The sequence below is a fragment of the Dendrobates tinctorius genome, unplaced genomic scaffold (genome assembly GCF_039654945.1).
Source record: "Dendrobates tinctorius isolate UK_male_01 unplaced genomic scaffold, ASM3965494v1 ptg000162l, whole genome shotgun sequence".
Lineage (NCBI taxonomy): Eukaryota > Metazoa > Chordata > Amphibia > Anura > Dendrobatidae > Dendrobates > Dendrobates tinctorius.
The window spans coordinates 25,647,619-25,719,707 of NW_027361829.1; the positions used below are offsets into that span (position 1 = coordinate 25,647,619).

General features: G+C 47.0%; 2 protein-coding genes across 5 annotated transcripts; both read left to right on the plus strand.

Moving 5' to 3' along the window:
* The first annotated feature begins 43,139 nt into the window (after nucleotides 1-43,139).
* On the plus strand, nucleotides 43,140-52,683 carry LOC141052672 (thymosin beta-15A homolog). Its single transcript, XM_073549920.1, has 3 exons — nucleotides 43,140-43,225; nucleotides 50,437-50,541; nucleotides 52,500-52,683. The coding sequence occupies exons 2-3, from the start codon at nucleotides 50,442-50,444 to the stop codon at nucleotides 52,535-52,537; spliced, it is 138 nt and encodes a 45-aa protein (XP_073406021.1). The 5' UTR covers nucleotides 43,140-43,225; nucleotides 50,437-50,441; the 3' UTR covers nucleotides 52,538-52,683.
* Nucleotides 52,684-52,832: 149 nt separating this feature from the next.
* Nucleotides 52,833-58,832, plus strand: LOC141052671 (uncharacterized). Of its 4 annotated transcripts, none has more exons than XM_073549917.1 (6): nucleotides 52,833-55,521; nucleotides 55,607-55,667; nucleotides 55,742-55,822; nucleotides 55,947-56,142; nucleotides 57,254-57,413; nucleotides 57,524-58,832. In XM_073549917.1, exon 6 carries the CDS (start codon nucleotides 57,830-57,832, stop codon nucleotides 58,772-58,774), a length of 945 nt encoding a protein of 314 aa, XP_073406018.1. In that variant the 5' UTR covers nucleotides 52,833-55,521; nucleotides 55,607-55,667; nucleotides 55,742-55,822; nucleotides 55,947-56,142; nucleotides 57,254-57,413; nucleotides 57,524-57,829; the 3' UTR covers nucleotides 58,775-58,832. The 4 variants fall into 2 exon arrangements, with proteins under 4 accessions (XP_073406018.1, XP_073406020.1, XP_073406017.1 ...); XM_073549916.1 differs by having other exon boundaries at nucleotides 52,833-55,667.
* Nucleotides 58,833-72,089: the final 13,257 nt, after the last annotated feature.

Genomic DNA, 72,089 nt, shown 5'->3' on the forward strand with positions numbered 1-72,089 from the left:
CCTCCCCCCATCTCTTCTCCTTCCTTCGGTTATGTTAGGACCAGAGGAGTAGCTAGGGTTTTGATTGGGGGGGGGGGCGAAACTTCTGAGTGGGCCCCTAAGCAGGTAACCTTGATTACAACTGGGTGACTCAATCTAAGGCCGGAGTCACACTAGAGAGAAATACGGACGAGTGCTATGCGAGAAAAAAATCGCATAGCACTCGGACCAATGTTAACCTATGGGGCAGCTCCCACATCCGTTTTTTTATCGCCCGTATTATACGTGCGAGAGAAATCACAGCAAGCTGTGATTTCCACCATATCTCGGCCGAGACTCGCCAATACAAGTCTATGAGGGCGAGAAAAAATGGATTACACATGGACCATGCATGTGTCTTGCGAGAAATACCCACCGCTGTCCTTTAGAAAAGCCGGCAATTCAGTGCGCTATAATGTAAAATCCCACTGACAGGTTAATAAAGAATAGATAGTATACATGTATACACATAGTATAAGTATATATATATATGTGTTATTGACACACATATATTATATATATATATATATTTATATTTCATAGAGATACAGATAGCAGAATAGGTTAAAACTCAATTGTCGGCATCTGTAAAATCATTACAGAACCCGACAGGATATGAGACATTGTTTACATACAGTAAACTATTGCATATCCGTTATTTTTTATATGTCCCTCACTAATAATGTTAGTAGTGTATGTGTGCTAAATTTTGGAGATGTAGGTGTTAAATTAAAGGATTAATTCACGGAAAAAAATGGCGTTGGCTCCCGCCCAATTTTCTCCGCCAGAGAGGGCAAGCCAGTGACTGAGGGTAGATATTAATAGCCAAAAGAGGGACCATAACAGATATGCAATGGTTTACTGTATGTAAACCATGTCTCATATCCTGTCGGGTTCTGTAATGATTTTACAGAGGCCAACAATTGAATTATCTTCTATTCTGCTATCTAGCTCTGTATGAAATATAAATATATATATATATATACTGTATATACAGTATAGATATAGACTGTATATATGTTTTCATGAATATTTGAGGCTATGGACCCATTACGCCGTATGAATGCCATACAGATGTCACACGGATAATTTGATGCAAGGAAATCGCATCCTTGCATTGCACACGGATGACATACGGGTCACTGTTCATGAAACATTTGTGCGACTCTCGTCTGTGAAAAACGAACCGTTTTTTTATACGTCTAGTGTGACCCTGGCCTAATAGTGGATGTAGGAGAACCTCAGCAGATGACCGCGCTGTTGCTGAAAATAATTTCTATACAATGACCAACATGGATATTACCGCCATATGGTCAGTGTTAGATAGATAGATAGATAGATAAATACCAGTCCTTCAGAACATATAAGAGATTACAGTACAGTTATAGATGGTGACTTACAGCTGACGTTCTTTCTGATGGAATCGTTCACTTTTTCCGTCTTTTCTATCTGGCACAGACCGACATGACAACTTCTCCAGCCACGACTCAGCTGCAGATATTACAACAAAGACACACAACAGGCCTACTTTACATCCCTTGTATCTTCCTTATCCCACAACCCCAAACAGTTGTTCAACACTTTTAACTCCCTCCTCCACCCACCACTGCCCCCTCCGACACCCCTAATTTCGGTCGAAGAACTTTGCCACGCACTTCAAAAATAAGATAGACCAAACAAGGCAAGTCTTTGTTGTCCAACCATCACAACCCCTTTGTATACAAGACCAATGCCCCAACCCCATACCTTCTCTCTCCAAAATCACTTAAGGCAAGTCTTTGTTGTCCAACCATCACAACCCCTTTGTATACAAGACCAATGCCCCAACCCCATACCTTCTCTCTCCAAAATCACTTAAGGAGAGCTTGCTCATCTTCTCTCCAAATGACACCTCACCACTTGTGCGCTTGACCCCATCCCATCCCATCTCCTCCCCAACCTCACCACTACACTTATCCCATCCCTAACCCATCTCTTCAACCTATCACTAACTTCTGACACCTTCCCCTCTGCTTTCAAACATACCACAATCACACCTATCCTCAAAAAGCCATCCCTTGTCCTGAGTGCTATGTCCAGCTATCGCCCCATATCTTTGCTCCCTTTTGCTTCCAAACTCCTTGAGCAGCACGTCCACGCTGAACTTTCCTCTCACTTTGCCTCTAACTCGCTCTTCGACAACCTAAAATCTGGCTTCTGTCCCCACCATTCCACTAAGACTGCCCTGACCAAACTTTTTAATGACTTACAGCCAAAGCTAACAGACAATTCTCTATACTCCTCCTTCTAGACCTCTCCTCTGCCTTCGACACAGTTGACCACTGCTACTACTACAGATCCTCTCTTCCTTTGGTGTCAAAGACCTTGCCCTATCCTAAATCTCCTCATACCTTACCAACCGCACATTTAGCGTTTAATACTTCCACACTACCTCCTCATCTCGCCCTCTCTCTGTTGGTGTCCCTCAATACTCTGTCCTAGGACCCCCTTCTCTTCTCATTCTATACTCTTGGCCTGGGAGAACTCATACAGTCCTATGGATTCCAGTACCATCTATATGCTGATGACACTCAGATCTACCTCACTGGCCCAGATGTCACATCTCTGCTGTCCAGAATCCCAGAGTGTCTATCAGCCATATACTCCTTCTTCTCTCGCTTCCTCAAGCTCAGTGTGTACAAATCTGAACTAATTATCTTACCTCCATCTCACATACTGTACCTTCCCTACCTGATCTATCTATCACAATAAATGAAATCACACTTTCCTCTATCCTGGAATTCTTCTGCCTCGGAGTAACCCTTGACTCTGCCCTGTCCTTCAAACCGCACATCCAAGCTCTCGCCACCTCCTGTCACCTCTAGCTCAAAAATATTTCCAGAATCCATCCTTTCCTCAACCCTCACTCTACCAAAATTATTGTGCATGCCCTAATCATCTCCCGCCTCGACTACTGTAACATCCTCCTGTGTGGCCTACCTTCTAACACTCTCGCACCCCTCCAGTCCATCCTTAACTCTGCTGCTCAACTAATTAATCTCTCTTCTAGCTACAATCCTGCTTCCCCACTGGCTCCCAATTTCCCAGCGTATCAAGTTTAAACTACTAACACTGACCTACAAAGCCATTCATAACCTTTCTCCTCCGGAGATTTTCAAACTAATCTCTCAATATCTTCCCTCATGTAATCTCCGGTCCTCCCAAGACCTCCTTCTCTCCTCCGTGCTTATTCGCTCCTCACCCAATCGCCTCCAAGATTTCTCCCGAATATCCCCATCCTTTGGAATTCTGTGCCCCAACATGTCTGGTTATCCACCACATTTGGATCCTTCAGACAGGACCTGAAAACCCATTTCTTCAAAAAAGCTTACAACCTGTAATGACCACGCAGCCACCTCAACACCATCAGAGCTACTGCAACCCCCGACCTACGGTCTTCTTCCCCATAATCCTGTAGAATGTAAGCCCACAAGGGCAGGTTCCTCTCCCCTCTGTATCAGTCATTATTAGTTTGTTTACTGTAAGTGACATTTGTATTTTGATGTAACCCTGTCTCATGTACAGCACCATGGAATTAATGGTGCTATATAAATAAATAATAATAATACAATCTATTCCCAGCCTGCACAAATTCCTTATCCTGCTAATACCCCAATACTGAGCCGCTGCCATATGTGTCTCTTTTACTGCACCTGATACCCCAATATTGAGCCGCTGCCCTATGTGTCCTTATTACTACACCTGATACCCCAATACTGAGCCGCTGCTGTCGTATGTGTCCCTATTGCTGCACCTACTGTGTGGTTCTGTGTGCCTTTACATGGTAAAACAACCCTCTAGAATATAATAATACCAGGCGCAAGTGCCCTAGAAAACTGTGCCCACATTTTGTCCCATAGAAAGTAATGCCGTCTGTGTGCCCCTCTGACAGTCACAGTAACCTGAGTTCCTGTATAACAATAAGTGCCCACTTTACGTTTAATAATTTTCTGAGTCTCCACTCTGTACAGCTCCCCTGTACACAGTATGATGCTCTCTTATATACACTATAATGCCCCCTTACAATATACTGACCTCTTAGTATCCCCCAAACTGTTTGATGGCTCCAACACTGTATGAAGGCCCCATCACTGTAATCACTTTATGATGGCCCCCAGATAGCCTCCATATAGTATAATGCACCAGATAGGCCTCCAAATAGTATAATGTACTCCCCATAGGTCTCCATATAGTATAATGTACTCCCCATAGGACTCCACAAAGTATAATGCACTCCCCATCGGCAAACTCTATATTATATAATGCACTCCCCATAGGCAGGCTTTATATATTATAGTGCACTCCCCATAGTCACACTCTATATAGAATAATGCACTCCCCATAAGCAGACTCTGTAGAGAATAATGAACTCCCCATAGGCAGACTATATAGAGTATAATGCACTCCCATAGACAGACTCTATAGTATAATGCACTCCACATAGGCAGACTATATAGTATAATGCATGCTCCATAGGCAGACTTTATAATATAATGCACTCCCCTTAGGCCTCCGTATAGTATAACTAGCTGAAGAGCCTGGCATTGCCCGGGCATAGTAACTAACTGTGGTGTATTTGTTATAATAAATTATAATGATTATATTGCACATATATTGTTGCTGGGTGTCATCTTCTCCTGTATATAGTGTATATCTGTGAGTCATCTCCTCCTGTATATAGTATATACCTGTATGTCATCTCCTCCTGTATATAGTATATACTTGTATGTCATCTCCTCCTGTATGCAGTATATGCCTGTATGTCATCTCCTCCTGTATATAGTATATACCTGTATGTCATCTCCCGTTTATGTAGTACTAGCTGAAGAGCCCGGCATTGCCCGGACATAGTAACTAACTGTGGTTAGTTATAAAAAATTATAATGATTATTCTCCATCCCATAGTCCAGTGCTCATATACCCATCATACATATCCTCCATTCCATAGTCCCGTGCCCATATACCTATCATACATATCCTCCATCCCATAGTCCAGTGCCCATATACCCATCACTCATCCACCATCCCATAGTCCCGTGCCCATATACCCATCCTACATATCTTCCATCCCACAGTCCCGTAGCCATATACCCATCATACATATACTCCATCCCATAGTCCAGTGCCCATATACCCATCACACATCCTCCATCCCATAGTACCGTGCCCATATACCCATCATATATATCCGCCATCCCATAGTCCTGTGCCCATTTACCCATTATACATATCCTCCATATCATAGTCCAGTGCCCATATACCCATCACACATCCACCATACCATAGTCCTATGCCCATATGCCCATCATACATATCCTCATCCCATAGTTCCGTGCCCATATACCCTTTATGACATCATTTTCACCATGCCAACCATTCTGACATCATCGTCGCCATGGCAACCTATTATGACATCATCGCCATGGCAACCATTGTGACATCATCAATACACACACACATACACACGCTCATTTTTATATAGATAGATGTACTCCCCATAGGCCTCCATATAGTATAATGCACTCCCTATAGGAAGACTCTATATTGTAAAATGCACTCCCCAGAGGCAGACTTTATATAGTATATTGCACTCCCCATAGGCACACTCTACATATAATAATGCACTACCGATGGGCTGACTATATATTGTATAATGCACTCCCCATAGGCAGTTTCTATGTAGTATAATGCACTCCCCATAGGCAGACTCTATATAGTATAATGCACCCCCATAGGCAGACTATATAGTATAATGCACTCCCCTTAGGTAGACTCTATATTGTATAATGCACTCCCCATAGGCTGACTCTACATAGTATAACGCACCCCCATAGGCAGCAGACTCTATATTGCATAATGCACCCCCCATAGGCAGACTCCATAGTATAATGCAGCCCCCATAGGCAGACTCTATAATATAATGCACTCCCCATAGGCAGACTCTATAGTATAATTCCCCCAGAGGCAGACTCTATAGTATATTGCACTCTCATAGGCAGACTCTATAGTATAATGCACTCCCATAAGCATACTCTATAGTATAATGCACCCCCATAGGCAGACTCTAATATAATGCACTCCCCATAGGCAGACTCTGTAGTATAATGCACCCCCATAAGCAGACTCTGTAGTATAATGCAGCTCCTTAAAAAAATAAATCTAATACTCACCTCTCCTCCTCCTTCCTGTGCTGCTCTGAGCGCCTACACATTTCCGGACCGAAGGCATCGAGTAGTGATGTCATCGCGACCCTTGCCAGAGTCTGCATCAGGGATGTCAGACTCCGAGAGGGGGATGAGAGCCTCTCTCATCAATGCGGTCAACTGTATCGGTAACTAGCCGATAGTTGAATTTGCGATGATGAGTGGGGGGCCCACTGCTGGCACTGGGCTCTCCAGCCTGCACAGGGGTCCCATAGCGGCCGGGTGGCAGAGCAGGGTCCATAATACTGTATGGAGGACTATGTGATGCCCATAATACTGTATGGAGGACATGTTGTGCCCATGATACTGTATGGAGGACTATATTGGTCCATATTGACGTCTGCAGTTACTCTGTGTGCTGTGCTGTTTGAGGATGCACCGATTTCTGAGCTAGAAATGATAATAGATATCACTCATGTAATGTAAGAAGTCAGTTAAATCTTTGGCAATGTACTACACCTGTGTTTCTTACATGTGTATCATGAATTGTTGCATGTGTTAAAACAGTCCACTGAGACTCTTTCGCCTGGGGCCCACTGAAACTCTTTCACCTGGGGCCCACTGAGACTCTTTCGCCTGGGGCCCACTGAGACTCTTTCGCCCAGGGCCCACTGAGACTATTTCGCCGGGGCCTACGAAAACCTGGAGCCAACTTTGATTGTGTATATAAGGAACATACAAACTTTGGTAATGTGTTTCTTTGGCAAATATTGATGGTCACTCCCATAAAGCTAACATTTAGAAAGAATTCTCATTTACTTGCTTTTATCTTTCACTGTAGGGCATTTAGATCATGAGTTTGTCGGAAACTTGCCACAAACTGATATTCACCTACAGTACCAAAGAATAATTTATTACACCCTATTATTTGTCGATTTAGCAACTTCTAGGAAGTAAGAATGTTTGTTAATAAAACCTGTTCAAACACATAGGTGTGATTATGCAATGTCTACAAAACTAAGCTAAAATACTAACCTTTCTTGTTATGCAAGATCACTACCGAGCAAAATTTAGGGTATGTGCACACGTTGCGGATTTATCTGCTGATCCACAGCGGATTTGGCCCTGCGGATCCGCAGCAGTTTTCCAAGGGATGTACAGTACCATGTTATCCTATGGAAAACAAAGACCGCTGTGCATATGCTGCGGAAAACTCCGCACGGAAACGCAGCGGTTTATTTTCCGCAGCATGTCAATTCTTTGTGCGGATTCCATAGTGTTTTTACACCTATTCCATTCTAGGAATCCGCAGGTGTAAAAACACAGGCGAAATCCGCACTAAATCTGCACTAAATCCGCAGGTAAAACGCAGGCATTTTGACCTGCGGATTCTGCAGATTCCATGCGGGAAAATCCGCAGACGAATCCGCAATGTGTGCACATACTCTTATACAGCGTGCACAATTATTAGGTAAGTGAGTATTTTGACCATATCATTTTTATGCATATTTTCCATCTCCTAGATGTATAACCCAGAATGCCTATTGGATGAAGTAGATCAGGTGATGTGTATGTGTGTCATGAGAGGGGATGTGGCGGCTTGTATGCCTCAGGAAAAATGGGCCACAAAAGAGATTTACCTGTCTCTGAAAAATCAAAAATTGTTACAAGTCTTACAGGAGGATGCAGCACCAAAAATTAATGATGTTGATAACCAACGAAACTTGGTGCAGCAGGTGAAAGACACATCATCCTTTCTTCTCTTGCAAATCATACAACTTTGCATTGCCATCAGCTCAGAATTAGCAGCAAGCAGCTACACCCATCTATTGTTTGGAGAAGTCTGGTTAGAAGTGTTCTTCATGGAAGAATTGCAACCAAAACACCATAACTTCAACTTCAAAATAGAATCAAGTGCAAGTGACTCAGCTATACATAAAAACAGGAAAAAAATACAGAAAAATGGTAGCAGGTGTGCAATAATGTGCAGGTACTGGTGAGGTTGCCATGGATCAGAGACAGACCAAGGGTTAAAGGGTTTATTTACAGGGGATAGATTCTCCAAGCAGGGAGGAACAGTGGGAGTTAAAAGAGAAAGGGTAAACAGTAAAACAGTACACAACGAGGCTAAGTGAAGTTATGAAACAGTTAAGCAGAATAGAAATGGTTAATGAGAATTCTTGTAACTTATCAGTCCAGTGAAGTCTTGAGTCTTTATTCCAACGTGTGCGCCGTCAACAGCGGCACTTGAAGACTTTATAGTCTCTCCTCTGTCTCCTAGAAACTGGGAACTCCGGGGTTAAATCTCTGCAGTCTCTACTCAGGGTGAAGCTGGAAGCAGGAACACACTGCTGAATGGAGTCTCTCCTGCTCTGAGTCTCTGTATGCTAGGCTGACAGTCACTCTGCAGTAACAATGCTGCACACACTGGGCAGTCTACTTGCCACACTCAGGGGTCTCGGCTTGCCACTGCAGTCACCGAGGCTGCGCACACGGGTCACTGTCTCTGCACTGTGAGGGGGAAAGTCTCCTCTGGTCATGGAGGCTCCAGAATCCACATACTCAACTACAGCTCTCACTATGGCTCGTATCTCAGCCTCAGTGCTCTGACAGGGACTTCTCTCTCTCTGAGAATGCGGTGCTGCAGCCTGCTTTCCCTCTGGTGTGCTCCTCTCAGTCCCTGGTGGGTTATTAGGTAAAGTGGGTAGGGCAATAAAATGTGACATTTTAGTGAATCTACGCCCCCCGAGGAAGTGGTATCCATACCGCAAAACGTACGTTGGGGTTCTCAGATGGGCTGTACCTTTTGACTCAGTGGTGGTGTCGGCAGCCGCAGCTGACACGAATACAGACTAATATTGTCAGGTATTGCGACTGAATACAATTACATCGCGCCGGCAGTGACTGCGCCCCCCACTGCTGTGCCAGCAGTTTACAATCTAGGGCATTGTGCAATATAGTCAGGTATTTACTTTTTACTGCATATTTGCATTATTTATTGGGACCTTTGAATATGACCATTGCTTATTCCCACTTCATGTGTGATGGGCAAATAACACTACTTACCCTTCTCTTTGTCACTTACTTTGGCCTTTTATCAATATCGCCGGTCTGTTCCTTTTCACAGTTTCAGTCTAATTAATCTAATTGATCATTTGATACATTTGTATATACAGTATGTCCTGTTTCTCACTTATGTGTCTTGAACTTGTATTAATAAAATTACACGTATGAATATAGTTTGGACTCTGGTGTTCTCCTGTTTTCTCATTTGATTGAGAGTCATCTCTATGGATATTTTAATGAGGCATTATCTGTATTTTCACAGCTATGTATTCAAAATGTATTTTTGGAGTTTCTTCTGTGTATTTTACTGAATCTGTATATCACCACCAAAATTACAGTATTACCTGCCAACATGGGTAGATCAGTGATAAAATCGACTGATAAATGAATCCAAGGTCTACTGGAATCGCCAAAATGCTGGAGAGACCCAGATGGACAAGTATGAGAGGTTTTAGGATATGTACCCACGTGCTGATTTTTAGCGGAATTTTCAGCGGCAATTCCGCAACTCCCTGCCACGGGAAATCCGCAAAAAATCTGCATGCTGATTGACAGGTTAGTCACATTCGTCAAACATAGTGCTTGACAAGTGTGACCAACTTTTTTACTATTGATGCTGCCTATGCAGATATGATAAAAAAATAAAAAAATCAGGATATTCTCACCTTCCGGCGTCCACCGCAGCCTTCCCGGTCCTCGCGATGCTCCCGGCAGCTCCCGGTCCCAGCGATGCCTTGTGACAATGACCTCTGATAACGTAGCGGTCTTGCGAGACCGCTACATCATCACAGGTCATTGTCGCGCAAGGCATCACTGGGACCGGGACTTGCCCGGAGCATCGCTGAGGCCTGGGGATGCCGGAAGGTGAGAATATCTACGATTTCTTATTTCAAATTCTTTTTTTTACCAGGGATATAGTACTCAGGGCCTGCAGGAGAGTCTCTTCTCCTCCAGACCCTGGGTACCATCCGCACATTTTCCACAAAAAGAATGAGCCTGCTGCGTATTTTTCCGTGATGCAATTTAGCCACGGAAAAATATACAGCATTAGCCCAGCATGTGCGGAATGCCATTGAATTCAATGGCTTGCTTATTTTATGCGTTTTCGCAGCGAAAAACGGAGCAAAAATGCATAAAATCCACGAAAAATCCACACATGGGTACATAGCCTTACAACACACAGACACTGCAGGTGGCTACATACACCTGGACATCCTTATGTACCTCAGACCACAAAGAATCCCAAGTAAGAAGATCTGTGATGGCTTTATTACCGGGAAGTCCGGCAAAGACAAAATTATGTTGTTCACTAAAAACTCTCAGATGGAGATTCACAGGCACAAGCATTTTCCCTAAACGACAGGCAGCAGGGGTGCTCCCTGAGCCTCAATAACCTCTTTCTCAAGATTGGAGCATAAAGACGCAATAACCACCCCTTTTTGTAGTATAGGAACGAGTTCACAATTATCTCCACCCCCAGGAAAACAATGAGCTAAGGTATCCGCTTAATGTTCTTGTTCCCCTGTGTATATGTAACAACAAAGTTAAACCCCTGCTGGTCAATGCGTTTGACACAACGCAGTCTCTAGATATACCAGATTCTTATAATCCGTGATTACCATAACCAGACGAACTGCCCCCTCCAGAAAATGATGCCACTTTTCAATGGCCCACTTGATTGTCAAGAGTTCCCTGCTACCAGTGTGGCGCCCCCAGGGGTATGGTCGTCACAGTGGCATTGCATTCCTCCAGGGAGGGTGATGTCAGGCTTGGAAGCAATGAAGGGTCTCTCTAGCAGTTAACCATGTCATGCAACACAGTTCTCACTCCAGGCCAGCAGAGGGAGCTCTGAACCAGAATTGGGGGAGGAGTGCTCTCTGAGGGCCAGGAAGGGAGTGGGCAGTTAGTGTGAGGAGGCCGAAGTGTGTAGACGTGTGGAGAGAAGCTGGAGGTTGAGCTGAGGATAGAGAGCTCCCTCCCAGTGATAGCGCATGATCTGTAGCCTGGTCTCCATGGTTGTATGGATACTGAAGGTCCTGCAACAGAAACCATAGGAGTAGGAAGCTGTAAATGCTCTATTCCCACCTGACTCGGAGGCACAACAGCGACAGGTGAGCCAAGAGAGATAGAGGGCTACAGCTGTCTGCCATATGAGGTAGTTCTAAGAGAAGATAAGAAGGAGGAACTTCAGTGTTACACAGTACTGCATGTACCTCAACTAAGCGCTAGGAAGGAGACTACACAACCTATCTGCATAGAGAGATTCCTGAGTTGCTTCCAGGCTAGCCTGCTCCTGTGCCATCTGTAATCGGGACCCTGGACTGCATTTGCCAAGTAAAGATAAACAAACTGCACCCTGTTGTGTCCTTGCCTTCTTCCTACAAATTCTCCGGCACTGCTACATCCTTGTGCCATACACTGCACCCTCGTCCCCAACACCTATCTACACTGCCCTGGGACCAACAGCCCTGCCTGTGGAGGGCTATAACATCACTGCTGCACCTCACCATCTGTCCCAGAGGATCTGTCTGCAGCGTCGGCTTAATATCTTCATTGCCGAACACCACAGGTGGCGTCACGAATCATTCCTAAACTTTATTCAACCACTCAACCCCTTTACATGGGTGTCCAGGGCCACGGACCGGGTCACCGCTGCTGTGATATTCCCCTCTGAAGGCCCGGCCCGGTACCGAGTACCCCACAGCCCTGGGAGGGCGACCCATTTTGGCATCACGAACAGGATTACGGAGCCCGGTATCCCCGGGTCCTGTGTGCCAGAGACTGTTTTGTGTACTGTGGACTGTTTGGCGCCTTTGTCGCCATTATCCCGCTGCTTGGCATGCGGGAGACCAAAGAGGTGGGCCTTCGTGGGCGGCGCCTGCTGAAGAGCGCGAGGAAGTGAAGTGCCACGCGGGAAGAGAGGACAGCGCGCGAGAAGGGAGGAGCTGAGGCCTACAGCCAGTAAGCCGCTCAACCCCGGGGCCTGGCAACCGTTAACTAGGGGGGAAGGAGAATATCCGAGGCACACGCCGATGCAACGGTTGACGCCCCCGCAGACCCCACAGTGCCGCTGAACCCTGCAGCCAGTGCTGCATCTAGGGCACCGCAAGACACAGGGCCCACCGCAGCGGTCCCCATAATGCCGCTGTCTATGCCCTACATACCGGGAGCAGCCTGGCTACCGCAGTATTCAGGGGAGTCACATACCCTGAGTGAATTTAAAGAGAGACTGTGCAGTTTGTTTGAGGTGTATCCTCTATCTGAAAGCCAGAAGTGAACATCCTTATTGGGCAGCTAACAGGTGCAGCACAGAGAGAAGCAAAAGCCTGGCAGGACACTGACAAAGAGACTGTTAAAAAGATTTTGGCCAAGCTAAGAAGCATCTTTGACACCTGCACTGCAGCTGAAATCAAGATGAAGTTCTTTGGATGTAAACAGAAAGCGCAGAACAATATAAGGAACTATGCTCTTAACCTGCAGGAGGCGCTGCGAGCCGTCAAGCAGATTGACCCTGACAGTGTGAAAGATGGAGACGGACTGCTAAAGGAGCAATTTATTGAAGGACTCCTATCCAGTACCCACAGAGCACAGCTGCGCATCATAGCCCTGCAAAACCCTGACCTAGACATTGCTGAATTCAAGGACAGGGCTATCCGGGTGCTGCAGGAACCAACTGTCAGCCGTCCAGTGCCCCCTAGGCGCCCAGCGATCACCTACCACCAGGAAGCAACATCTTTCCCTTCCATCCCTGTGGAGGCTGATGTACAGACTCTGGATAAAGATCCAACTGAAGAGCTGCGTCTTCAGGTCCAGGAGTTGACCAAAGGTATGGCTGCACTTACTAAAACCGTGCAGTCCCTGTAGGTGTCCTCCAAGGAGAAGATCCAGCTGGCTTCCAGTCCAGAGGATGTCCCATGACTCCGGAAGAAGAGGACCCCGCCACTCCGAGGGAGGAACAACGATCGCTATGACCAGGACGGGCGTCCCATCTGTCGTCACTGCCACAAGGCAGGCCACCTTGCTAGATTCTGTTATTTAAACTAGCAACCCCTGGGGCAGAGGGCCAACCCCCAGGAGTAGGACCACAAGGCTCAAGGAACTGGCGAGCCAAGTATGTCGGAGGGAGACCAATCCTTCCAGTGGTGATTGACGGCATCCCCATGAACGTTTTGCTGGACACTGGCTCCCAGGTGACCACTATGCCCTATATCCTCTACAAGCGGTATTGGGCTGACTCTGAACTCACCCGTGGCCCAAGTGATGAACTCACAGTGGTTGCCAGTAATGGTCAGTCTTTACCACAAGTAGGATGTAAAGAAATTACTGTTAAATTGGGTCGATTAGAGTTAAAATCTCAAGGTTTGATAGTTGTGGATATTGATCGACGAGAATGTAATCCCATGATGACTCTTGGCACAAATGTAATTGAAAATTGTCTTTCCGAGGTTATTGTCTTGTTGCAACAGGTGGCTGAGACTGCTGGTTCCAGTGAACAACGAGTCCTGCAGAAGGAGATCAAGGCCCTGATGCAAAGACAGCAGGTAGAACTCTCTGGCAGAGAAATTGGCAGCGTCAGAGTGAGTGATGCTTTCCCCATTGCAATACCCCCCAGATGTGAAATGTTGATTTGGTGTCGGGCAGCCATAGGCCTCAGAGGAAAAGATTACCAGGCATTGGTAGAACCAGTGTACTCTGATAGCCGGCCCATTGTCCTGACAGCCAGAGGGGTAGTTGATGTAAAGGGAGAGTACCTGTACGCCTTTTGAATTGTGGGGAGGAGGAGGCCACAATACCTCGGTATGCCACAGTTGCTAAGCTGCTCACTGTCAGTAACAATGCAATGCAGGCAGCAGAGCCCTTGGTCTCATCCGACCAGGTGGAGGACAATGGTTCTGTAAAGCAGCTGGAGGAGTGTTGCCAGCAACTGCAGGTGGGAACTGACTCCACACCTTCATACCAGAAAAATGGGGTTTACAGAGTGACCCATGAGTATGAGCGGGTATTCAGTAAACACCCCCTAGACTTAGGGAAGGCAAAAGGGGTTCAACATCATATCCCCACTGGAAATCATCCACCCATAAAAGAAAGGTACTGGCCTATACCTCGAACACAATATCAATGTGCCAAAAGTATGTTGAGAGAAATGAAGGAGGCTGGGGTGATCAGAGACAGTTGTAGCCCCTGGGCAGCTCCAATAGTTTTTGTAAAGAAAAAGAATGGTACCATGAGAATGTGTGTTGATTACAGGAAAATTAACAGCATTACACATAAAGATGCCTACCCATTACCTAGAATTGAGGAGTCATTAGCCGCACTTAAAACTGCTAACTACTTTTCCACCCTGGAACTCACTAGTGGGTATTGGCAGGTTCCCGTGGCAGAGGCAGACAAGGAGAAAACAGCATTTACCACCCCAATGGGTCTCTGTGAGTTCAACTATATGCCATTCGGACTCTGCACCGCCCCAGGAACATTTCAACGGCTGATGGAGTGCTGCCTGGGACACAAGAACTTCGAGACAGTCCTGCTGTACCTTGATGATGTCATTGTTTTCTCCAAGACTTATGAAGACCATCTGGAGCACCTGGCTGAGGTGTTTGAAGCCTTGTCCAATTTTGGCCTGAAAGTGAAGCCCTCCAAATGCCACCTCCTGAAGCCTAAGGTACAGTACCTCGGTCATGTAGTGAGTGCAGAAGGTGTGGCACCAGATCCTGACAAGGTCACAGTCATCTGGGACTGGCCGAAGCCCAGCAACCTCCATAAAGTACGCCAATTCCTCGGGCTGGTAGGCTACTACCGAAGATTCATCAAAGGCTTCACTGAAATAGCCACCCCTATGCAAAATCTTCTGGTGGGGCAGTCCAAGAAAGCCAAACAGAAGAGTTCCACATTTGAATGGACTGAGGAGTTGGAGAGGTCCTTCACCCGACTGAAGATGGCTCTCACAGGAGATGAAGTTCTGGCCTACCCAGATTATGACAAACCATTTGTCTTGTATACTGATGCCAGCAATGTGGGACTGGGAGCAGTACTGTCACAGGTACTGAATGGCAAAGAAAGAGTGATCTCCCATGCCAGCAGGAAGCTGCGTCCCACTGAAAGGAACTCTGACAACTACAGTTCCTTCAAGCTGGAGTTTCTCACCATAGTCTGGGCTGTTACTGAAAGATTCAAGCATTACCTAGCTTCAGCCAAGTTTACCATCTTCACGGACAACAACCCGTTGACTCACTTGGAAACTGCCAAGCTAGGTGCACTGGAGCAGCGATGGATGGCTCGGCTATCTAACTATGAATTCACCATCAAGTACCGAGCAGGGCACAAGAATGCCAATGCTGATGCGCTGTCCAGAATGCCCAATCTGCCAGATGCAGGAGAAGACCCTGAGGCTCTTGAAGAGACAGAGTTACCTCCCTTCCACCGGCCAATTGTGGCCCAACGCGCCCAAGGAGTGAGAAAATGACGGTCTGGCTTGAAAGAGGTCACCCTAAATCCATTGCCCCATCAAGATTGGGCAGAAACGCAGGATAGTGACCCCGCAGTCTGCCTGGTGAAGGAGCTACTGTCACAAGCTGACTCACGCCCAGAGTCGGATGCTCCTGAAGAAACCCAGCAGTTGTGGAAGGAAAGAGGCCGGCTGTTCATCTATGAAGGAAAGCTGTGTCTGAGGAGTATCAATGCCCGCACTCATGAGTTGGTCTGGCAGGTGGTAGTCCCAAAGACGGAGGCATCAATGGTCTTGGAAGCATACCACAATGGAGCTGGGCACTTCGGCTGGAAGAAGTTGGAAGCCTTGCTCCGGGAGAGATTCTACTGGGCTGGTATGAGGAAAGCCATTGAAAATTGGTGCCGGGAGTGTGGACAATGTAACCTGCGCAGAAAGGACCGTAACAGTCAGAGAGCTCCTTTGGAGCCAATAGTAACCAAACAGCCACTCGAGCTGGTAGCCCTGGACCATGTGAAGCTGGTTCCAAGCCGTTTAGGCTACATTTATGCTCTTACCATCGTGGACCACTACTCAAGATTCCTGGTAGTAGTGCCTGTCAAGGATCAAACAGCCAGGACAGCAGCCAAAGCTTTCCAACAGCACTTCTGTAGACCACATGGATACCCAGAGCGAGTGCTTACAGAACAAGGTCCAGCTTTTGAGGCAGAAATGTTCCAGGAATTCTGTAACTTGTATGGTTGTAAGAAGATCCAGACAACACCATGCCATCCACAGACCTATGGCATGTGTGAAAAGATGAACCAGGTGGTGATCGACCTACTGAAGACCTTGCCTTTGGAAGAGAGGAATCTGTGGCCAGAAAAGTTGCCAGATCTGGTAGACCTCTACAATCACATTTCTGTAAATTCCACCAACTGCACTCCAGTCTACCTAATGAGAGCGAGGCCTGGTAAGCTGCCTATTGATTTGGATATGGGAGTCCTGACACCTGAGGTGACATCCCCAGATGCTGACTGGGACACAGAGAGGCAGCAACAGTATCGAGGAGTACAAGAGTGTGTGGAAAAGAGTCTAGCTCAGGCAAGACAAAAACAAGAGAGGCACTACAATCAACATGCACCTGCAGTTCCCTTGTCACCAGGAGAACAAGTCCTCAAGAGGAAAAGAAGACTGCATAAATTAGATGACCAATGGGAAGCTGAACCCTACACCATTCTACCCTCAAACTTTGACAATACCAAGGTGTGCCTTATTAGTAAAGATGGAGGAGAAACCTCAGCAGCAATATCGAGGGATCATTTGAAATTATGCCCTGACCAGCTAAAGGAAAGATTGGAAGAACAAAATAACATCCAACCCATAGAAGAAGAAGAAAAGGTCAGCACTATACTTGGAGAATTCCCTGCAAATTGGACTAAAGTAAATAATGCCATAGTGGTGCCAGTGTTAACAATTCCCCAACTAAGTAGTACAAGAAGACGTGACTCAAGAGAACTCTGAAAATCAGGAAGTTCAGGCAGCAGATGCCACACCAGCAGTGGAGCCAGAGAATCCTCGCCCTGCCAGTGGTGAATCTGTAATACCCATGGTGAGTCTAAGAGGTCGCAGACTACTACCCAGTTTACCCACACCAGTATTACGCAGGTCTACCCATACTGCACAAGGTATACCGCCCATCAGATATCGTGTATAGATAAGTTCATGTAAATGTTGAAATTTGATGTATATATGTAACTGTTCAAGTTTTGTGCCTACAGATATTCTGTAAGAAATTTCCTTTTTGAGTTTTCCCGTTTGTGTTATGGACATTTTGGCCACTGGACTAGGTGTGGTCACTAACTTTGTACATAGTTCACCATTTGCCCAGGAATAGACCATGGACGTTGATGCATGGACTTATCATGACAGGACTATTTTTGGAGCTTTTGGTTTTTGTAATTTTTCATTTTTCTAAATCTTGTACATTTATATTTGTTTATTTGTTTATATGTTGTGTATGTTTTTCATCAGCCCATGAGTGCTGAATTGCACTAGGGGGAATGTGGCGCCCCCAGGGGTATGGTCACCACAGTGGCATTGCCTTCCTCCAGGGAGGGTGATGTCAGGCTTGGAAGCAATGAAGGGTCTCTCTAGCAGTTAGCCATGTCATGCAACACAGTTCTCACTCCTGGCCAGCAGAGGGAGCTCTGAACCAGGATTGGGGGAGGAGTGCTCTCTGAGGGCCAGGAAGGGAGTGGGCACTTAGTGTGAGGAGGCCGAAGTGTGTAGACATGTGGAGAGGAGCTGGAGGTTGAGCTGAGGATAGAGAGCTCCCTCCCAGTGATAGCGCATGATCTGGAGCCTGGTCTCCACGGTTGTTTGGATACTGAAGGTCCTGCAACAGAAACCATAGGAGTAGGAAGCTGTAAATGCTCTATTCCCACCTAAGACTCGGAGGCACAACAGCGACAGGTGAGCCAAGAGAGATAGAGGGCTACAGTTGTCTGCCATACGAGGTAGTTCTAAGAGAAGATAGGAAGGAGTAACTTCAGTGTTACACAGTACTGCATGTACCTCAACTAAGCGCTAGGAAGGAAACTACACAACCTATCTGCATAGAGAGATTCCTGAGTTGCATCCAGGCTAGCCTGCTCCTGTGCCATCTGTAATCGGGACCCTGGACTGCATTTGCCAAGTAAAGGTAAACAAACTGCACCCTGTTGTGTCCTTGCCTTCTTCCTACAAACTCTCTGGCACTGCTACATCCTTGTGCCATACACTGCACCCTCGTCCCCAACACCTATCTACACTGCCCTGGGACCAACAGCCCTGCCTGTGGAGGGCTATAACATCACTGCTGCACCCCACCATCTGTCCCAGAGGATCTGTCTGCAGCGTCGGCTTAACATCTTCATTGCCAAACACCACAGGTGGCGTCACGAATCATTCATAAACTTTATTCAACCACTCAACCCCATTACATGGGTGCCCAGGGCCACGGACCGGGTCACCGCTGCTGTGACATTCCCCTCTGAAGGACCGGCCCGGTACCGAGTACCCCACAGCCCTGGGAGGGCGACCCACCAATGTTATAATTTCTTTCTGCAGATGACAGCTTTTTTAGAAAAGTATGCACGTGGACGCAATTTACCAGGAGACGCACACTGTGACAACACAGCCCCCGTTTCAGAAGCGTCAACTTCTACAACAAAATGCTGAGTGACGTCAGGCTGCATGAGAACCAGCATAGATGCAAAACACTCTTTCAAGATTTTTGCTTGCCACATGGGTTTTTTTTAGCCTTCCTCTGGATCAACATGTTTGGGCAAGTTAGGATAGGATATGGGTTGAACTAGGTGGACTTAAAGTCTTCCTTCAACCTTAATAACTATGTAACTATGTTACTATGTAAGATATCAAATGCCTCCCTGGGCGGACTGGACCACTTGAAAAAGTCTTTCCTTTCTATGATTATATCCGTCAGAGGATTGGCAACTACCGAAAAGTCTTTGATGAACCTACGGTAGTAGTTGGTGAAACCCAAAAATGTTTGTAACACCATCAAATCCTCAGGACAATCCAAATCCAGTACCACCTGGACCTTCCATGCAAAAACCGGTGGATAATAAAACATATGAAAAAATACGAGAAGTCAGCTCACCACTTTTAGTCCATCTAGATGTCCAGCTTGCTTCATAGTGCTCCGCACGGACAAGGGTGAGGCAACCACAGCAGAATCTAGTAATGAAGAATAATGTCCAGCGAATAATCAAAAGATAAAATTTAACTTTAAATGCAAACAATGTTTAAAATTCCATTTAAATAATGTCCAGCACAATACACACACTGGCTCAATGCCTCTAATGATCAACGCATTTCGACCTGTGGGTCTTAATCATGATCTCATGTGTGTGGGAAAGTTGGAAGACAACACCAGTATGTTGTCCAGGAAAACCACTACACAAATGTAGAGAAGATCGCTGAAGATATCGTTTACCAGTTCTTGGAAGACTGCTGGGGCATTGCAGAGCCAAAACGGCATTACACGATAGTTATAATGGCCATTTCGGGTGTTGAAGGCAGTCTTCCATTGGTCCCTCTGGAGTATTAGAACTAGATTATATGCTCCAAGTAGATCAAGCATAGTAAAGACTCTGGAACCACTGTGATTATAAACAACTCCAAGTTGAGGGGCAGAGGATACTTATTCTTGATCGTAATCTGGTTGAGACCCCTATAGTCAAAACAAGGATGAAGTGAGCAGTCCTTCTTTTTAGCAAAAAGAATTCTGCTCCAACTGGGGAGGATGACTTCTGGAGTAATCCACAGGCAATGTTCTCTTTGATATATTCAGACATGGCAGAGGGTAGATAAGGCCTTGAGGAGGAAGAGTACCCGGATGAAGATCTAAAGGACAGTCACATGGCCTGTGTGGTGGTAGCATTTCTACCTTCTTCTTGTCAAAGACATCCATGTAAGTCCATTAAGTGGGAAGCAGTCTAGGTAAATTTGATGAAGTAGCCAGAGGTCGAGCAGGATGAATGGGTAGCAGGCATTTCTCATGATAGTACCGGCCCCAAAGAAGTATCTCTCAGGATCTCCAATTCAAGACAGGCTTGTGTACACGTAGCCATGGCAGGCCCAGGACCAAAGGATAGGATAGACCTGATAGCACATGAAAGGAGATCTTCTCTGAGTGCAACATTCCTACCCCTTGTTCCACAGGCTCATAGATGAAGAGAACGGTTTTGGATAGAGGTCTCCCATCCTCAGATGATACCACCAAAGGACTCTGGAGGAAATTGAATGGGGGTCTGATACCAATTCACCCGGGCCTGTTGTATAAAATTTCCTATCGAGCCAAAATCCAGATAAGCCTATTCAAAGAAACGGGTGTTGCCACAGGAAACTGAGACTGACAGAGTCAGTGTGGAGGCGTGGAATAGTTCTCACCCAGGGTATCCTCTCTTGACCCTAGACTTTGAAGTTTGCTGGCTTCTCTGGACAGTAGTGAATCAGGTGCTCGAGACTACCGCAGTAGAAGTACCTCCCCTCATAACGCCGGACCTCTTGACGATGGTTTGCCAGTTTCACTCGGTCTACTTGCATAAATTCATTAGAGGGTGTCAAAACATAGGGCTGTGGTTGGCCTTTGGAAGGTAGGAGCCAAGCACATAGGTCTTCCCTCTTGGATCACCTCATTGGAGTGCTTCGGAAACCTAAGGTTAATCTGGGTAGCCACCAATCCGGTGATCTAGAAAGATGGGGACATCATGGCCAGCCAGCTCGTCCTTAATTCTTCCTGACAGACCTTCCCAGAAGGCGGCTACTAGTGCTTCATTATTCCAAGTGAGCTCAGAGAATAAAATACAAAAACAAACGGCATACTGGCCCACAATGAGATTTCCTTGGTGTAAACTGAGGAGGAAGGACACGACCTGGCACATTAAAAACCTTATGGAAGGCTTCTAGGAGAGTCTGGAGGTTGGAGACCAGAGGATCCCCTCTCCCTATAGAGGTTTGACCCACGCCAGAGCTTCGTTTGTAAGATGACACATCATGAATGCCACTTTGGCCCGATCTGAAGAGAACTTTTGCGCCAAGAACTCAAAGTGCAATGTGCATTGATTGATGAATCCTTGCACAATGTACGATCATTGTCATAACATGGTGAAGACAGACAGGGACTGGAGCCAGGAATGTGGCTGGAAGTCTGGAGATTCACGGCTGAGATCGCTGACACTTGAGTAGGAATGGAAGCGGCCGCAGACGTCAAGTTGTCTAGGTGGGTGGTCACAGTCCATTGATAGAATATAACTTTTCCCTCCTCGTTCTTCTGGCGGGAGATCTCCTGGTAAAGGTCACAGACTGGAGAAGGTGGAGAGCCAATGGGATCCATGTCCTGAGCAATCTGTAATGGGAGTGGTGGTGGAACCATTGTGCATTGGTCCAAGGAGATCCTGGAGGGACATAACTAGGTGAACAGCTGACTCTTCACTGGAGCCCCAGATGGACAACAGTTGCTACACCAGAGTGGACCTCAGAAACCCAGCAGCTGACCCAAAGGGGCAGGGAGCTGGAGTGGCCTAGAAAGGAAAGCTTAGCTGGTACAGACAGGCACTGCAGAAATACAGGAATGGTAGGCGCTGGTGAGGATGGCTGGTATACAGGCAGCCACTGACAGGTGCAAGCAGCTACGGCTGATTTTCAGGCAGGTAAAGGCTGGTACATCTGGTATACAGGTGGGCAGGGCATGTGCAATCAGGTACAGCTGTTATACAGGTGGGCACAGCAGGTTCAGGCAGGTATGACTGATATACAGGCAGGTGCTGGCAGGTAAGGCTGGTATACAGTTTAGGATGTTGCGTACTGTCCGTTTAAGAAGGCAGGAGTGCGTGCCCTATGCACAGTGCCCTGGGATCTGTGAGCCCTGCACAGACCCCAGGCAGCAGCTGGAGGAGGAGGAGGAGGAAGTGCAGGATGGGGGTTGCAACAATGAATGAGTCAGTGTCCCTGCTGGAGAAGGAGGGAAGCGAGCAGGGACGCCAGTGCCACAAACTGTTAGTAACTAGTATCCAAGGAATTCACCAGTATTAACAAGTCATGCTCTAGCCAAAGACCCAGAGGCGGATATATCAATGGTGCAACTTGTGCAGCCACACAGGGGCCCAAGGGGTAAGAGGGAGCCACAACTGCCTCCAAAACAGTTGTGAGTGTGTATAATGATGGACTATTGGACTGCAAAAGTGTCCGTATACTGATTTTGTGTAATAATGTGCAGGTGTTGGGTATGTCACCATGGAACAGAGACAGACCAAAAGTTAAAGGGTTTATTTACAAGGGTCTAAACCAGCTCACAGGGAGGAAACGGGGGTTAAACTGGCAAAAGAATGCTGAAATAACGGTTTATGAAAACTAGGCAGTTATCAAACTGTCAAGGAAGATAATGGTGATTAACAGGTATTCGTGAAGCTTATCAGTCTGAAGAAATATTGCTTGAAGGGTCGTCTTCTACAACGTCGGCACCGTCAGCAGCGGCACTTGTAGTCTCTGTAGTCTCTGTAAACTCTGTAGTCTCTGTTAGATGGTAACCGGGATCTCCAGGGTTAAGGTGGAAGGCAGGGGGACACTGGGACTAACTGGGTCTCCCCTGCTCTGAGTATCTGCTTTCAAACTAACAGTCTCTCCGTCGGAACAACACTCAGTCTCTTGTTAAACCTCTCTGCTGGAACAATACTCAGTCTCTTGTTAAGTCTCTGCTGGAATCAGGGGCTCTGACCTGTCACCGCGGGCACCGGGGCTGCGTGCACGGGTCTCCATCTCTGCACGGTCAGGAGGAAATCTTCCCCTAATCAGTGGGGACATCGCTTCACCGTACTCACAGGCAGCAGTATGTATGTCACATCCTCCTGTCATATCTTTCTGGCCGGGAGTGCTCTCTCCTCCCCTGCGTGCAGCTGCGTCCTGTTCTGTCTCCGGCACAAGCTGCTCTGCCCTGAGAGTGCTCTGTCTTCGTTCCCTCTGCCTGTACCCCTTCCTGTCCAGCACAACTTCCTCTTCCCCCCTGCTACTGACAGGCCCATGATGCAGTCGGTCCAGGTCCAAAAGTCTTCTCCCTGGCAACTCTGCTGCGCAGCTATATGGTTCCGGGCACGGATCAGAGGAGGTAACCCATTTCTGGTTCTTCTTGTGCTTCACCCCCTTACTTTTGCACAGGAGCCCTTCTCTGTCTGTGCCCACTGTGACGGGAGTATTCTCCAGAGCAAGGAGGGACAACAGGCCTGGGAATAATCCAACAGATTTATTGACCAAAAAACAGGAACAACACGAAGGTAATTTGCAGAGTCCCAAAATAAGTCCACAGGAAACTGATTCGGGGCACCTCCCGACAATCCTTCTGCCAGATCACAAAACCATAGTCCTTTAAGAGTCCCAGAAATCCACCACGATCACACAGAGGCCGAAGCTTCCTCAGACAGCCTCGTCCTTCTCCTTTAGCATCCAACTCACATCTGATCTTAAAGCAAGAATGTATTGTCAGGGCTCCTGGGATCAGTCCATCTGAAGGGGGGTAGGGGTCACACCTACTATTCAATGGTTTGGTCCATCAGAAGATTCTAGAAATGTAAGGGCTCCACTTAGTCTACAGGATGTGTATTGTAGGTTATCTTCTGCTTAGGAAAACAATAGCTAAAGTTCCACTAGCTGTTGACACAAGCCTAAATTAGATTATGGTCCAGGTACATCACAAGACATTGCAAAGTATTGGGGGAAGGAGACATGGTTAATTTACAGCAAATGAACCAGAGAAAAGTTAAATGACATATTATACAAAATACAGGACAGGGCAAAACTACAAATCATGACAATCCCTTCCCCTCCCAATTTGTGTACGTACTAGGGACCTCTACAGGTCACTGGTTAAGTACACACAGGCATGGCTGACAGGACTCAGGGCTCCTCTTGCCTGGACAGTCCATCTGCATTTGGGTGTTGGCTGCCTCTTCTATACTGTATGGTAAAGTTATAGGGCTGCAGTGCCAGGCTCCATCGTAGTAAGCGTCCATTGTCCCCAGAGACTCTGTTCAGCCAGGTGAGGGGATTGTGATCAGTAACCACAGTGAATTCTCGTCCATATAGATACGGCCTTAGTTTCCTAAGGGCCCACACTACAGCCAGACATTCTTTTTCAACAGTTGCATAGGCCACTTCTCGGTCCAGCAGTTTCCGGCTGAGGTAGGCAATGGGGTGCTCGCCCCCAGCTGCATTCACCTGGCTGAGTACAGCTCCCAGTCCATAAGCAGAGGCGTCCGTCTGCACAATGAATCTCCTCTTGTAATCTGGAGCAGCCAGAACAGGGTCACAGACCAGAGCGTCCTTCAGCTGGTTAAAAGCCTCATCACAGGCTGGAGTCCAAATCACCAGCCGGGGCATCGTTTTCTTGGTCAGGTCGGTAAGAGGCTTGGCCACAGTGCTGAAATGAGAAACAAATTTTCGGTAATAACTGGCAGTGCCCAAAAAAGCCATAACTTGTTTCTTAGTTTGGGGTACAGGCCAGTCTCTAATAGCCTGGATTTTGGCAGGTTCGGGACGGAGCTTCCCTCCTCCTACTCTATGCCCTAGGTACTGGACTTCACCCATCCCCAATTGGCATTTATCTGGTCGAATGGTTAGGCCTGCTGCAAGAAGCAGGTCAAGAATAACGGCTACTTGGTTCAGATGTTCCTCCCACGTCTGGCTGAAGATGGCGATATCATCCAAGTAGGCACAAGCAAAGTCACCACATCCCCGGAGGATCTGGTCCACCATTCTCTGGAAGGTGGCCGGGGCATTCTTCATTCCAAAGGGCATATTTAGGAATTCATACAGACCAAAGGGGGTTATAAAAGCGGACCGTTCTCTCCCCTCCTCCGTCAGAGGGATTTGCCAGTATCCCTTACTAAGATCAAAGATAGTGACATATCGGGATCCAGCCAGTCGGTCTAGAAGTTCGTCAATACGAGGCATTGGGTAAGGATCACTGACGGTATGGTCGTTTAGTCGTCGATAGTCCACACAAAATCGAGTACTCCCATCCTTCTTGGGTACTAACACCACAGGAGAGGCCCAAGGGCTATGGGAGGCCTGGATTACCCCAAGCTGTAGCATCTCCTCCAGTTCGTGCTGCATGGTGTTTCGAACTGATTCAGGTACCCGGTAAGGCTAGTTTCACACTTGCTTTTTTTTGCAGCGCGTTTTTCCCGCAAAAAAACGCATTAAAAAAACGCATACAAATGCATACAAACGCTGCGTTTTTTTCAAGCATTTTTATGCGCATGCAGGAAAAAAACGCAGCGTTTTTGCGCGTTTGTATGCGTTTTTTGTGCGTTTGCGTTTTTTTACAGATTTTGGAAAAACCCCACAAAAATGAAAAAACAACCATTCAACAACACACAAGACCAATGGGACTTCATTGTGCGTGTGGTATGTTAATATATAGACCCTGTCTACAGTATTCTTCACATTTGCTTGATTCTTCTCGTGACCATGGATCTGCGCTGGAAGAGTTTTCACTTCAACTTGGATTTGGACATCGCGATGGCTCAGGCGTATGCAGTTGCTTGCCATGAACAAAGGAAGAGAGAGAGGCAGCGAAGACGGCGGCGTATGTGGATACATCCGATTGTTGAACTCCGGGAGAGCCGTGGGGCATACTACACCCTCTACAGCGAGCTACAGGCAAACCCGGAGAAATTTACAGATTATATCAGGATGTCCCACGAAAGTTTCATGGATTTGCTTGCTCGTGTCCAACAATCCATCCGGAGACAGGACACCCAGCTCCGTCGTGCGATTCCTCCTGAGGAACGGCTACTGGTGACATTACAGTATGTTTTAAAAACCAAGGGGTGCGGTCTGATGTTTTTTTTTAAAATTTAGTATTCAAAACCTTGGGTAATTAGTTTTCGTGAATGTACTAATATTTTATTTTATAGTTTTTTAAAATAATATACATAAATATTAATTTTACTTCTTTGTCTGTTCACAGATTCCTGGCGACTGGAGAAACCCTATCTTCACTACACTTCCAGTACCGTATTGGAATCTCTACCTTGTCTGGAATTGTTGCTGACACCTGCCGGGCTCTCTGGAATGTTCTTTGCCCAGAATTTATGCCCCTGCCCACCGCTGAAAAGTGGATGGAAATTGCTGACAAATTCTGGACAGTATGCAATTTTCCCAACTGTTTGGGAGCTGTTGATGGTAAACACATACGGATCATCAAACCCCAAAGAACGGGATCTGAGTACTATAATTACAAAAAGTACTTTTCAATAGTACTCATTGCGATTGCGGATGCCGGATGTATGTTTGTAGCAGTGGACATTGGAGCATTTGGCCGTGGTAATGACTCACAGGCTTTTAAAAACTCAGACATGGGCCGGAGGTTGTATGGCAACCAATTTAATTTCCCTATGCCACGGCCTCTTCCTCACACCGAAGCTCCGCCACTGCCCTTTGTAATGGTTGGCGATGAGGCTTTTCAAATGTGCGGAAACTTACTGAAACCCTACTCCAGCCGGGACTTGGACCACACCAAAAAAATATTTAATTACAGGCTGACCAGGGCCAGAAGAACTGTCGAGTGTGCTTTTGGGATTCTTGTTTCCAGATGGCGAATTCTGGGCACGGCCATTAATCTTAAACTTGAAACAGTCGATGAGGTGGTGAAGGCCTGTGTGGTTCTACATAACTTTGTGATGGCTAAAGAGCACCCGACCTTTGAACTGGACGATGATGCTCCTAACCCATTGCCTGAATTCACTCAGCACACTCTCAGGTCATCCGTTGAAGTTGGCCAAATGAGGGACCAATTTGCGGCCTACTTTATTTCTGATGTAGGACGGGTGCACTGGCAAGATGAAATGGTGTAATGTTTTTGTTTGTTTATGGTAATAAAAAACCTTATTTGATACCATTACTGAGTGCACTATATTTTTTAAACTCCAATTAAATAAAAAACTTCCCATGTATAACTGAATTTTTTGATGTTCACACACCTGGGCAGGTAAATACACATATGAGTTAAAATGCAGCATTGCTAGTCTGCGTGAAATATATTGGAACGAGCAAAGCTGCAGGCCATGAATCAGGAAACCATTTTTTTTCAAGAGAAAATTGTGCAACTAGTTGAAAACAAAGTATGTGATTTTCTCAAAACACAACCCTCAAAACCCAACCCCAATGAAAGTCCATGGGGAATACAAGTCAGCATTGAGTGGATGAATGTAATCTGCTCCATTCCAACTTAAAAGTTATTACACTAGGCCTTGGAATGACTATACAAGGCCGTGGTATTTCAAATATGAGTATAGTAGGCCTTGGGCCTACTAGTATAGTAATATGTGAAATACCACGGCCTAGTATAGTCATAACAAGGCCTACTCGATTTTTGCCAACTAGGATCTTGTTTCACGAAAAACAAACGGGTGAAACTTGACAAGTTTCAACAGTTTGTTTTTCATGAAACCAGATTCTATTTGGAAAACTAGAGTTATTACACTAGGCCTTGGAATGACTATACTAGGCCGTGGTATTTCAAATATGAGTATAGTAGGCCTTGGGCCTACTAGTATAGTCATATGTGAAATACCACGGCCTAGTATAGTCATAACAAGACCTACTCGATTTTTGCCAACTAGGATCTTGTTTCACGAAAAACAAACGGGTGAAACTTGACAAGTTTCAACAGTTTGTTTTTCATGAAACCAGATTCTAGTTGGTAAAAATAGAGTTATTACACTAGGCCTTGTAATGACTACACTAGGCCGTGGTATTTCAAATATGAGTATAGTAGGCCTTGGGGCTTGTAGTATAGTAATATGTGAAATACCACGGCCTAGTATAGTCATACCAAGGCCTACTCGAATTTTACCAACTAGGATCTTGTTTCACGAAAAACAAACTGGTGAAACTTGACAAGTTTCAACATTTTTTTTTTCATGAAACCAGATTCTAGTTGGTGAAACTAGAGTTATTACACTAGGTCTTGTAATGACTATACTAGGCCGTGGTATTTCAAATATGAGTATAGTAGGCCTTGGGGCTAGTAGTATAGTAATATGTGAAATACCACGGCCTAGTATAGTCATACCAAGGCCTACTGTAATAACTCGATTTTTAACAACTAGCATCTTGTTTCACAAAAAACAAACTGGTGAAACTAGAAAGAAACTTATTTTTAAGACAAGTTTCAACAGTTTGTTTTTCATGAAACCAGATCCAAGTTGGTAAAACTCGAGTTATTACACTAGGCCTTGGTATGACTATACTAGTCCGTGTTATTTCACATATGACTATACTAGGCCTTGGGTTGGTTTTTAACATGTATTTACCCATCAGTGTGTGTGAGCGGCGCAAACAACATTAATGAAACTTAGTAATGGTGAACCACAAATGTAAATTTATTTTTTATCACAAAAATAAACCAAAAAATTATTTTTTCCGGCGTTTGGGGGCAGATGGTTTCAATTTGGGGGTGTGCAGGGAATATGCAACACTTGCAGTTGAAGACGGTGTTTGAGGGGAAGGGGCAACAAAACTTGTGGGGGAAGGTAGTCCAGTTAAGGGAATTAAACTAGGAACACTTGGAGGAGAGGAAATCTGTTCAGGTACATTAGTTGTAATGGCATGTCGCCGTAGGCTTGTGTGCCTGGACCGACTTTGGCCCAATGCCCGCCTTGATAGATTTCACCTTGAACTAGGGGCAAATATTGAATGTAGGTCCCCCGTCTGCTGGTATGGCTGCTGCTGCTGCTGAGGTGGCGGCTGCTGCTGCTGAGGTGGCGGCTGCTGCTGAGGTGGCGGCTGCTGCTGAGGTGGCTGCTGCTGCTGAGGTGGTTGCTGCTGCTGAGGTGGTTGCTGCTGCTGCTGAGGTGGCTGCTGCTGCTGAGGTGGCTGCTGCTGCTGCTGAGGTGGCTGCTGCTGAGGTGGCTGCTGCTGCTGAGGTGGCTGCTGCTGCTGCTCTTCGTTGTCAGTGCTCGTCCTTGCAGGAGGACTGGTGGCGGCAGTGATGGTCCAGGTTTGCAGAGTGGTGGTGGCAGGGCTACTACATGTTGTTGTAGCGGCAGGGCTGTTCCATGTTTGCCTAGTGGTGGCTGAGCTCCACGCATGCATGGGAGTGGCGGTGGTGCTCCAGACAGGAGCAGCGCTTGCCATGGTGGTGTCGGTGAAGTGACCAGCTGCACTCAGACTTGTGGTGGTGTAACGGTGGGTGTCCTGGCTTTGAATAGAGGTGTCCGTGCAGTGGTATGCAGCACAAGTCGGTAGTGAGGTGAAGCGAGTCAATGGTGGCACAGGTGGAAAGGACACCACTGACTGCTGACCGTACCGATTATGCTGCATAGCCTGCAAGAAAGCATTGTTGCAGGCCTGCAGCACATTCAGCTGTTGATCAGGACTAAGGTGTTCCGCCATGCCCTTTTCAATCTTACTAAAAAAACGGTGTGCTGGTCTGTTGAGGTCGGCCTCCAGACGGTCAAGGCGCTGTTCTACAGAATTGAAGCGGTGTTCAAAGTGGTTAAAACCACGTTCCATGAGTGCAAAACCGCTTTCAACTCTGTCGGACAGTGACTTGAGGCTGGAATTAAATGTCTCGCTCAAATGCATAAACTCGGGCAAGACATTCCTGTCCAAGGCCCTCTGCCGCTGGCGGGTAGTGCCCGCATAACCAGTGGCAGAGACCTGGGACAGGGGAACACCTGATGGCCCAGCTTCCTGGTCACCAGCTGTGTGTGTGGTTGACCTGCAAGGTGCTTCCTGGCTGTCGGATGGCTGGGACGGGTCAGAGGACGTCCGAGGAAGGACCGCTCCAGGGCCAGGTTGCAGGGTGCTGCTCCAGGTGCTGTGGAAGAAAGGAAAATCATTACTACCATGCCTTTACAAGAAGCATCAGCTGTGGATTAGAAAAACACAGATTAATAAAAATAAAAACCCAAAATTTATAATACTTACGATCTCGTGGCAAGGACCGGTCTTAGGAACTGCAACGCGTGATAGTGACGGTATCTAGTTCTGGTCCTTGACGCAGATCCACTGCGAACCTGGCCCTCAGCACGAACATCACTGTTGAAGCGGTCCTTGATCGAACGCCAACGTGTTCGGACTTTGTCCACTGTTGATAAAAAAAAAACAGTGCCGTCAAGGACAACAGTCACTGCGGCACAATGTAGCAATACAATACTCAAAGCAGTCACTGTAGACCCCGATGACACTGTTGGGTTTCCTGCTAGAATACACCTAGCACGAAACCCAACAGTGCCGTCAAGGACAACAGTCACTGCGGCACAATGTAGCAATACAATACTCAAAGCAGTCACTGTAGACCCCGATGACACTGTTGGGTTTCCTGCTAGAATACACCTAGCACGAAACCCAACAGTGCCGTCAAGGACAACAGTCACTGCGGCACAATGTAGCAATACAATACTCAAAGCAGTCACTGTAGACCCCGATGACACTGTTGGGTTTCCTGCTAGAATATGCCTAGCACGAAACCCAACAGTGCCGTCAAGGACAACAGTCACTGCGGCACAATGTAGCAATACAATACTCAAAGCAGTCACTGTAGACCCCGATGACACTGTTGGGTTTCCTGCTAGAATACACCTAGTACGAAACCCAACAGTGCCGTCAAGGACAACAGTCACTGCGGCACAATGTAGCAATACAATACTCAAAGCAGTCACTGTAGACCCCGATGACACTGTTGGGTTTCCTGCTAGAATACACCTAGCACGAAACCCAACAGTGCCGTCAAGGACAACAGTCACTGCGGCACAATGTAGCAATACAATACTCAAAGCAGTCACTGTAGACCCCGATGACACTGTTGGGTTTCCTGCTAGAATACACCTAGCACGAAACCCAACAGTGCCGTCAAGGACAACAGTCACTGCGGCACAATGTAGCAATACAATACTCAAAGCAGTCACTGTAGACCCCGATGACACTGTTGGGTTTCCTGCTAGAATACGCCTAGCACGAAACCCAACAGTGCCGTCAAGGACAACAGTCACTGCGGCACAATGTAGCAATACAATACTCAAAGCAGTCACTGTAGACCCCGATGACACTGTTGGGTTTCCTGCTAGAATACACCTAGCACGAAACCCAACAGTGCCGTCAAGGACAACAGTCACTGCGGCACAATGTAGCAATACAATACTCAAAGCAGTCACTGTAGACCCCGATGACACTGTTGGGTTTCCTGCTAGAATACACCTAGCACGAAACCCAACAGTGCCGTCAAGGACAACAGTCACTGCGGCACAATGTAGCAATACAATACTCAAAGCAGTCACTGTAGACCCCGATGACACTGTTGGGTTTCCTGCTAGAATATGCCTAGCACGAAACCCAACAGTGCCGTCAAGGACAACAGTCACTGCGGCACAATACAGAGCAGGGAAATACTCACTAAACGCCTTTTTGGAGGATGCTGTGGCGCTGTCCCAGCCATCCATCAACACTGCGGCCACCTCATTCCATAGCCGCCGGGTCACCACAATGTCCTTGTGCAGCCGGTCACGGCTGTCCCACAACGGCGAACGCTCCTGGACCAGGCTGATGAGCTGCTCATTATCCAGGTAGACGTCTTCATCCCGTTGTGGAACCTAGACAAAACACATTCATTAGAATAATCCAATTTAAATTGAATAAAAAGTTACAAAAAAATAAACATAAAAAAGAGTAAAAATAGAAGATAAAAAATAAAGAACATTACAAATCATTTGATACTTACATTCCGTATCACCACCGGGACTTGGCTTCGCTGCTCCTGCTCTTCGCCCTCACTAGTCCCGTCCGCAGAAGATGATGATGACGATGTCTTAAAAAAGTTGAAAAAAACGTAAGAGATTTGGAGAAGCAGCAGATATACTTACCAGATGCACGAAAATAATCACCTCACGGTCTGCTTGCGCCAATTCCTGCCGCGATGGGGAATACTCGGATTCTGAAGACATACTGCATGTAAAAATAATAAAAATCATTAGTACATACATAATTTAAAAGGACAGGCATATAATGTAATATACTCACATTCTTCGCTGATATAATGGGTTCTTGGTTGACTGTCTGCTCTTCAATCTGTCAGTGTAGTAGTGGCAGAGTTTTGGCAGGCACCTCCTTTATATAGACTTTTTTTTTTTGACTTTAGAAGATTATAACTAGGACAACAAGTGGACACCACCAAAAAAACGCAGCGCTAAAAAAACGCATACATGCACATGCCAGTGCGCACGTATGCGCATCCATAGGTTATAATGGCCATTTTTAGCGCAAAACGTGCGCATACGTGCGCATGCGCTTTTTTCCAGGGCCAAAAAATGCAACATGCTGCGTCTGGAAAATACCAACGCACACCCCAAAAAAACGCAGCGCATGAAAATCACATACGTGCGCTTACCAGCGCGCAGGTATGCGCACCCATGTTAAATATAGGGGAAAAAACGCATGCGCAGGTATGCGTTTTTTTCCAGCGCAAAAAAACGCAAATGTGAAACCAGCCTAAGGAGCCTGTTGTATGGGACGGATGCCCTGAGTGTCCACATGATGTTGGATGACGGTGATTCGACCTGGTTGGGATGAGAAAGCAGCACGTCTCTGTTGAAGCACTCCCAGCATCTGGTTTTTCTGTAAGGAATCCAGGTGATCTCCCAGAGGAACCTGTTCCACAGTGGATGGGGCTCTCGCTGCTTCCACGAGATCAGGTAGGGAGTCCTCATCCTCTTGACCGTCCTCTGAAGCTAGCCGACAGCTTGCTATCATTGGAAGGGTCCGGTCATGGTACTCCTTAATCATATTCACATGGACAGTCTTTTGTCTTAGCCCCTGATCATCTAAAGCAAGAAGGTAATTGGTGTCATTCAGTTTTCTGAGAACCCGGAAGGGACCCTCCCATGTTGTCTGCAGTTTATTCTGCCGATGGGGAACAATCATTAAGACCTGTTGTCCTTCTACAAACTCCCGGTAGTGTGCTTTACGGTCATACCATGTCTTCTGTCTGGTTTGAGCCATCCGCACATGACTCTGGGCAAAACTAGCAAGTTGGGCCAGGGTTTCTCGCAGCTTTAGGACATAAGGGACAACAGGGGCCCCTGTATCTTCAACTTGCCCCTCCCAGTATTCCTTGAGCAGGGTTAAGGGTCCTCGGACCTTTCTTCCATAGAGTAGTTCAAAGGGGGAGAACCCAGTGGACTCCTGGGGAACTTCCCGATAGGCAAACAAGAGATGGGGTAGGTACTTCTCCCAGTTTGAATCTCTGTCAGTGAAGGCCCTCAGCATATTCTTCAGAGTGCCATTAAATCGTTCACAAAGTCCATTTGTTTGGGGATGATACGGGGTCGTGCGGATCGCTCGTACTCCACAGGTGACCACAGACACTGGACCAGCTCTGACATGAACTGGGAGCCTTGGTCCGACAAGATCTCACTGGGAAATCCTACTCTGGTGAAAATGGTAACCAGGGCCTCGGCCACCTTGGCTGCAGAAATACTTGACAAGGCCACCGCTTCTGGATATCGGGTGGCATAGTCCACAACAGTGAGAATGTACTGCTTTCCAGATTTACTTGGTTTAGCCAGAGGTCCAATGATATCAACAGCTACTCTTTGAAAGGGTTCTTCTATTATAGGGAGCGGTTGCAGGGGTGCCTTTGGGTGATCTCCGGGTCGCCCTCTACGCTGACATATGTCGCAAGTTCGGCAGAAATGCGCCACTGCTTGAGAAATCCCAGGCCAATAGAAAGATTGAGTCAATCGCCTCTCGGTGCGGGTTTTGCCTTGATGGCCAGCAGTAGGAATATCATGAGCAAGGTGTAATAGGGGAATTCTGTGTTTCTGAGGAACAATCAGCTGTTTGCTATAAGTCCAGGGCTTATCTAGGGAGTCGGCATTGGTAACCCGATACAGAAGTCCATTTTCTCTGATAATTCTTTCTCCATTCTCCCCTAGCTGCCCTATTTCAGCTTGAGCTCTAAAACTAGCTAGGGTGGGGTCAGTCTCCACTTCTTGTCTAAACTGAACTTTATCCCAGGTAACATTCATATTATCCCCACAAGAAGAATCACTCACCGGCTGTGACGGCGGTTCTGGTGGCCTCATTTCCATGGATGGGTTGTACACGTCCACATTTGCTGCTCTCTTGGCTTGACTTCGGGTTACCGCACCGACAAAGTGGCAATGAAGATTCCCCACATCATTTCCTAGAAGAACGTCTGCAGGGAGGCCGCTCATCACACCGACCATGCATTGTTTGGCCCCAAAGCCATAATCCAGGGTCACACTCGCTCTTGGAATATATCTCTGGGTACCTCCAGCCAATTCAATGGCAATTCCTGGTCCCTTTTGAATTGCTTCTGGTTGAATTACTCGGGGATCGGCTATGGTGAGAAAAGCCCCAGTGTCACGGAAGCCAACAACTTTTTGACCATCCAGCACGACCTCCTGTAGATGTTTGTGCTGAAGATCAGAAGAACAGGTGGCTGGGGCTCGCACCCCATAGACTCCTGGTAGGGAAGCCAGGATATCAGAGTCACTTGGCAAGTCATCAGGCACTGAATCCATCTCTTCTCCAGGTGAGGGGGTCTGTAGATAATGAACAGGCAAAGGCGGTCTGTAGGTGTTCTGCCTCCGTACACCTGGACATTGGAATTGCATATGCCCGGGCTGCCCACATCCATAGCATCTGCGCTCTGGGATTCTTCCTCCACGTCGTAGTCCCAAAGGTGGAGCAGGAGTAATGCGAGGCACAGTCACACGAAGGTCACCATGAGTTGATGGTCTAGTGGGATGGTGAATATTGGAGGCAGAAGGACCAGGGGCCGCCAGCGTTGGGGGGCTGGTAGTGTTTTTCTCCCTGAGTAGTAATTTTTTCCACTGAGGCTTGATGGTGAGAGCCTCATCAGCTAGAGCTGCAGCTTCCTCCACTGTTGCTGGTCTCCTTTCACGCACCCATTCCCGTATCTCAGCGGGGCACTTAAAATAAAACTGCTCTTTTAGGATGACCTGCAGGAACGTTTCCCAGGTTATGGCCTCCTCTGCCTCCAGCCAGCGATGACATATATGTTTGAGTTTGTGAGCATACATCTTGAAGGACACTTCCTCATCACAGGCTAAAGTACGGAACTGAGTCCTGCAAGTGTCTGGGGTCACAGCATAATGTTCTAGAATAGTCTGTTTAATCTCCGCATACTCACAGTTCAACCGAGGGTCCATAGCTCTATAGGCTGCGGCAGCTCCACCCTCTAAGAGCCCCACAAGATGTCGGACGCGCTCCCTTTCCGGGACTTCCATTAATCGACACTGATGCTCAAAGTCCAGGAAGAAGCCCTCAATGTCACCGGAAGCCTCATTAAACGGCTTGAAGTCTTTGCGGGACACTCTGGGGAGTTCCCTCATGGGGGATGCTGTGGGTACAGTCTGTCTGTAGCTTCTCGCTGCCTCCAAAGTGATCTCCCTCTCCAGCATTGCCCTCTCCTCCATCCTGCGCTGCCTCTCCTTGGCTGTGCGCATGACCTCCCTCTTATCTTCTATGGTAGCCTCTTCTCCCAGCAAGGCCATCTCCTCCTCGTACCACACAACCCACTGACTTTTTTGGGTATTTACCTCCGACTGCCGCCTTTCCTCTCTTTGCTGTGAGGATCCTTCCTCAGCATCATCTTGCAGGTGAACTGCTTCCAAAGCCTCAATCAGCTGCTCCTTGGAGAGTCCCTTGTAGCTGACTCCCAGTTCACGGGCCTTTGTTTGTAGGTTCACCGCAGTCCAGTTCTTGTACTCTGCGGTGCTGGTTCCAGATGTTGATGGGCCGTTGTCCTCCATTCCTTCTGCTCTGATACCAGCGCTGCCAACCAGTTTGTGACGGGAGTATTCTCCAGAGCAAGGAGGGACAACAGGCCTGAGAATAATCCAACAGATTTATTGACCAAAAAACAGGAACAACACGAAGGTAATTTGCAGAGTCCCAAAATAAGTCCACAGGAAACTGATTCGGGGCACCTCCCGACAATCCTTCTGCCATATCACAAAACCATAGTCCTTTAAGAGTCCCAGAAATCCACCACGATCACACAGAGGCCGAAGCTTCCTCAGACAGCCTCGTCCTTCTCCTTTAGCATCCAACTCACATCTGATCTTAAAGCAAGAATGTATTGTCAGGGCTCCTGGGATCAGTCCATCTGAAGGGGGGTAGGGGTCACACCTACTATTCAATGGTTTGGTCCATCAGAAGATTCTAGAAATGTAAGGGCTCCACTTAGTCTACAGGATGTGTATTGTAGGTTATCTTCTGCTTAGGAAAACAATAGCCAAAGTTCCACTAGCTGTTGACACAAGCCTAAATTAGATTATGGTCCAGGTACATCACAAGACATTGCAAAGTATTGGGGGAAGGAGACATGGTTAATTTACAGCAAATGAACCAGAGAAAAGTTAAATGACATATTATACAAAATACAGGACAGGGCAAAACTACAAATCATGACACCCACTGGTGCAAAGACCCACTAGTAACCTTACAGCAAGGGAGAAAAGGTCACTAAAATCTCTCTGTAGTCATAGTAAGGCATAATAAGGGAGGGAGGTGTATAAATATAATAATGGGAAGGGTCATGGTTGGAGTAATAGTCACATAGCTCCCAACCGTCCCGGTTCTCGCGGGACAGTCCCGTTTTTGACACCCCCCACCCACGTACCACCTGGGACGCTATTTTTCCTGCATTGCACTGAGCCGCCACGCCCCCCATGCACCAACCCCATCCTCGCCGTCCAAGAGAGCCAGCGCAGCCTGCATTGATGTTCTGTGGCTGCGCGCACAGGACCTGTGATGAGGTCACAGGAGGGGAGGAGTCAGTGTGTGCAGGACTCTGTAGGACTCTGCCTGCTGGTTGTCATGGTGCTGGATGAGGTGAAGTTTCTGTGTGGGGTCAGGAGGGGATTACAGGGTGGATGTAGCAGAGCTGTGTGTGTATGAGGTGTAAGGAGCAAAGAAATGTGTGTGTATGGGGTGTGCAGATTGGAGCCGTGTGTTTATGGAGTGGAGCCACGCGTGTACGAGGTGTACGGAGCCACGTGTGTGAGGTGTATGGACCGGAGCCGCGTGTGTACGGAAAGGAGCCGTGAGTATTAGGTGTACGGAGCAGAGCCACGTGTGTATGAGGTGTACGGAGCCACGTGTGTGAGGTGTATGGACCAGAGCCGCGTGTGTACGGAAAGGAGCCGTGAGTATTAGGTGTACGGAGCAGAGCCACATGTGTATGCGGTGTACGGAGCAGAGCCAAGTGTGTACAAGGTGTACGGAGCCACGTGTGTATGAGGTGTACGGAGCGGAGCCGTGTGTGTACGAAGTGTACGGAGCGGAGCCACGTGTGTATGAAGTGTACGGAGCGGAGCCGCGTGTGTACGAGGTGTACGGAGCGGAGCCGCGTGTGTACGGAGCGGAGCCGTGTGTGTATGGAGCGGAGCCACGCGTGTACGAGGTGTACGGAGCCACGTGTGTATGAGTGTACGGAGCAGAGCCGCAAGTGTGCAGAGCGGAGCCGTGTGTACGGAGCAGAGCCGCGAGTGTGCAGAGCGGAGCTGTGTGTGTATGGAGCGGAGCCACGTGTGTACAAGGTGTACGGAGCAGAGCCACGTGTGTACGAGGTGTACAGAGCGGAGTTCGCGTGTACAAGGTGTATGGAGCCACGTGTGTATGAGGTGTACGGAGCGGAGCCGTGTGTATACGAAGTGTACGGAGCAGAGCCACGTGTGTATGAGGTGTACGGAGCGGAGACACGTGTGTACGAGATGTACGGAGCAGAGCCGCGTGTGTACGAGGTGTACAGAGCGGAGTGTGCGTGTACAAGGTGTATGGAGCCACGTGTGTATGAGGTGTATGGAGCGGAGCCGTGTGTATGCGAAGTGAACGGAGCAGAGCCACGTGTGTATGAGGTGTACGGAGCGGAGCCGCATGTGTATGAGGTGTACGGAGCGGAGCTGCATGTGTACGAGGTGTATGGAGCGGAGGCGCGTGTGTACGAGGTGTACGGAGCGGAGCCAGGTGTTTATGAGGTGTACGGAGCGGAACAGCGGGTGTACGGAACGGAGCCACGTATGTACGAGGTGTACGGAATGGAGCCGCGTGTGTAGGAGGTGTACAGAGCGGAGCCACGTGTGTATGAGGTGTACGGAGCGGAGCTGCGTGTGTACGAGGTGTATGGAGCGGAGCCGCGTATGTACAAGGTGTACGGAGCAACATGTGTCTGAGGTGTATGGAGCGGAGCTGCATGTGTACGGAGCGGAGCCGTGTGTGTACGAAGTGTACGGAGCATTAGCCACGTCTGTACAGGGTGTACGGAGCGGAGCCACGTGTGTACAGGGTGTACGGAGCGGAGCCACGTGTGTGCGAGGTGTACGGAGCGGAGCCACGCGCATACAAGGTGTACGGAGCAACGTGTGTCTGAGGTGTACGGAGCGGAGCCATGTGTGCACGGAGTGGAGGAGCCGTGTGTGTACGAGGTGTACGGAGCAGAGCCACGTGTGTACGAGGTGTACAGAGCAGAGCCACGTGTTTATGAGGTGTACGGAGCGGAACCGCGTGTGTACGGAGCGGAGCCGTGTGTGTACGATGTGTACGGAGCGGAGCTGCATGTGTAGGAGGTGTGCGGAGCCGCGTGTGTGTGAGGTGTACGGAGTGGAGCCGTGTGTGTACGACGTGTACGGAGCACAGCCACGTGTGTATGAGGTGTACAGAGCAGAGCCACGTGTGTATGAGGTGTGCGGAGCAGAGCCGCGTGTGTACGGAGCGGAGCAGTTTGTGTACAAGCAGTGAGGAGCAGTGTGTGTACGAGGTGTATGGAGTGGAGCTGCGTGTGTATGAGATGTACGGAGCGGAGCCACGTGTGTACGAGGTGTACAGAGCGGAGCCGCGTGTGTACGAGGTGTAGAACGGAGTCACATGTGCATGAGGTGTACGGAGCTGAGCCACATGTGTACAGAGCAGAACCGCGTGTGTACGAAGTGTACGGAGCGGAGCCGTGTGTGTACGAGATGTACGGTGTGGAGCCGCGTGTGTACGAGGTGTACGGAGCCACATGTGTATGAGGTGTGCGGAGCAGAGCTGCGTGTGTACGGAGCGGAGCAGTGTGTGTACGAGGTGTGCAGAGCAGAGCCGCGTGTGTACGGAGTGGAGCAGTGTGTGTACTAGGTGTACGGAGTGTAGCTGCGTGTGTATGAGATGTACAGAGCGGAGCCACGTGTGTATGAGGTGTACGGAGCTGAGCTGCGTGTGTACGGAGCGGAACCGCGTGTGTACGAAGTGTACGGAGCGGAGCCGTGTGTATGTGGTGTACGGAGCGGAGCCGCGTGTGTACGAGGTGTACGGAGTGGAGCCGTGTGTGTATGAGGTGTACGGAGCACAGCCACATGTTTTTGAGGTGTACAGAGCAGAGCCACGTGTGTATGGGGTGTGTGGAGCAGAGCCGCGTGTGTATGGAGCGGAGCAGTGTGTACGAGATGTACGGAGCGGAGCCGCTTGTGTACGAGGAGTACGGAGCGGAACCACATGTGTACGAGGTGTACCGAACAGGGCCTTGTGTGTACGAGGTTTACAGAGCGGAGCCGCATGTTTACAAGGGGTACGGAGCCACATTTGTATGAGGTGTACGGAGCGGAGCCATGTGTGTACAAGGTGTACGGAGCAGAGCCACATGTGTACGAGGTGTACAGAGCGGAGCCACGTGTTTATGAGGTGTACAGGGCGGAACCGCTTGTGTACTGATTGGAGCCGTGTGTGTGCGAGGTGTACGGAGCGCAGCAGTGTGTACGAGATGTAAGGAGCGGAGCCGCGTGTGTACGAGGTGTACGGAGCGGAGCCGCGTGTGTACAAGGTGTACGGAGCGAAGCCAACTGTGTTTGAGGTGTACGGAGCTGAGCCGCATGTGTATGGACCGGAGCCGCGTGTGTACAAGGTTACGGAGCAGCGCCGCGTGTGTATGAGGTGTACAGAGCGGAGCCGCATGTGTACGAGCTGTACGGAGCGGAGCCACGTGTGTATGCAGTGTACGGAGCCGCATGTGTATGAGGTGTGCAGAGTGAAACCGCGCATGTATGGGGCAGAGTCATGCATGTACAAGGCGTACGGAGTGGAGCCGCGTGTGTACGAGGTGTACGGAGCGGAGTCACGTGTGTACGAGGTGTACAGAGCGGAGCCGCGCGTGTACGAGGTGTGCAGAGCGGAGCCGCGCGAGTACGAGGTGTACGAAGCGGAGCCGCACGTGTATGAGGTGTACGGAGCGGAGCCGCAGGTGTACGGAGCGGAGCCCTGCGTGTATGAGGTGTACAGAGCGGAGTAATGTGTGTACTCGGTGTACGGAGTGGAGCCGCGTGTGTATGGGGTATGCGGAGCGTAGCCGTGTGTGTGCAGAGTGGAGCTATATGTGTACGGGATGTACAGAGCGGAGCCAAGTGTGTACGAGGCATACAAAGCGGGCTTTTCCCACGGACACAGGAGTACACGGTGGAGCCCCGAGGAGCACTTTAAAACTCGAACATGACGTTCCACCGGAAGTGATGTGCTGGAAGCTGACTGGAAATGAGTTAATTTCATGAGGAGATTGTGACGACACCAGGAATGCTTCAGATACATCACCATGTCCTCCTCCGACAGTGCGGGACAGCAGGATCGCCTTGGAATCGGGGATACATGTGAACGGATCATGATATGTCTTGCACCGGAAGGCTCAGGTGGACATTACTAGGGGAGCTGGGCTGCTATAGTTTCTTTCTTTCTTTCATTTTCTTTCCTCTATTTCTTTCTTTCTCTCTGTTCTTTCTTTCTTTACTTCCTTCTTTCTCTCTCTCTCTGTTCTTTCTTTCCCCTCTTTCTTTCTTTCTCTCTCTGTTCTTTTTTCTCTTACTTTCTTTCTCTTTCTCTCTGTGTTCTTTCTTTCCCCTCTTAATTTCTCTATATAACTCTGTTCTTTCTTTCCCCTCTTTCTTTCTTTTTCTCTCTCTTTGTTCTTTCTTTCCCCTCTTTCTTTCGCTCTCCTGCTGTTCTTTTTTTCTGTCCCCTCTTTCTTTTTCTTTCTGTTCTCTTTTCCCCTCTTTTTCTCTCTGTTCTTTCTTTCTCTCTCTGTTCTTTCTTTTTTCTTTCCCCTCTTTCTTTCTCTCTGTTCTTTCTTTCACTCTCTGTTCTTTCTTTCCCCTCTTTCTTCCTCTCTGTTCTTCCTTTCTCTTTCTGTTCTTTCTTTCTTTCTATCTGTTCTCTCTCTGTTCTTTCTTCCCCCTCTTTCTTTTTCTCTCTTCTTTTTCTCTCTCTCTCTGTTCTTTTTTCTTTCCCCTCTTTCTTTCTCTCTCTGTTCTTTCTTTCTTTCTTTTTCTCTGTTCTTTCTTTCTTTCCCCTCTTTCTCTCTGTTCTTTCTTTCTTTCCCCTTTCTTTCTCTCTCTCTGTTCTTTCTTTCCCTCTCTTTCTTTCTCTCTCTCTGTTCTTTGTTTCTCTAGTCTTTCTTTTTCTCTCTCTGTTCTTTCTCTCTGTTCTTTCTTTCCTCTCTTTCTTTACTTCTTTCTCTCTATGTGTTCTTTCTTTCTTTCCCCTCTTTCTTTCTCTCTCTGTTCTTTCTTTCCCCTCTTTCTTTTGCTCTCCCTCTGTTCTTTTTTTCTGTCCCCTCTTTCTTTCTCACTCTGTTCTTTCTTTCCCCTCTTTCTTTCTCTGTCTGTTCTTCCTTTCTCTTTTTCTCTCTTTCTCGCTCTCTGTTCTTTTTTCTGTCCTCTCTATCTTTTCTTTCTCTGTTCTTTCTTTCTTTCTCTTTCTTTTTCTCTGTTCTTTCTTTATCTTTTCCCTCTTTTTTTCTCTCTGTTCTTTCTTTCCCCTTTCTTTCGCTCTCTCTGTTCTTTCTTTTCCTCTTTCTTTCTCTCTCTCTCTGTTCTTTCTTTCTCTCTCTAATCTTTCTTTTTTCTTTCTCTCTCTGTTCTTTCTTTCTCCTCTTTCTTTCTATTTCTTTCCCCTCTTTTTCTCTCTGTTCTTTCTCTTTCTTTCTTTACTTCTTTCTTTCTCTCTCTGTTCTTTCATTCTTTCTCCTCTTTCTATCTCTCCCTGTTTTTTCTTTCCCCTCTTTCTTTTGCTCTCCCTCTGTTATTTTTTTCTGTCCCCTCTTTCCTTCTCTCTCTGTTCTTTCTTTCCCCTCTTTCTTTCTCTCTCTCTGTTCTTTCTTTTTTTCTTTCCCCTCTTTCTTTCTCTGTTCTTTCTTTCCCCTTTTTCTCTCTCTCTGTTCTTTCTTTCGCTCTCTGTTCTTTCCCCTCTTTTTTTTCTCTCTGTTCTTCTTTTCTCTTTCTCTCTCTGTACTTACTTTCTATCTGTTCTCTCTCTCTGTTCTTTCTTTCCCCTCTTTCTTTCTTTCTTTCTTTCTTTTCCCTCTTTCTTTCTCTCTCTGTTCTTTCTTTCTCCTTTCTTTCTCTCTCTCTGTTCTTTCTTTCGCTCTCTGTTCTTTCTTTCCCCTCTTTTTCTCTCTCTGTTCTTTCTTCTCTCTGTTCTTTCACTGTTCTTTCTTTCTCTCTCGCTCTCCTTTCTTTCTCTCTCTTTGTTTTCTTTCTTTCTTTTCCTTAGTACCAGTCAGTGTGCCCACAGTACCAGCCACTGTGCCAATAATACCAGCCACACTAGTAAGAGTGTACATGATGGTGCTAATAACAGACATGATATCACAAAATAGTGATTGTAGTAAGAATACTAAGAGGAGTAAATCATTTTACTGAAAATCCAGCATATATTGTATGATCCTAGTAGTTATAATGGAGATATATGATGATGATAACAGGGAGAAATGATTGCATTGATGTTCTGTGCTGGAAATGTAACAGTAAGACTGAGGCTGGAGCAGACGATTATTAAGGCGGACTTTACCTGGGTGTGTGACTTGTAGCCAATGAATATTGGGAGGTGTGTATCCACCTCTGTATATAACACCAGCACCCATCGCTCCTTTGCATTTTGGGTTGGGCACGAGGACTGGAGCTTGGTAAGTTTTTGAACATGTTGTGTTTGTGGTGCAAAGTGGGCAATTTGCAGTGTATACGAGTAATTAACTGGTTATACTGGAAGCTTCATGTGATGGATTATGTCTTCAGTGAGGAGGCTGTAGAGTGGACCGACTGGATTCTAAGATTGTAGTGTAATCATAGTGACGGCTTATTAGGGAGCACACGTTCTCCCAGCGGTGACTTGGCTCATGAGCAGCAGGGTGCGGCCACTACATACCTCTGGATCTGTCTCTGCAGGTTTTTACATTCTGGTTTCAGAATTCCATGAGTAATTCAATGTGTCCAAGAACAGAATGATGTGTTGCGGATGGACGTGCCTTACTGACCCCTCACTAATAATAGTAATATTCCTGCAGTCACATATGCAGAGCGCGGCCACCACACAAGCTGCAGATAAGTTATTTTATCACTGCATTTAGGGCAGTTCTACAGAATTAGCCACAATCCATTGTTACCAGCACATGGTCTACAGAATTAGCCACCTATTGCCACAATCCATATGTTGCCGGCCCATAAGCACATTCATATAAACATGTATATTGCACAGGACTGTATTGTACATGACTGCTGGGCAAAATCAAATAACACTTTATGCTAAAGAATTGAAAAAGCATCATAAAAAGGCAAGAATATTACACAGTAAGGGTTCCGCAGAAAGACTTGGAGAGGGGACACCAGGACACAATGCATAGAAGCACCTGTGTGATTACGGCATACCTGAGAGAGCTATTGTATCTCAGCATAAGGAAAACAGGTGCACGAAACTGAAAAGGATGTCAGAGTATTTATAGAAATGTTCTGTTAGTGACATAGAAAGTCTGGTGTCGAGTGGATAGCTGATTCACACACAAAATACGCCACCACATCAAATACTACAGAAAGATGCAGGATCTAACTCCAATCAGCAATGATCCGTAGTGAGTGTATACCAGGTACGCGAAGGTCTGTGAGAGAGCAGTCAATATGAGCGGAGCCAGGGACCCGCCACAACCCACATGCGTGCCGCTAGAATCCGGGTGTTCTATATAATAGTCATATAACTAAAATAGCAAAGATCTATGGTTCCATAGACAACCTAAAAAGAGCCACGCCTTGTTAGAGCTGGTGTTACCAGTGTGCACACTGCTTCCTCAACTGCTACACTGGCCTGAAGCCATGTTCCCCACTACCCTCCCGTAGTGCCCCATTACCCTCCCGTTATGCCCTGCTACCCTCCCGTAATGCTCCGTTACTCTCTCGCAGTGCCCTGCTACCCTCCCTTAATGCTCTGCTACCCTCCAGTAGTGCCCAGCTTACCTCCCCTTAATGCTCCACTAACCTTAAATAGTGCCCGGCTTACCTCCTATAGTGCCACGCTATCCTCCAGTAATGCCTTGTAACCCTCTCATAATGGCCCGCTACCCTCCTGTAATGATCCGCCACTCTACCGTAGTGTCCTGCTACCCTCCCATAATGCCCTGCTACCCTCCAGTAGTGCCCTGCTACTCTGCCGTAATGCCAAGATACACTCTAGTAGAGCCCTGCTACCCTCCAGTAGTTCCCTGCTATCCTCCCATAGTGCCCTGCTACCCTGCCAGTAATGCCCTGCTAACCTCAAATAGTGCCCGGCTTATCTCCCATAGTGCCCCGCTATCCTCCCATAGTGCCCCGCTATCCTCCCATAGTGCCCTGCTAACCTCCCATAGTACCCTGCTACTCTCCCATAATGCCTCGCTACACTCCCGTAGTGTCCTGCTACCCTCCAGTAGTGCCCTGATACCCTCCTGTAGTGTCCTGCGCCCTGACAGCAGTGCCCCGTTAACCTCAAATAGTGCCCGGCTTACCTCCCATAGTGCCTCGCTATCCCCCATAGTGCCCTGCTACTGTCCAGTAGTACCCTGCTAATCTCCCCGTAGTCCCCCGCTAACCTCAAGTAGTGCCCGGCTTACATCCCATAGTGCCATATTCCCCTTACATCCCATAGTGCCCCGCTATCCACTCATAGTGCCCCGCTACCCTCCTGTTATTCCCCGCTACCCTCCCCATAATTCCCCGCTAACCTAAAATAGTGCCCGGCTAACCTCAAATAGTGCCCCACTACCCCCCAGTAGTGCTCTGCTACCCCCTGTAGTGCCCTGCTACCCTCCCATAGTGCCCCACTAATCTCCCATAGTGCTCTGCTACCCCCGTTGTGCCCCGCTATCATCCCATAGTGCACTGCTACCCTCCCGTAATGGCCCACTACCCTCCCGTAATGGCCCACTACCCTTCCCGTAGTGCCCCGCTAACCTCAAATAGTGCCCGGCTTACCTCACGTAGTGCCCCGCTATCCTCCCATAGTGCCCCGCTAAACTCCCATAGTGCTCTGCTACCCTCCTGTAGTGTTCTGCTACCCCCCCATAGAGCACTGCTACCCTCCCATAGTGCCCCGCTGCCCCTCCACAGTGCCCCGCTAATCTCCCATGATGCCCCACTAATCTCCCATGGTGCACTGCTAATCTCCCGTAGTGCCTCACTGCCCTCCGGTAGTGCCCCGCTACCCTCCCATAGTGCCATACTTATCTCCCATAGTACCTCACTAATCTGCCATAGTGCCGTGCTAATCTCCTATAGTGCCCTGCTACCCTCCCGTAGTGCCCCGCTACCCTCCTGTAGTGTCCCGCTAATCTCCCATAGTACCCCGCTAATCTCCCATAGTGCTGTGCTAATCTCCCATAGTGCCCTGCTACCTTCCCATAGTGTCCTGCTAATCTATCATAGTGCCTTGCTAATCTCCCATAGTGCCTTGCTAATCTCCCATAGTGCCCTGCTACCCTTCTGTAGTGCCCTGCTATCCTCCCGTAGTGCCCCTCTACCCTCCCGTAGTGCCCCGCTACCCTCTCATAATGTCCCGCTAATCTCCCATAGCGTCCTACTAATCTCCCATACTGCCCCACTAATCTCCCATAGTGCCTTGCTAATCTCTCATAGTGCCCTGCTACCCTCCCCATAGTGCCCCGCTACCCTCCCGTAGTACCGCTCTACTCTCCTGTAATGTCTCACTAATCTTCTGTAGCTGTTACCTTGAACATGTACTCTACATTTCTAAAAACAAAATTCTCTCCTTTTAATATTAAATGTAGCACAATTGGAAAGAAGAAGCCTGCAACCTTCCTCAGAAACACATTTTTGAGCGTGTTCTCATGTAATGTCGCAGTTGCCTGACCAGTTTCTGCTCACCTGATGGGTTGTGCTGGAACAAGATTGAAGTCCATCAGTCTGAAGCAGAATTCTAGTTGTAAAAAATGCTATGGAATGGACTTTCAGTTTTATTCTAGAAGAGCCTACCTTGGTTCTTGTCCCAAAATACATTATGGCAGAATCATCATAGCTTTTACACATGAGCCTCTGAATGAATCTGGTGCCTCGTCCTCCAACACGCCCATCATTGCGCGTCTTGCCTGTTCCACACTTCCGTTTTCAGGCATCAGTCACAATCCGCCGTTTGGGGAAAAAAAATAGATCTGACGGATTTGCCTGGCGGATCCGTCTTTTTCCCCATACACTTGTGTTGGCGGCAGATTGTGACGGATGGTCTTCTGTTGGGTCCGTCGTGCGAAGGATCCGTCATAAAATTTGCGTCCGTCAGCCAGAAAAAAACCGTCCCTAGGAACGTTTTTTGTCTGCGTCGAAAAGACGTCTTTCTCTCTCTCTCTCTCTCTCTCTCTCTCTCTCTCTCGATCGAAAACAGAAGTGTGAAACTGGCCTTAATTAGTCGGCCCCATAGTGTTGCATAAAGCAGTGTTACAGCCTTGGGCTAATTTCACATAGTCATTAAACACATGTGCTTCTTGCTGCTTTAAATGTCAGTACAACTGAGAGCTAATAACCCAAACTAAACTGGCCTCTGTTTGTGTTAACACTGATCTTGCAGTGACTCTCTGCATCTCTACCTGGAAAACTCTTCAGTCATCAAAGTATTTTTGACAGATTTCTGGTGAAACACTTTTAAAAGTCAGAAAATTTTGGCACAACTCTAAGTTGTGCAAACGTTACTGACATTTAGCGACTCAGTGGATATAGCATGGGGAGGACAACAGGGTCAGTGGATATAGCATGGACAAGACGCCAGGGTCAGTGGAGATAGCATGGGCAGGGCGCCATTGCCAGAGGATACAACATGGTCAGGACGCCAGTCCCAGTGGATATAGCATGGGCAGGACATCAGTCTCAGTGGATATAACATGGGAAGGATGCCAGTCTCAGTGGATATAGCATGGGCAGGATGCCAGTCTCAGTGGATATAGGATGGGCAGGATGCCAGTCTTTGTGGATATAGCATGGGCAGGACGCCAGTCTCTGTGGATATAGCATGGACAGGACGCCAGTCTCTGTGGATATAGTATGGGCAGGATGTCAGTCTCTGTGGATATTGCATGGGCAGAACGCCAGTCTCTGTGGATATAGTAAGGGCAGAATGTCAGTCCCTGTGGACATAGGTTGGACAGGACAGCAGGCTCAATGGATAAAGCATGGACAGGATGCCAGTTTCAGTGGATATAGCATGGGCAGGATGTCAGTCTCAGTGGATATAGGTTGGGCAGGACACCAGTCTCTGTGGATATAGTATGGGCAGGATGTCAGTCTCTGTGGATATAGCATGGGCAGAATACCAGTCTTTGTGGATATAGTAAGGGCAGGACGTCAGTCCCTGTGGACATAGGTTGGACAGGACATCAGTCCCAGTGGATATAGCATGGGCAGGACGTCAGTCTCAATGGACATAGCATGGGCAGGATGCCAGTCTCAGTGGATATAGCATGGGAAGGACATCAGTCTCAGTGGATATAGCATGGGCAAGATACCAATCTCATCAGATATAGCATGGGCTGGATGTCTGTCTCATTGAATATAGCATGGAAAAGATGCCAATCTCAGTGGATATAGCAGGGGCAGGAAGCCAGTCTCAGTGACTATAGCATGGGCAGGAAGCCAGCCTCAGTGGATATAGCATGGGCAAGACATCAGTCTCAGTGGATATAGCATAGGCAGGACGTCAGTCTCAGTGGATATAGGTTGGGAAGGACGTCAGTCTCAGTTGATATAGCATGGGAAGGATGCCAGTTTCTGTATATTTCCACTAAGGTGTAAGTTTTTATGCTATTTACAGTTGTGCTCAAAAGTTTACTTACCTCGGCAGAATTTTTGCTTTCTTGGCCTTTTTTCAGAGAATATGAATGATAACACCAAAACTTTTTCTCCACTCATGGTTAGTGGTTGAGTGAAGCCATTTATTGTCAAACTACTATGTTTTCTTTTTTTTAAATCATTATGAAACCCAAAACATCCAAATGACCCTGATCAAAAGTTTACATACCCTGGTGATTTTGGCCTGGTAACATGCACAGAAGTTGAAACAAATGGGTTTGAATGGCTACTAAAAGTAACATCCTCACCTGTGACCTGTTTGCTTGTAATCAGTGTCTGTGCAAAAAAGTTGAGTGAGTTTCTGGGATCCAGACAGACTCTTGCACCTTTCATCCATCCACTGATGTTTCTATATTGTGAGTCATGGGGAAAGCAAAAGAATTGTCAACAGATCTACGGGAAAAGGTAGTTGAACTGTATAAAACAGGAAAGGTATACAAAAAGATATCCAAGGAATTGATAATCACAGTTTGAATGCTGCTGACTGGCATTAACAAATGGAAAATCAGGGACTCTGTCAAAAAAAAACTACGGTCACGTAGACCAACAAAAATTTTGTCCACAACTGCCAGGAAAATTGTTCGGAATGCAAAGAAAAACCCACAAATATCATCAGCTGAAATACTGAACTCTCTGAAAACTAGCGGTGTGGCTGTTTCAAGGTGCACAATAAGGAAGAACTTGAAGAAAAATGGGCTGCATGGTCGATTCGCCAGAAGAAAGCCATTACTGCGCAAATGCAGTATCTTGCCTACAATATGCAAAACGGCACCGATACAAGCCTCAAAACTTCTGGAACAAAAGTAATTTGGTGTGATGAGACCAAAATTGAACTTTTTGGCACAACCATAAACGTTACCTTTGGAGAGAGGTCAAAAAGGCCTATGATGAAAGGAACACCATTCCTACTATAAAGCACGGAGGTGGATTGCTGATGGTTTGGGGATATGCGAGCTACAAAAGCACAGTAAACTTGGTCATAGTTGAAGTAAAGATGAATGCAGCATGTAATCAGCAAATGCTGGAGGCAAATTTGCAATTATCAGCCTGGAAGCTGAGCATGGGACGTACTTGGAAGTTCCAACATGACAACGATCGAAACCCAAGGTCAAGTCGACCTGTCTTTGGCTACAGCAGAACAAAGTGAAGGTTCTGAAGTGGCCATCTCAGTCTCCTGACCTTAAGATCATTGAGCCACTCTGGGGAGATCTCAAGCATGCAGTTCATGCTAGACAGACCAGGAATTTACAGGACTGGAGGCTTTTTGTCAAGAAGAGTGGGCAGCTTTACCATATGAGAAAATAAAGAACCTCATCCACAACTACCATAAAAGACTTCAAGCTGTCATTGATGTTAGAGGGGGCAATACAAGGCATTAAGAAATGGAGTATATAAACTTTTAGTCAGGGTAATTTGGATGTTTGGGGTTGTTCATTATGATTTAAAAAGAGAAAACACAGTAGTTTGACAATAAATGGCTTCACCCAACCACTAACCATGAGTGGAGAAAAAGCTTTGGTATTATCATTCACATTCTCTGATAAAAGGCCAAGAAAGTAAAAATTCTGCTGGGGTATGTAAACTTTTGCACACAACTGTATTTGCATGACATTAAACTAATGGCAAATTTCTCAATAAAATGTATTTCTTCTGAATCTACTTTTCTCGTAGAAACAAAATGCAAAGCATGGCATCTGCTTTTTCAGGGAAGTAAATGGATAATTTTTTCAATGTTTTACCTCTGACGCTTGTGGTGAATTTTTTTCACTACTTTTATTTTTTTAATGGAATAAGAAAAACATAACTGAGAAGAAATGTTGTATTTTTCAGTTATCCAGGTGCAAAAGTGAAATCTAGTCTGAAACTCTGCGGCTGTGCCCAAGCATAGTGTCTGTCCTGAGGCCTGCAATCTAACTCATGCAGCAAAATATTTCTGTTTTGTCCTTTTTTATTGGATGCTACAAAATCTCCACATACAGTGCCAATCCTAAACCACACCACATAAAATGTGTTTTCTTTATAGTCACAATGGCTGATAAACCTGATCTGTCAGAGGTGGAGAAATTTGATCATCGAAAACTCCGCAAAACCAACACGGAGGAAAAGAATACACTTCCTTCTAAAGAAAGTGAGTATCTCTGCCATGCCGTGATCTGCTGTGTCCTTTTCATGCTACTTACTTCACAGGATTTGAGATGCAGACTGTGACAAAGACTAACAGTATTTTGGAATTAAACAGCCATTTGTGTTGACGTGTTATATAGTTTTTTTTTTTAATAATTTTGGAAGTTAATATCAAATCTCATGAATGACAGTATATATGACTTAGAATTATATCATATAAAATATGAGACTGGTTGAGATTCTCAACACCGCCAAAGCTGGATCACATACTTTTGGAAACATAGCAAGGCATTAAAAGCAATCTGTCAGTAAGATACACCCTCCTAAGCCATCTACCGTATATTGAAACGCAGGTCATATGCAGCTGAATAAAATGATACCTCGATATCTGTGATCCCATGTCTTATTCCAGAGAAATCTATGTTTTTATTATATGTAAATGAGCTGTTAAGATCTCTGGGCTGGATATAGCTCTCTCTGAGGATCCTCCCCCAGAGATTATAATAATGAAAACGGTGAGTTGCAAGTGTGAAACACGAAACTAACACAGAACAGCAGAGCTGTCTCCTTACAAACACATTTGCTGCAGCTCTCACAGCTCAGCTGTATTGTAGTGGCTCCTGTGAAATGGAAGCTAAAGCTCGGGAGGCGCAGTTTCAGAGAGATCTGTGTCCGACCCATAGATCTTGACAACTCATTTACATATAAGAAATATGTGTAGTTCTTTGGAATAAGACATCAGATCGCAAATATCAAGGTGTCATGTTCTTAAGCTTCCTATGACCTGCATGCCCATATAGACGTTTCAGGAGGGCCGATCCTACTGACGGACTCCCTTCAATTTAGTTCACTGTCTACATTGGTCTAAATCTCTCTTCCACCAGAAAAGCCCCCGAATGTGCTGTGTTTATAGAGGAAACTAAAAAACTACGAGAAGTTTTCCTTTTAGGAATATGTTCTATATGACAGATGTGTTGCAGCGATGTCCACATTGTAAATTCCCTCTAAATTCAGTGGGACTCTGATGTTGATTTTACTACAGATTGTAATCATTATATGGACAATGGGGGAACACACAGCAGTGAGCTTCATGGGGGACCATAGACTAAACATTTTTAGCAATATGAGAATATGCCGTAAATGTCTCAGATCTGAAAAAAATGTTCAGCTCCCCTTGGCATCCTTTGGCAGCAGGATCCACACCGTCGCACGGAGCTGCACTGGCCTGGTGGATACAAGTCCAAATACACAGTAATCTCCAGCGATCTCAAGCAGGAAGGTAAGTATAAAAATTATTCCTTTATTTCTTTTGTTAAAAGAATATATTACAGGCAGTGGATACCCCAGTCGATAGTAAAAAATCAGACGCATTTCAACTCAAAAGAGTCTTAATCATGGATTACAAATCCATGATCAAGACTTAAGTTGAAACGCGTCAAATGTTTTACTATCCACTGAGGTATCCATTGCCTGCAATATGTAGTTTTAACAAAAGAAATAAAGGAATAATTTTTATACTTACCTTCCTGTCTGAGACAGCTGGAAATGTCTCAGATGGGGACAGCCTTGTACGCCTAGTGCTGGACCTGAGGGGTGTTTGTATCCTTTGTAGTGGCCTGGCAATCTTTTCATTAGGCACAACCAGGACTACCAGAAGCTTGTCGGATTCGTTTCTTTCATCCTCTCCTGTGTGATTTGTTGGGCATATAAAGATGTGTTTACCGTGGAGTGTTTACGCCAATGTCCTGAACATATGAAGGCTGGAGATAAAGATTTTACTGGTCTCTGTTAATAATCCGGTGATTGTGAATGTTGGCCTATCTATTTTGCTTACCAATAAAATAATCCATAGCCTTTTACTTACATTGTGTTGTAATATGTATTACTGGACACCAAACATAAGAGATTGTGTCCTATTTGTATTTTACTAAACCTCTAATATATTGTTTTTTACATTTACAGCTATTGAACAGGAAAAAGAAGCGTGCAAGAAGACCTAAAATCAGGTGTCTCTTGACAATCGTTTCTTCACCCTCGCTGGCTGTAGAAAGAGCTGCTGAGCAATATGATTTTCTACTTCTGCCATTTGCCCCAAATAATCTGTAAAGTTTATCTTACTTTTTGTGATTAAATGTTTTATATCCAAGCCTTATTTGCATTGTACTTTCTGGTTTATAATACTAATGTATTGTGCCATCAGTTATTAGTGACATGAGTGAAAAGTGAAATTTCGGAAATCTCCCAGCAGTCACGTGTCTGATCTGTACAGTACATTACCAGTTTATAGGTAAGAGAGGTAGGTCATCTCTATCTCTTACACATTACTACCTGAACTACACCCATGCAGTATAGTAATTCACCCTCTGGAATTCTGTTCTTCAGTCATTTTGTTCTGTGCAAACACCAAATAGAGAATGGAGCCACCAAAAAAAAAAAAAAAAGATTTTAATTGGGGTGCGCCACTGATGCATCCAACATATAAGAACACCCAAAGCTAAAAGCACACATCAAAAAAAATCAATGTTTTTCAACCAACTCCAAAGAAGCACTAGCCACTTGTGTAAGGAATGGATGCCCTGGATCTCCTTACTGTGTCGCAACGATTAGCGAATATCCAGAAATCCCATACCAACACTCAGCATGGTCATCTTTCACACTTGAAGGTTTAACAGAACATGGTTTTCTGGAGCGCCCTCAGTCACCAGGGCAATGGGGTACTCGGTACCGGGCCCGTTGATCTCAATGAGGGGATGTCACGGCAGCTGTGACCCGGCCCGTGGCCCTGGGCTCCATTGTAAAAAGGGGGGTAAAGTCTATTGATGATTCGTGACGCCACCTGTGGTGTACGGCAAGAGAGGTGTTATGCCGACGTTGCATGCAGATCCTCTGGGACTGATGGTGTGGTGCAGCAAAGATGTTGACGCTCCCCACAGGTGGAGCTGTAGTCCCAGGGCAGTGTAGTAGATGAAGAGGCAAGGGACAGGCGCCGACAGTGTAGTGGATGGCACCGAAATGTAGTCGTGCTGAATGTGTTGGTGCAGGAATAAGTGGAGGACACCAGGGCATGTAGTTCCAAAGCTTTACTCACAGTCTGTTGTGCAAACAGGTGCCCGCTTCCGTGCCGTGTCCTCCGGGTCAGGGACTCAGTCAACCTCCAGGCCCGATGAAGCACTCCTTTCCAACACTCCGCCAACATGTGCCTTCTCTGAACGTCTCCTCTTATAGCGCCTAAGAATGAAGTACTCTCAGTACTGAGTTACACTGGAGTGCCTCCTGTCAGATGTTCCTATGAACTCTACTTGTACGGCAGACAGCTGTAGCCTGCTTCGGGGACTCCTTGCTACTAAGTCCCGGCTCACTATTCTGTTGCTGTTGTGCCCCCAAATCTTGTGTGGGAATAAAGTGGTCACTACTTCTATTCCTCCGGTGTCTGCTGCAGGACCATTAGTATCCGTACAACCTCGGGGACCGGGCCCCGGCCTTGCGCTTAGAACTTCTAGGAAGGGTTCTCCTCTAACCCAGGTCCTCTGTTCTCTTTTCTCCTCACGTTCCGAACTAATCTTTCCTTCTTATGGAGAATTAGACTTTCGGTCTTTGTCGCTCTCTCTCTCTCTTCCTTTCCTGTGCCGGCAGACCCAGGTCACTGGGATCTGCTGCAGCACTTCAATCTATCCATCCCTCTCTCTAGGGATCCACTCAGCCACGCTCGCTGGCAGGCTCCTCACTCTGACTCAGACTACCCAAAGACCCTAAAACTTCCCGCTCTTGTAATATATATACTAACTCCACCCGCCTCCCAGCACGTTTCGTGTTCAAAGCAGGGAGCCACCAATGGGTGCTTTACTATACTCCAAGCAGAGAGCTTCCGAAGGTGCTTTGCTACACTACTTTGTTGTGTGGGGGTGCAGGTGTTGCAGTGTGGTTAGGAGTCTCCACCTTACCTGGATGGTGGGGTACCACACCTCAGGAGGAGGTGCAGTACCTCTGTGGCGACTGAAGCCTCAGGGGCGCCACATACCCCCCCGCTAAACACAGCATGTCCGCGGGCTGCAAGGTAAACAAATTTGACAATACAGGAACATACAAAATTTTGTAATGCAAAATAAACAGTTCTTATCTACTTTAATTTTCTCAATATGAGAGGCACAGTTTCTTGAACGTTGCAAATTTTAACTATCAATCTAAATTCAAAGCTATGCTACCTAATTTAAAGTGCTATAAAAGCAAACTCACTACCAATTCAAGTAACACATTTTCTAGCAACACATTTCCTTTCTGTCATCTTTCACATTTTCTACTTTTCTTCTTCTTACCCTTAAGTGACAACTACTGGAATCTGGTTCATCATCCGCATATCTTTATACAATCTTTATTCAAACAATGTAACACATTATTTCTTTCTCAATGAAACTCTATAAAATCTGGCACTACTTCTTTTATTACATACTGTACTATCACTAGCTAGTTTCTAGTCAAAAATATTAAGCATTATTTAGGCTGGTTTCCCATTTGCGTTTTTTTGCGCAGCGTTTTTGAGCATACGTGCACATACGTTTTTTCCCCTATATTTAACATGGGTGCGCATATGTGCGCGTCGGCATGTGCACGTATGCGTTTTTCGTGCGCTGCGTTTTTTTATGGTGTGCGTCCTTACTTTCCAGATGCTACATGTTGCATTTTTTGGTCCACCCAATCGCTTAAAAAACGCATGCACACGTATGAGCACGTTTTGCACAAAAATTACCATTATGGTCTATGGGTGCGCATACATGCGCATTGGCATGCGCATCTATGTGTTTTTTTGCGCATGCGTTTTTTTGGTGTCCATTGGTTAGACTAGTTATAAAAATCCCCACCTAAAAAAACTTTATGTCTATATAAAAGGAGGTGTTTGCCAGCACTGTACCATAACTATAGAGACAGCCTGGAGAGCAGAAAGACTGCAAAAGACCCCATTTTCAATTCCAGCTTCAGCGGCAAGAATGTGAGTATTATTACATCTAAAAAAATGTATGCCTGTCCTTTTAAATTGTATATATACTAATGCTTTGTATTATTTTTACATGCAGTATGTCTTCGGAATCGGAATATTCACCATCCCGGCAGGAACTGGCGCAAGCAGACCGTGAGGTGATTATTTTCGTGCATTTGGTAAGTATATCTGCTGCTTCTCAAAATCTCTAACATTTGTTGGGTTTTTTCAGACATCACCATCTTCAGCGGACGCGACTAGTGAGGGCGAACGGCATGAGCAGCCAAGCCAAGTCCCGGTGGTGATACGGAATGTAAGTATCAACTGATTTGTAATGTTCTTTATTATTTATCTTCTATATTTCCTCTTTTATGGATTTTTTTGTAACTGTTTATTCACACAAAATTCAAATATTCTAATGGAAGTGTTTTGTCTAGGTTCCACAAGGGGATGAAGACGTCTACCTGGATAATGAGCACCTTATCCGCCTGGTCCAGGAGCGTGCCCCGTTGTGGAACAGCCGTGACCGGTTGTACAAGGACAGTGTGGTGACCTGGCGGCTATGGAATGAGGTGGCCGTAGCATTGATGGATGGCTGGGACAGCGCCACTGCATCCTCCAAAAAGGCGTTTAGTAAGTATTTCCCTGCTCTGTTATGCCACAGTGACTATTGTCCTTGATAGCACTGTTGGGTTTCATGCTAGATATATTCCAGCAGGAAACCCAACAGTGTCATCTGGCTCAACAGTGACTGCTTTGGGTATTGTATTGCTGTCTTGTGCCACAGTGACTATTGTCCTTGATGGCACTGTTGGGTTTCATGCTAGATATATTCTAGCAGGAAACCCAACAGTGTCATCTGGCTCAACAGTGACTGCTTTGGGTATTGTATTGCTGTCTTGCGCCGCAGTGACTATTGTCCTTGATGGCACTGTTGGGTTTCGTGCTAGATATATTCTAGCAGGAAACCCAACAGTGTAATCTGGCTCAACAGTGACTGCTTTGGGTATTGTATTGCTGTCTTGTGCCGCAGTGACTATTGTCCTTGATGGCACTGTTGGGTTTCATGCTAGATATATTCTAGCAGGAAACCCAACAGTGTCATCTGGCTCAACAGTGACTGCTTTGGGTATTGTATTGCTGTCTTGTGCCGCAGTGACTATTGTCCTTGATTGCACTGTTGGGTTTCATGCTAGATATATTCTAGCAGGAAACCCAACAGTGTCATCTGGCTCAACAGTGACTGCTTTGGGTATTGAATTGCTGTCTTGCGCCGCAGTGACTATTGTCCTTGATGGCACTGTTGGGTTTCGTGCTAGATATATTCTAGCAGGAAACCCAACAGTGTAATCTGGCTCAACAGTGACTGCTTTGGGTATTGTATTGCTGTCTTGTGCCGCAGTGACTATTGTCCTTGATGGCACTGTTGGGTTTCGTGCTAGATATATTCTAGCAGGAAACCCAACAGTGTCATCTGGCTCAACAGTGACTGCTTTGGGTATTGTATTGCTGTCTTGTGCCGCAGTGACTATTGTCCTTGATTGCACTGTTGGGTTTCATGCTTGATATATTCTAGCAGGAAACCCAACAGTGTCATCTGGCTCAACAGTGACTGCTTTGGGTATTGTATTGCTGTATTGTGCCGCATTGACTCTTGTTCATGATGGCACTGTTGGGTTTAGTGATAGCATATGTTGGGCATCAAACACAATTGTTAAATGTTGTTTGTTTGTTTTTCCAACAGTGGACAAAGTCTGAACACGTTGGCGCTCGATCAAGGACCGCTTCAGCAGTGATGTTCGTGCTGAGGGCCTGGTTCGCAGTGGTTCTGCGTCAAGGACAAGAACAAGATACCGGTACTATCAAGCGTTGCAGTTCCTAAGACCGGTCCTTGCCACCAGATCGTAAGTATTATAATTTTTTGGTTTTTATTTTTATTAATCTGTGTTTTTCTAATCCACAGCTGATGCTTCTTGTAAAGGCATGATAGTAATGATTTTCCTTTCTTCCACAGCACCTGGAGCAGCACCCTGCAACCTGGCCCTGGAGCGGTCCTTCATCAGACGTACTCTGACCCGTCCCAGCCATCCGACAGCCAGGAAGCACCTTGCAGGTCAGCCACACAGACAGCTGGTGACCAGGAAGCTGGTCCATCAGGTGTTTCCCTGTCCCAGGTCTCTGACACTGGTTATGCGGGCATTACCCGCCAGCAGCAGAGGGCCTTGGACAGGAATGTCTTGCCCGAGTTTATGCACTTGAGCGAGGCCTTTAATGCTAGCCTCAAGTCGCTGTCAGACAGAGTGGAAAGCGTTTTTCACTCATGGAACGTGGTTTTAACCACATGGAACACCTCTCCCAGTCTGTCGAACAGCGCCTTGACCGTCTGGAGGCCGACCTCAACAGACCAGCGCACCATTTTTTTAGTAAGATTGAAAAGGGCATGGCAGAACACCTTAGTCCTGAGCAACAGCTGAGTGTGCTGCAGGCCTGCAACAATGCTTTCTTGCAGGCTATGCAGCATAATCGGTACGGGCAGCAGTCAGTGGTGTCATTTCCAACTGTGCCACCATTGACTCGCTTCACCTCACTACCGACTTGTGCTGCATACCACTGCATGGACACCTCTATTCAAAGCCAGGACACCCACCATTACACCACCACAAGTCTGAGTGCTGCTGGTCACTTGACCGACACCACCATGGCAAGCGCTGCTCCTGTCTGGAGCACCACCACCACCCCCAAGCATGCTTGGAGCACAGCCACAATAACCACTCCTCAAACGTGGAACAGCCCTGCCGCAAACACTACAACATGTAGTAGCCCTGCCACCACCACTCCGCAAACCTGGACCATCACTGCCGCCACCAGTCCTCCTGCAAGGACGAGCACTGCCACCGCCACCACAGAGCATCAGCAGCAGCAGCCACAGCAGCAGCAGCATGCACAGCAGCAGCCACAGCAGCAGACTGGGGACCCACATTCCTTATTTGCCCAAAGTTCCAGGCGGCGCCAACAATCAAGGCGGGCATTGGGCCCAAGTAGGTCCAGGCAGGCCAGTTTAAGGAGACAAGCAGTTAGGACCACTGTAGCTGAACCTCTGTCCTCTCCTCCTAGTGTGTCTAGTTCCATTCCCATAACTGGACTCCCTTCCCCCACAAGTTTTGTTGCCCCTTCCACTAGAACACCTTCATCGACTATAAGCTGTTCATCTTCACTGCACACCCCCAACTTGCAACCATCTGACCCCAAACGCAGAAAAAAATAAAGTTTTTTATATTTTTTTGTTTAAAAATAAATTTAAATTTCTGGTTCACCATAACAAAGTTTGATTAATGTCTTTGGCGCCGCCTACACACACTGCGCCGTACACACAATGCGCCTTAAACTTTGCAAGGTGTCATAAAAAGTGTTTTGAGGATTGGCTGTTTTTACCATCCTCATTTCACTTATTGTGATACTAGGCAAGGGGGATTATTGATATACCTTGTAATTAACAACATACTCTTATTACGTGTGTGTTGAATCCACTGATAGGTAAAATACACGTCATATGTTAAATACCAAGTCCTAGTATACTAACTAGAGTTGACCGACTAGGATCTGGTTTCATGAAACACTAACTGGTGAAACTCGGGCAAAAAAAAGTCGAGTTTCGTTTGAAACCCTACCACAATGTTAGTTAATGGGAAATAAAAGTCGGCATTGAGCGGATTACATTCATCCACTCAATGCAGACTTTTATTCCCCATTGACTTGCATTGGGGTCGGGTTTTGAACGAAACTCTGACTTTTTTTCCACTAGTCGGACCAGTTTCATTTGAAATGAAATTGGTTTTAATGAAAACCGATCCTACCAAAGTCGCTCAACTCTAATCTATTTATCAATCATGGCCTGGTTAATACACATATCATATTTAACCTGCAGCGTTGCTTACGTACCAATATATTTCACGCAGACTAGCGATGCTGCAGTTTAACTCATATGTGCATTTACCTGCCCAGGTGTGAGAACATCATGAATTCACAGGTATACATGGGAAGTTTTTTATTTTATTGTAGTGTAAAAAACATAGTGCACTCGGTACTGGTATCAAAACAGGTTTTTTATTAACATACACACACGAAAACATTTTTACACCATTTCATCTTGCCAGTGCACCCGTCCTACATCAGAGATAAAGTAGGCCGCAAATTGGTCCCTCATTTGGCCAACTTCAACGGATGACCTGAGAGGGTGCTGAGTGAATTCAGGCAATGGGTTAGGAGCAGCATCATCGAGTTCAAAGGTCGGGTGCTCTTTAGCCATCACAAAATGATGTAGAACCACACATGCCTTCACCACCTCATCCACTGTTTCAAGTTTAAGACTAATGGCTGTGCCGAGAATTCGCCATCTGGATACAAGAATCCCAAAAGCACACTCTACAGTTCTTCTGGCCCTGGTCAGCCTGTAATTAAAGATTTTTTTGTTTTCGTCCAAGTCACGGCTGGAGTAGGATTTCAGTAGGTTTCCGCACATTTGAAAAGCCTCATCCCCAACTATTACAAAGGGCAGTGGCGGAGCTTCGGTGTGGGGAAGAGGCCGTGGCATAGGGAAATTAAATTGGTTGCCCTACAACCTCCGGCCCATGTCTGAGTTTTTAAAAGCCTGGGAGTCATTACCACGGCCAAATGCCCCAATGTCCACTGCTACAAACATACAACCGGTATCCGCAATGGCCATGAGTACTATTGAAAAGTACTTTTTGTAATTATAGTACTCAGATCCAGTTCTTTTGGGTTTGATGATCCGTATGTGTTTACCATCAACAGCTCCCAAACAGTTGGGGAAATTGCAGACTGTCCAGAATTTGTCAGCAATTTCCATCCACTTTTCAGCGGTGGGCAGGGGCATAAATTCGGGACAAAGAACGTTCCAGAGAGCCCAGCAGGTGTCCGCAACAATTCCAGACAAGGTAGTGATTCCAATACGGTACTGGAAGTGTAGTGAAGATAGGGTCTCTCCAGTCGCCAGGAATCTGCGAAACAGAGAAAGAAGTAAAACTAATATTTCTGTATATGGTTTTTTAAAACTATAAAATAAAAAATTAGTACATTCACGAAAAATAATTAGCCCAGGTTTTGAATAGTACATGTAAAAAAAAAAAACATCACCCCACCCCTTGGTTTTTAAATATTACGTACCGTAATGTCACCAGGAGCCGTTCCTCAGGAGAAATCGCACGACGGAGCTGTGTGTCCTGTCTCCGGATGGATTCTTGGACACGAGCAAGCAAAACCCTGAAGCTTTCTTGGGACATCCGGATATAATCTGTAAATTTCTCCGGGTTTGCCTGTAGCTCACTGTAGAGGGTGTGGTATGCCCCACGGCTCTCCCGGAGTTCAACAATCGGATGTATCCACATACGCCGCCGCTGCCGTCTTCGCTGTCTCTCTCTCTTCCTTTGTTTATGGCAAGCAACTGCATATGCCCTAGCCATCGCGATGTCCAAATCCAAGTTGAAGTAAAAACTCTTCCAGCGCAGATCCATGTTGACACGAGAAAAATCAAGCAAATGTGAAGAATACTGTAGACAGGGTCTATATATTAACATACCACACCGCCACTGACATCCCATTAGTCGTGTGTGTTGCAAGATTGTTATCTAGATTTTTTTTGGGTGAGGACAAACAATGTGCAAAAAAACGCAAACGCACTAAAAACGCATACAAACGCATACAAACGTTGCGTTTTTTTCCTGCATGTGCATAAAAATGCTTGAAAAAAACGCAGCGTTTGTATGCTTTTTTTCATGCGTTTGTGTGCGCAAAAAACGCACCACAAAAAAACGCAAGTGTGAAAGTAGCCTAATAAGTGCAATGGTAGACACTGGTCCGGCCAACGTGTCTGGAAATGTCCTTATCACAAGGTAGTCCTTATTCCAAGGAAAGGTTCCTATGTAAAACCAAGAGAAAGCACCTAAAGAGGTGCAAACTATTTACAATTACAGTTGTGGATCACTCAGCGTCCATGATCTCCACAGTTCAAGTGTAAAGGCTACTAATAAAACTGGGCAACAACTGAGAAAAACAAGAAAAAACAAAAACATGATAACCAAAAATATAAAAACAGGCACAAAGGTGCAAATACCCTCCTGGTTAGCAAAGTTAGTTATTCATATTCTACTTAATGTTGGTGGGCCCCTCCTGGGGTACTGGAAGCTGGTTGCTTGGGCTGCTTCCAGGGGAGATGCTCTGGGTGTCTTCATCTGGCATGGCTGCTGCCTGGGGTACAGTAGGGGTGGTGATATCAACGGTTGCTGGCGACGTCTCTACTACCAGTAATTCAGTGGGAGTGGCAGCTGGTACCAATGGATACGGTTCCGCATTTGCGGGTGATACTGCTGCTCTGGTCCTTAGCCTAACATCTAGTGATGCCACGGCCTGTTGGCGTTGGTAGGAAGCTACATGGAAGTTTTGCAGCTGCGGCCAAGGGAACCCATGATGCACTTCAACATCCCCAAGCTGCCTAGGCCCTTCCAAGGCCTGAAGGTGTCGGATAGTGCGCGCCTGCTCCAACCGTACCCTTCTCAGCAGGGATTTCTTCCACCTCCCCATCTCCATCAGCCTAGTGCCCCCGGATGACTCTTCCAACCCCCATTTCAAGCTCCAGCAGGCCAGCCTCCGACAATGAGAATTCAGGGGGTAGCCCATTGGGAGGGCCAGCATCCATACCTGGTGCCTCCTGGTGGTGCGGTCTCAGGTCTGGTGCAAGCACGGTGCGGGCCCTCGTGGTAGTGGTGGCTGTCCGGGTAGCTATCGGAGACAGTGGTGGCACAACTGGCGGTTCCCGGTTTGCGGTGGGATCTGCGCGGCCATGGTAGGTCCAGATGAGAGCTCCTCTTCCTCCACTCCAGCTCCCTAAGCTTCACTCAGCGGTGGCAACGGAGAGATGACGATAGATGCTGCCGGTGACATTGCAGCAGTCTCAGGCGCTACAGGGTCTTCCTGGGGGAGCTCCGGTGTAGCGGTGGCGGGTACCGGTGATATGGGTACCGCGGGTGTAGGCCCCTCTTGGGTGCACTGTAGATTCAAGGCCCATAAGGCTTCCTGCCTCAACCATAGACGGTGCGTGAGCTGGGCAATCTCGTCCTCCAGCTGCTGGCGGGTCATCCTGAAAGCCGGGTCGGAGCCTTCAGCCATTGCGCTGGGGAGATTCAGCTCAACCTCCTCGCGCTCTGCAGGCCTCCTCCCTTCTCCTTCCAATATGGCGTTCTGGCGTTCTTCTTCCTGCCTCGGCTCTTTTCCCGCCACTGGCTTCCGTTCCTCCTTCTGGGGGCGGTGTCTTCTTCCAACTCCTCCATACCAAGCCAGTATACGAACCTCTCGGGGGGTGGACCATGTTGCTGTCGCATAGAAGTTTAGACAGGGGAGGCCCAGGACAGTCCACGCTCTTTTCTTAGGACCACCCATATTGTCATGCCCTTCACCATGCTGGCGGCCATTTTTAGCGTTCATTTTACAGTCTATTAAATTAGGTCTTCTGCACATTTCCAAAAGTTTTAAGTCCAGCAAATATCAGGCACACAGAACCCGATGGCATCGGGTCTCGTCATCCTGTTCGTGACGCCAAGTTTTCTGGAGCGCCCTCAGTCACCAGGGCAATGGGGTACTCGGTACCGGGCCCATTGATCTCAATTTGGGGATGTCACAGTAGCTGTGACCCGGCCCGTGGCTCTGGGCTCCATTGTAAAAAGGGGGGTAAAGTCTATTGATGATTCGTGACGCCACCTGTGGTGTTCAGCAAGGGAGGTGTTAAGCCGACGCTGCATGCAGATCCTCTGGGACTGATGGTGTGGTGCAGCAAAGATGTTGAAGCTCCCCACAGGTGGAGCTGTAGTCCCAGGGCAGTGTAGTAGATGAAGAGGCAAGGGACAGGCGCCGACAGTGTAGTGGATGGCACCAAAATGTAGCCGTGCTGAATGTGTTGGTGCAAGAATAAGTGGAGGACACCAGGGCATGTAGTTCCAAAGCTTTACTTACAGTCCGTTGTGCAAACAGGTGCCCGCTTCCGTGCCATGTCCTCCGGGTCAGGGACTCAGTCAGCCTCCAGGCCCGATGAAGCACTCCTTTCCAACACTCCGCCAACATGTGCCTTCTCTGAACAACTCCTCTTATAGCGCCTAAGAATGAAGTACTCTCAGTACTGAGTTACACTGGAGTGCCTCCTGTCAGATGTTCCTATGAACTCTACTTGTACGGCAGACAGATGTAGCCTGCCTCGGGGACTCCTTGCTACTAAGTCCCGGCTCACTATTCTGTTGCTGTTGTGCCCCCAAATCTTGTGTGGGAATAAAGTAGTCACTACTTCTATTCCTCCTGTGTCTGCTGCAGGACAATTAGTATCCGTACAACCTCGGGGACCGAGCCTCGGCCTTGCGCTTAGAACTTCTAGGAAGGGTTCTCCTCTAACCCAGGTCCTCTGTTCTCTTTTCTCCTTACGCTCCGAACTAATCTTTCCTTCTTATGGAGAATTAGGCTTTCGGTCTTTGTTGCTCTCTCTCTCTCTTCCTTTCCTGTGCCAGCAGACCCAGGTCACTGGGATCTGCTGCAGCACTTCCATCCATCCAACCCTCTCTCTAGGGATCCATTCAGCCACGCTTGCTGGCTGGCTCCTCACTCTCTGACTCAGACTACCCAAAGACCCTAAAACTTCCCGCTCTTGTAATATATATACACTAACTCCACCCGCCTCCCAGCACGTTTTGTGTTCCAAGCAGGGAGCCACCAATGGGTGCTTTGCTATACTCCAGGCAGGGAGCCGCCGAAGGTGCTTTGCTACACTACTTTGTGGTGTGGGGGTGCAGGTGTTGGAGTGTGGTCAGGAGTCTCCACCTTACCTGGATGGTGGAGTACCACACCTCAGGAGGAGTTGCAGTACCTCTGTGGCGACTGAAGTCTCAGGGGCGCCACAGTTGCTTCTCAGGTAAGTTCTCTAACACTAACTTCTTTAACACTATGACTTTAACTGAATTAACAGCATTATGCTCATGTCTACAGTGAGTAACATAAGTATTTGATACTTCCGATTTTGCAAGTTTTCCCCCCTACATAAATTGGAGAGGTCTGTATTTTTTATCGTAGGTACACTTCAACTGTGTGAGACAGAATCTAAAAATAAAATGCAGAAAATCACATGATTTTTAAATAATTAATTTGCATTTTATTACATGAAATAAGTATTTGATAGAATAGAAAAACAGAACTTCATATTTGGCACATAACCTTTGACCCAAGTTTGCACATACTGCATCAGGGATTTTGGCCCACTCCTCCATACAGATCTTTTCCAGATCTTTCAGGCATCTGCCTTAATATTTTTGTTCCCCATCCTATATGTGACAAAAAAAAGTTAAACCTGGTAAAGAACAATGCTCATCTTGCCTGTTGAGGTGTTACATGTTTCGCCGATTCCAAATATACCAGATTATTATGATCTGTGATCACCAGAACAAGGTGAACCGCTCCCTCCAAAAAAGATGCCACTCTTCAAAAGTCCATTTGATAGCTAAAGGCCCCTTTACATTTAGCGATGCACCAGCGATCCGACCACGATACGACCCAGTCAGGATCGCTGATGCATCGCTAAATGGTCGCTAGTGAGCTGCCAAACAGGCAGATCTCACTAGCGATGTAGCGACGCAGCAGCGGTCGTTTCTTACCTTTCACACGCAGCGATGCTGACGTCCTCCCGCCCGCGTCCACACGTCGCTCGTCGGCGCCAGCAGGAAGCGCCCGACGAGAAATGGACCCGGCCGATCTCGCGCGATCAGCGACAGACAGCGGGGGAGCCGGTCGGAGGTAAGTATCACACATAGCGATATCGCTAGCAATATCGCTGCTGCGTCACAAAATTGGTGACGCTTTAGCGATATTGCTAATGATATCGCTATGTGTAAAACCCCCTTAAGAGCTCCCTGCTAGTAATGTCATAATTTTTCTCAGCAGTAGACAGTTTTTTAGAAAAACAAGCACATGGTTGCATTTACCAGGAGACACACCCTGCAACAATACAGCCCCCAGTCCCACCTCAGAAGCATTGACCTCAACGATAAAAGATTGAGAGACGTCAGGCTGTATGAGTATCGGCGCAGAAGAAAAAACACCTCTTCAATGTACCAAAAGCCTCCCTGGCAGAACTGGACCACTTGGACAAGTCCGTCCCTTTTCTGGTCATATCCATAAGAGTTTTGGCTGCTACCGAAAAGTTCTTTATGAATTTACGGTAGTTGTTGGCGAAACCTAAAAACCTTTGTAATGCCTTCAAATCTTCAGGACAGTCCCAATTCCATACCTCCTGTACTTTCGCTGGATATAGATATATGCGAAAACAACACATATCCTAGGAAAGGGATCTCCTCAACCGAGAACATACACTTCTCGGGTTTGACATATTATTTATCATCTCGGAGTATACGTAAGACCTGCCTGACATGTACATGTACCTGATGTGACTTAAGGTCAGGTGAATAAATTAATTTATCATTCAGATAGATAACCACGAATCTGCCTACCAGGTGACTAAAGATGTCATTTATAAAGTGTTCAAAGACAGTGGGCGCGCTCTTCAACCCAAAAGACATCACCAGATTCTCATAGTGTCCCTCAGACGTATTGAACGCTGTTTTCCACTCATCCCCCTTTTTAATTCAGATGAGATTATACACCCCGTGAGGTCCATCTAAGGCCTCTTTCACACATCAGGTTTTCGGCGTCAGGCGCGATCCGGCGCTTTTGACTAAAACCGGATCCGTCGAAATGCAATGCCGGATCCGGTTTCCCCCCCATTGACTTGCATTAGAGCCGGATCGAGCCGGATGGCCATGCGTTTCATCCGATTTTCGCCGGATCCGGCAATGTGACGCGATCCGGCGTCTGGAAAAAACGGAGACTGTAACGTTTTTTGTCTCCGTCGAAAAAGCCGGACACGCCGGATCCGGCGTGTCCGGCTTTTTCATAAAATGAAAGCCTATGAGCGCCGCAATGCGCCGGATCCGGCGACAGCCGGATCCGGCGGCCGGATCCGGTTTCTTTGGTCTGAGCATGCTCAGTAGCTCTGCCCACAGGACATATATAAAAGCAAGACAATGGGACCCTCAGCCACACCCAACATGCCACCCAAGCCAAGAACCAGGAGCAGGAGAAGGCAGCAGACATCTGCAGCAGCAGCACCATCAGCACCACCCCAAATGGAGCAGCATGCTGAACAACGGGAGGGGAGTCCAGCAGCAGATGAGAGACGGTAATTATCAAATCCACCATTCCTCCAAACTAGGGCTATGGAATATCAAGATATTCATTGGCCCTTTGTTTCTCTTTATTCAACAGCCGCCCAATAGATGCAGCAGCAGCAGCAGCAATGGCAGCAGCAGAAACACCACCCACAGCCATGGAGTCTGGCCATGAGGAAGACGGCACATCTGGGAGCCCTCCCTCGCATCGTCAGCGTTTGACGGTAAGTTTTTATTTCCAAAATCCATCATCTCTGTAATATATGTGTATTCATTGCCTTTTATTTCAAAACAGGAATCACAAGATGAAGAGGAGCTCCCAGAAGAAGAAGGAAGGGGTGGACAGACACTTGGAGTGGGCTCACAATTGGTAAGTTTTTTGCATCAAACGCAGAAACACAACATCACACTACACACAACACATAGAAAACAATGTTCTGCAGACCACACACAGCAAACAAATGCCTACATCCAAAGACATAACATTTTTTGTTTTCTTCTCTAGTCTTCCCAATCTGGTGCTCGGCCAAGAGGTCCTCGCAGTGCCTCCCAGGGTCGTCGGCGACAGCAACGCGGCGGTCACCAGCGTGTAAGTATAAATATTTTTGCTTTGTTTTTTTTGCACTTTTTATTTCATTTCTTTTGTGGAGGCTAATTATTTTATTTTTGTCTTTTTCTTTAACAGCCTTCACAGCGTGCTCCCGACTCTGACGGTGAGGATGGAGGGATTGATGTGGACCGCCTCATCGATCTCGTCAGAGAAAGGGAGCCGCTCTGGAATATGGCTGGCGCCGCCACGCTGACCTGATCGTTACCCGACGACTCTGGGAGGAAATCTGTTCGCTCCTTGTGGACCGCTGGGAGGACCTCGAAGCTCGGGCCCAGATTAAAGAGCGTAAGTATATACAGTACCGGTTGCTTGATTTAAACCAGTGTTTCCCGAACTCCAGTCCTCGTGGTCCCCACGGATCATGTGTTCAGGATTTCTATTTACTTTGGAAATCCTGAAAACATGACCCCTGGGGACCATGAGGACTGGAGTTTGGGAAACAATGATGTTGTATACTAACCACTTTGTCCTTTCTCGTTTCAGGGGAGAGAATTGTGAAGCGGTGGTGGTCTGTGAGGGATCGTTTCAAGAAGGAGTTCAATAAAGAGATGCGGGCCCCGAGTGGATCTGGAGGACGCAGGAGCAAGTACAAGTACGCACGAGCCCTGTCGTTCCTCCGGGAGACAATGCTCACCAGAAGGTAAATATTACACACCACATGTGACAAAAAAATGTTTAGATGTAACTTTTTTTTTTCAGCCAGGGCCATACCATGTCAGTATTTTAATTGTTTTTTTTTCTCTTTATTCCACAGCACGGTGAGCAGCACTCGGAAGCCTGCACGATTGGACCCTTCTGAGGCGATCCCTGAGGAGACCGGCACCGAGGGACACTTCAACCGCCCCGGTACATCTGCACCTTCCCAGCCTTCCCACACATTCGACCCATCTGTCCCATCCACCAGCACAGGAGCATCGTGGCCGCCTACATTTCATGAAGCTGCTGGTGAGGAGATCGCTTTCCCTTTATCCCACCCTTCTGCCCCTGCCACCTCTAGTACACCTGCGGGTACTGGGCGGCAGCGGCAGAGGGGTCAGGAAAAGACTTATGCGCCAGAGTTCTTGCATCTGAATGCATCTTTCCAGAACTGTCTAAAAGTCTTGTCAGAGCAAATCTCCGCAGGCTATCAGCAGATCAACTCCAGCATTCTGGAGGTGAAGACACTTCTGCAAACCATGCATTCAGAAGCAAGATCTTCGCCAAACCACACCTTTTTCAGGTCTGTTGTGGAGCGCATGGAAACGCTCTCTCCTGCCCAGCAGATGCATGTAATGCATTCATGCCACGCTGCTCTCCAGCAAGTTACCTCCCAACCTCCTCCTCCCACCACAGTAGTTCCTCCACCTGCACCCCCTCCAGCCACTTTCCATCCTCCCCCTCCTATTACATCTACACCCCCTCCAGCCACTTTCCATCCTCCCCCTCCTATTACATCTACACCCCCTCCAGCCACTTTTCATCCTCCCCCTCCTATTACATACCATCTACCTCCCCAGCACCATCCACCTCCCCAGCACCATCCACCTCCCCAGCACCAGCAACCTCCCCAGTACCAGCAACCTCCCCAGTACCAGCAACCTCCCCAGTACCAGCAACCTCCCCAGTACCAGCAACCTCCCCAGTACCAGACATCTACCCAGTACCAGCAACCTCCCCAGTACCAGACATCTCCCCACTTCCAGCAACCTGCCCCGTACCAGACATCTCCCCACTTCCAGCAACCTGCCCCGTACCAGACATCTCCCCACTTCCAGCAACCTGCCCCGTACCAGACATCTCCCCACTTCCAGCAACCTGCCCCGTACCAAACTCCTTCCCCATACAACTTGCCATCAACATCATCTGCTCCTACAGTCCCTGCCCAACCCTCCACTCCACCACCCACCACCTCTTCTGCTTCCCACATGTCCACCCATTCTGTAGTTTTTTCCACACCTTCACCTCTAACTGTTCCTTCCCCACCACGATCCCAGTCCTCTCTCCACACTCCCAGTGTCGAAGTGTCCCGCAGCCCCTCCAGCAGTATTTCCACCACACACTACACAGATTTATAATGTGTGTATTTAAATAAAAATGAACAGTTTTATGGTTTCAAAGCTTTATTAAACAAGTTTATTAAAATTTTAAAAAAGTTTACTAAAAAAACATTTTTCAATAAAAGTTAAATTATTTTACACTGGTTGTCTGTCATTTCTTTCTGCGGCGAAAAAGGTTAAATACAGGGTATTTAAAAGGTGAAATGGTATTCAAAACTAGGTATATAACTGTGGGTAAATTTTAGCTTTTTGCCACAGTTGTGTTCCTGGTTGTGTTTGAAGCAAAGTATTTCACCTAAAAAGTTGTGTTTATTGTTGATGATTTCCTAACAATGTACACAACTTTTGTTAAAAGGTGAAATACTTTGCATAAAACACAACCAGGTACACACCTGTGGCCTAAAGCTAAAAATAGAGACCATGACAAGATAGCCAACTTTGGTTGGCAAAGGTATATACTGTTGGTACAGAAGGTACACAAGTTTGGTTAGGGCACAAATCTTTCACACTCTGTCATCCTGCCAGTGTACTCTGCCTTGAGGTGACAAAGTATAGTGCAAAATTGTCCCTCATTACTGAAACCGTCACAGAACTTCTAGTGGTAATGTCATGGTAATCTTGCAAGGTGGTTTCTTCAGAGGTGTCCTCAATGGAAATGGGTTCCTTGCAGATAACAAAATTGTGGAGTACCACGCACGCTTTGATCACCTCGTCCACAGTTTCTGTCTTGAGGTTGATCGCAGTCAATAGGACCCGCCATTTGGCTGTCAGAATACCAAAGGTACATTCAACCATTCTTCTTGCTCTTGTGAGGCGGTAATTAAAAATGCATTTTGGTCTTGTCAATCCTCTGCTAGAGTACGGTTTCAAAAGGTGTTCTGACAGCTGGAAGGCTTCATCCCCTACACAGACAAATGGCATAGGTGGACCAGATGTTTGCGGCAGCGGTCTAGGTGGTGGGAACTGGAAGGTGTTTCCATACAGTTTACGCCCCATGGCAGACAGTTTGAAAACTTGAGAGTCATTGGAGCGGCCATAGGCCCCAATATCAACCGCAATAAATTTGTATTCCGCGTCAGCGATGGCCATGAGGACAATTGAAAAATATTTCTTGTAATTGAAATATTCCGATCCCGATCCAGCTGGCTTTACAATGCGGATATGTTTCCCGTCCACAGCGCCCAAGCAGTTGGGAAACTGACATATCTGTTGAAACTTGTCAGCAATTTCAATCCACCTCTCTGTTGTGGGCTCTGGTAAAAACTCTTCAGCTAAGGAGTCCCACAGTGCACGGCATGTGTACTTCACTATTTCAGATATGGTGGAAATCCCGAGTCTGTACTGGAAATGCAGTGACGAAAGGGATTCTCCAGTTGCAAGAAATCTGTGGGGAATTAAAAAACAATAAATTAGTTTTAAATCACAGCATTACATACCAAAACTGAGCTATAACACTTGGAGATACAAACTACCACCAACAAGATTGCAGTGAAAGTGTGCTCTGATGCGATCACATCCAATAAATGTGGCTTACCTTAAAGTCACCATCAGACGCTCTGCGGGTGAAACAGAGAAGCGGCAATAGGTGTCCGCTTTTCTTATGAGGTGTGCAATGCGCTCCACCAAGTAATCAAAATTCTCCATTTTCATCCTAACATATCCAAAAAATTTATCCGGGTTTCGTCGAAGGTCCATGCAGAGTGTAGAATAGACCCCACGCGTCATTCTCTTGGCTGTGATGGGGTGGATCCACAAACGTCGTCTACGATGCCTGATGCGCTGCTGTCTCGCTCTCTCCTTCTCCAGAACAATCACCCTCAAACGATTCGCCTCCGCTATAAAATCCGCCAAATTCTTCAAAATATTTCCAATGACAACATCCATCTTCGCCAGTAACTTGCTCTTCTCTCCAACCTGCACTTTCTCCTCTACAACCTGTCAAAGAAGGGCTGTAGGAACATGCTATATATAGTTTTCCAGTAGCCAATCCCGTTCGGAAGGCCACAAGGGTCAATTTTAAAAACCGGATCCGGCGTAATCCGTCGAAAAACGGATAGAAAAACGGATGAACCGGATGAGACGGATCCGGTTTTGTCTGTCAAGAAAAAGACGGATCCGGCAGAAAACCGGATCCGTCACATCCGGTTTTACAAAACATTTGCCGGATCCGGCGTTCCGGCACGACGCCGGATCGCGCCTGACGACGAAAACCTGATGTGTGAAAGTAGCCTTAGAGAACCATTTTGCCCCAACAATTTGATTAAAGAGGTCTGAAATGAGAGGGAGCGGATAAGGATCACGAACAGTGATTGCATTGAGTTCATGGAAATCCAGGAAAGGGCGTTATCCCCCTTCTTTTTTCTTTACAAAGAAATAACCCCGCAGCAACGGGGCATGAGGATGGTCTGATATGACCTTTAGCCAAGCTCTCCGCGATGTACTGTAGTCTTTCATGGCCTGCCTCTCTGGACCAGAGATATTATAGAGTCTGCTTTAAGGAGGCATGGCAACAGGGACGAGATTTATGGCGCAATCATAAGGATGATGGGTAGGGAGTTCTTGGCACCCTTGCTCCGAGAACACGTCCCCAAAATCGGACAGGTAGCTCAGCACAGATTGGGTATCCACCCTAGAAAACCGGGTACCCAAACAGTGTGCTTGACA

What these genes read in the sequence shown, in the direction of transcription:
- LOC141052671 (XM_073549916.1), top strand. Translation starts at nt 57,830, where the DNA reads ATGGAACGTGGTTTTAACCACATGGAACACCTCTCCCAGTCTGTCGAA.
- LOC141052672 (XM_073549920.1), top strand. Translation starts at nt 50,442, where the DNA reads ATGGCTGATAAACCTGATCTGTCAGAGGTGGAGAAATTTGATCATCGA. An exon ending in TACACTTCCTTCTAAAGAAA is followed by an intron (nt 50,542 to 52,499) that starts GTGAGTATCTCT and finishes TTACATTTACAG; the next exon opens with CTATTGAACAGGAAAAAGAA.